At 40.7% G+C, this 72,089-nt stretch overlaps 1 non-coding gene across 1 annotated transcript; it reads left to right on the top strand.

Moving 5' to 3' along the window:
- Window positions 1-37,823: 37,823 nt before the first annotated feature.
- Window positions 37,824-37,930, top strand: LOC136124014 (U6 spliceosomal RNA). Its single transcript, XR_010655961.1, has one exon. It is a non-coding gene; the product is annotated as a U6 spliceosomal RNA (small nuclear RNA).
- The last annotated feature ends 34,159 nt before the right edge of the window (window positions 37,931-72,089 follow it).

Below are 72,089 nucleotides of genomic sequence, written 5' to 3'. Positions count from 1 at the left end.
GAGATGAGAGAGGGAAAGGATCCGAGAAAATATTTGAAGAGATTATAGTCAAACACTTCCCTAACATGGGAAAGGAAATAGCCACCCAAGTTCAGGAAGCGCAGCAAGTCCCATACAGGATAAACGCAAGGAGAAACACACCGAGACTCATAGTAATCAAATTGGCAAAAATTAAAGGCAAAGAAAAATTACTGAAAGCAGCAAGGGAAAAATGACAAATAACATACAAGGGAACTCCCATAAGGTTAACAGCTGATTTCTCAGCAGAAACTCTACAAGCCAGAAGGGGGTGGCATGATATACTTAAAGTGATGAAAGGGAAGAACCTACAACAAAGATTACTCTACCTGCCAGGGATCTCATTCAGACTCTATGGAGAAATGAAAACCTTTTCAGACAAGCAAAAGCTAAGAGAATTCAGCACCACCCAACCAGCTTTACAACAAATGCTAAAGGAACTTCTCTAAGTGGGAAACACAAGTGAAAAAAAGGACCTACAAAAACAAATGCAAAACAATTAAGAAAATGGTCACAGGAGCATACATATCGATAATTACCTTAAATGTGAATGGATTATATGCTACAGCCAAAAGACACAGGCTTGCTGAATGGATACAAAAACAAGACCCATATATATGCTGTCTACAAGAGACCCACTTCAGACCTAGGAACACATACAGACTGAGAGTGAGGGGATGGAAAAAGATATCCCATGTAAATGGAAATCAAAAGAACGCTGGAGTACCATTACTCATATCAGATAAAACAGACGTTAAAATAAAGCTTACAAGATAAAAGGAAAGACACTACATGATGATCAAGGGAGCAATCAAAGAAGAATACATAACAATTAGAAATATATATGCGCCCAACATAGCAGCACTTCAATACATAAGGCAATATGCTAACAGCAATAAAAGAGGAAATCGACAGTAACACAATAATAGTGGGGGACTTTAACACCTCACTTACACCAATGGACAGATCATTCAAAATGAAAATAAATAAGGAAGAAGAAGATTTAAATGACACAATACACCAGATAAATTTCATTGTTATTTATAGGACGTTCAATCCTAAAAGAGCAGATTACACTTTCTTCTCAAGTGTACACAGAACATTCTCCAGGATAGATCACATCTTCGCTCACAATCAAGCCTCATTAAATTTAAGAAAATTGAAATCATATCAAGCATCTTTTTGAGCCACAACGCTATGAGATTAGAAATGAATCACAGGGAAAAAAAACGTAAAAAACACAAACACATGGAGGCTAAACAATACGTTACTAAGTAACCAAGAGATCACTGAAGAAATCAAAGAGGAAATCAAAAAATACCTAGAGACAAATGACATGAAAACACGACGATCCAAAACCTATGGGATGCAGCAAAAACAGTTCTAAGAGGGAGGTTTATAGCAATACAAGCCTACCTCAAAAAACAAGAAAAACCTCAAATAAACAATCTAACCTTACACCTAAAGGAACTAGAGAAAGAAGAAAAAGCAAAACCCAAAGTTAGCAGAAGGAACGAAATCATAAAGATCAGAGCAGAAATAAATGAAATAGAAACAAGGAAAACAATAGCAAAGATCAATAAAACTAAAAGCTGGTTCTTTGAGAAGATAAACAAAATTGATAAACCATTAGCCAGACTCATCAGGAAAAAGAGTGAGAGGACTCAATCAATAACATTAGAAATGAAAAAGGAGAAGTTACAACAGACACCACAGAAATACAAAGCATCCTAAGAGACTACTACAAGCAACTCTATGCCAGTAAAATGAACAACCTGGAAGAAATGGACAAATTCTTAGAAAGACATAACCTCCCAAGACAGAACAAGGAAGAAATAGAAAATATGAACAGACCAATCACAAGTAATGACATTGAAACTGTGATTAAAAATCTTCCAACAAACAAAAGTCCAGGACCAGGTGGCTTCACAAGTGAATTCTATCAAACATGTAGAGAAGAGCTAAGACCCATCCTTCTCAAACTCTTCCAAAAAATTGCAGAGGAAGGAACACTCCCAAACTCATTCTATGAAGACACCATCACCCTGATACCAAAGCCAAAGATACTACAAAGAAGAAAATTACGGGCCAATATCACTGATGAACATAGATGCAAAAATCCTCAACAAAATACTAGCAAATAGAACCCAACAACATATTTAAAGGATCATACACCACGATCAAGTGGGATTTATCCAAAGGATGCAAGGATTCTTCAATATATGCAAATCAATCAATGTGATACAACATATTAACAAACTGAAGAATAAAAACCATATGATCATCTCAATAGATGCAGAAAAAGCTTTTGACAAAATTCAACACCCATTTATGATAAAATCTCTCCAGAAAGTGGGCATAGAGGGAACCTACCTCAACATCATAAAGGCCATATACGACAAACCCACAGCAAACATCATTCTCAATGGTGAAAAACTGAAAGCTTTTCCTCTAAGATCAGGAATGAGACAAGGATGTCGACTCTCACCGCTATTATTCAACATAGTTTTGGAAGTCCTATCCACGGCAATTAGAGAAGAAAAAGAAATAAAAGGAATACAAATTGTAATAGAAGAAGTAAAACTGTCACTGTTTTCAGATGACATGATACTATACATAGAGAATCCTAAAAATGCCACCAGAAAACTACTACAGCTAATCAATGAATTTGGTAAAGTTGCAGGATACAAAATTAATGCACAGAAATCTCTTGCATTCCTATACACTAATGATGAAAAATCTGAAAGAGAAATTAAGGAAACACTCCCATTTACCACTGCAACAAAAAGAATAAAATACTTAGGAATAAACCTACCTAGGGAGACAAAAGACCTGTATGCAGAAAACTATAAGACACTGATGAAAGAAATTAAAGATGATACCAACAGATGGAGAGATATACCATGTTCTTGAATTGGAAGAATCAATATTGTGAAAATGACTGTACTACCCAAAGCAATCTACAGATTCAATGCAATCCCTAACAAATTACCAATGCCATTTTTTTACGGAACTAGAACCAAAAAAATCTTAAAATTTGTATGGAGACACAAAAGACCCCAAATAGCCAAAGCAGTGTTGAGGGAAAAAAACGGAGCTGGAGGAATCAGACTCTCTGACTTCAGACTATACTACAAAGCTACAGTAATCAAGACAACATGGTACTGGCACAAAAACAGAAACACAGATCAACGGAACAAGATAGAAAGCCCAGAGATAAACCCACGCACCTATGGTTAACTAACCTATGACAAAGGAGGCAGAGATATACAATGGAGAAAAGACAGTCTCTTCAATAAGTGGTGCTGGGAAAACTGCACAGCTAAATGTTAAAGAATGAAATTAGAACACTCCCTAACACCATACACAAAAATAAACTCAAAATGGATTAGAGACCTAAATGTAAGACCAGACACTATACAACTCTTAGAGGAAAATATAGGAAGAACACTCTTTGACATAAATCACAGCAAGATCTTTTCTGATCCACCTCCTACAGTAATGGAAATAAAAACAAAAATAAACAAATGGGACCTAATGAAACTTCAAAGCTTTTGCACAGCAAAGGAAACCATAAACAAGACGAAAAGACAACCCTCAGAATGCGAGAAAATATTTGCAAACGAATTAACGGACAAAGGATTAGTCTCCAAAATATATAAACAGCTCATGCAGCTCAATATTAGAAACAGGGGCTTCCCTTGTGGTGCAGTGGTTGAGAGTCCCCCTGCCCATGCAGGGGACACGGGTTCATGCCCCGGTCCGGGAAGATCCCACATGCCGCGGAGCAGCTGGGCCCGTGAGGCATGGCCACTGAGCCTGCGCGTCTGGAGCCTGTGCTCCACAACGGGAGAGGCCACAACAGTGAGAGGCCCGTGTACCAGAAAAAAAAAAAAAAAAGAAAAAAGAAACAAACAACCCAATCCAAAAATGGGCAGAAGACTGAAATAGACATTTCTCCAAAGAAGACATACAGATGGCCAAGAAGCACAGAAAAGCTGCTCAACATCACTAATTATTAGAAGAATGCAAATCAAAACTACAATAAGGTATCACTCCATACCAGTTACAATGGGCATCATCAGAAAATCTACAAACAACAAATGCTGGAGTGGGTGTGGAGAAAAGGGAACCCTCTTGCACTATTGGTGGGAATGTAAATTGATAGAGCCACTATGGAGAACAGTATGGAGGTTCCTTAAAAAACTAAAAATAGAGTTACCATATGGTCCAGCAATCCCACTACTGGGAATATACCCAGAGAAAAACATAATTCAAAAAGACACATGCACCCCAATGTTCATTGCAGCACTATTTACAATAACCAGGTCATGGAAGCACCCTAAATGCCCATCGACAGACGAATGGATAAAGAAGATGTGGTACATATATACAATGGAATATTACTCCGCCATAAGAAGGAACGAAATTGAGTCATTTGTTGAGACGTGGATGGATCTAGTGACTGTCATACAGAGTGAAGTAAGTCAGAAAGAGAAAAGCAAATATCGTATATTAACGCATGTATGTGGAACCTAGAAAAATTGTATAGATGAATGGGTTTGCAGGGCAGAAACTGAGACACAGATGTAGAGAACAAAAGTATGGACACCAATGGGGGGAAAACCATGGTGGGGTGGGGATGGTGGTGTGCTGACCTGGGCAATTGGGATTGACATGTATACACTGATGTGTATAAAATTGATGACTAATAGGAACCGGCAATATAAAGAAACAAACAAACAAAACAACTAATACTAAACTTTCTTTGTGTTATTTGTATGGAAATATGTTAATATAAATGTTTCAACATGACATGAAATTTCTAAAACCTTATATGCTCTGGTATAATGTTATAAGTCATAATTCTAGTTATTACTTTAAAATGTATATCTCAGAAATAACTAAATTTCCTTGTCAATTGCATTATTATGAACTTTCATCAAATCTTTAACCATGGTTATTTTTAAGTCTTTTGTCATTTACAGACAGTCCTGGGTGTACTCTGATGCTTTTGCAAAAATGTTCCTATAGAAGGGTTTCATCTTCAAGGAATTCATGGAAAAGACTCTGACAAGTACAGGTTTCTGGTAACTGACTATACTGCTGAACTGAATGAATAAGCGTTTTCAGAACTCTAATGGAAAACTGATGAATTCATATAAGTGCTAACAAAAGATCAAGATGAAAAAAAATTAATTACATGGGACTGAGTGAACTGATGAGGATGATTATAATTTTTGTGACTTTCTGTTTGAATTTAAAAAAAAATCCCACAAGGACTCAGAGGCTAAAAATATACAAATCAATTTTCACTGCAAAGTGAAGGAGCTGTTACAGTGGAGGATTACTGGACTGAATGTCAATATTATGACATAGTATGAGTGTGTTTCGTGTTTGGTAATTGCAATCATTGTTGCTTTTGTTGTGGTCATCCATTTACAATGCTTGGTGTCAGTTTATTTATCTCTTGTAAAAATAAAATACTGTGTGTGTGTGTGAAAAAATAAATTTAAAAAAATATTGTAGCACTTGACCAACATGTTGCAAGATTTTGATAAAATAAGATTATTAAAGTGAAGTCAACTGAAATCAACTCTTAAATTTCATGGGCCAAGCAAGAGACTTTAAAGAAGGATTTTTTTTTAAGTAACATTTCAGAGATACCATACGTTATAAAATTAAGAAGAAAATGACAATTGTACCAGTTCAGTAATGCCTTAAAATAGGGAAGTGAGTGAGTCTAAACAGCATAACTATTTAAAAAGGAGACTAATGCCATATGCTAATGCATATATATGGAATCTAAAAAAAAAAAATGGTACTGATGAACCTAGAGGGAGGGCAGGAATAAATATGCAGACATAGAGAATGGACTTGAGGACACGGGGTGGGACGGTGGGGGAAGGAGGAAGCTGGGGCGAAGTAAGAGAAGCATCGATATATATATACTACCAAATGTGAAATAGATAGCTAGCTGGAAGCAGCCGCATAGCTCAGGGAGATCAGCTCGGTGCTTTGTGACCACCTAGAGGGGTGGGATAGGAATGCGGAGAGGAAGACCAAGAGGAAAGGGGTATGGGGATATGTGTACGCATATGGCTGATTCACTTTGTTGTGAATCACAGAAACTAACACAGCATTATGAAGCAATTATACTCCAATAAAGATGTATAAATATATATATATAATAAAAATAAATAAATTAAATTTTAAAAATAAAATGGAGACTCAAGTCTTTAAATTTAATAAAAAGATTAGTATTGAGAAAAATTCACCTTAATAAAACTCAGCTTAATATAAGAAAATAATTTATTCATTTTACATAATACTGTTTCATTTTATTTAGTCCTTTCTCTAAGAATCCTAGAGATCTCTGTAAGTATTGTCCATTTAATCCTTCGTTTACCAGTATAAAAGGAAAAGGCATAGCTATTATCATTTGCAAACATGCAAGAGATTTAAGAAACAAAAAAACAAAGAAGAAGAGATACGAAGTTTCAGGATACTTCAAAGTGAAGAATACAGGAAGTACATTTTTTTTGGCTTGGGTTTTTTATTAAGACATGGGGTGAAACATACAATAAAAATGAAAACGTATGCCATATACTTCAGGCTTAAGTAAGCAAACAGACCTGGAATTTATTGGCCAACAGTCTTGCCACAGAGATGCAGGCAAGAATCCCAGTTTAAAATCCAACATTCGAAAATACCTTTTTATATCAAGTGCATGATTTACAATTCTAACAAATAGACTAACATCAGGCATCACCACTTACATTTCCATCTTTGAATCTTAGAAACAAGAAATATTGAGAAGCATGAAGTAGCTGACAAAATTCTAACTTTCATATGAAATCTCTAACAGAAAACACTAAGACAAGGAAGTAAGACATGTTGCTACAAAAACATAGAGCAAGAGAAAAAAATCCACCATTTTCAGTGGTGGACTCAAAAAGGAAAGTGCAGTCAACGTCCTTTGCAGTCACAGGGCACCTTGTACATGTCTCTATTAATATCTGTTATCCCCCTAGGAGACCGTGATCTCCTTCAAGGCAAGGACCTGGCTTTATATCATCATGGCCTGTCAGCCACTGAATTCAAATAAATGAACCAAGTGTTGAGTCAATTAACCTTTAGTAAATTCTCTTGACAAAAAATATTCACAGCATTTGTGTTATGTAAATTTCATCTCAATTAAAAAGGTACCAAAAGAAAACCATGGCCTGAACACATGTTAAAAGCCAAATGGCAGGGCTTCCCTGGTGGCGCAGTGGTTGAGAGTCCGCCTGCCGATGCAGGGGACGCAGGTTCGTGCCCCGGTCCGGGAAGATCCCACATGCCGCGGAGCGGCTGGACCTGTGAGCCATGGCCGCTGGGCCTGCGTGTCCGGAGCCTGTGCTCCACAACGGGAGAGGCCACAACAGTGAGAGGCCCGTGTACCACAAAAAAAAAAAAAAAAAAAAAGCCAAATGGCAGGAAAAAGGCTTTTTAAAATTACTAAGACAAAAGTATTTTAAAGTCAGATCATGAGTCACTGGACTCTAACATAAGGGTAATATGTTTTACGATAAACAATAAGCTGTGCAATCACACAGGTATTTCCTAACCTGAAATATGTCCAGAGTCCTCAACTGTCCAGACAGGTGAATACACAACCTCAAAACACCCATCAACTTATGTGTGGTTTCTGGGACAGCTGACTGACATGCTGTTGAAACTTATTTACCTTCTTTCTTTAAAAGCAAACAGATTCTATAATACTAGGTTCCTTCATAGGAAGCATGGATTCAGAGTGCTGGGGTTTTATTCCTTATGGGAAAAAATACGCTAAAGTGTTTTTTAAAAAAACAATACGGAGAGATATTCAGAGTTAAAAGAAACTTGAACTTCGGGGAAATGCAGAGGCCTGCTTTGCCTCAGGCTCCATCTTAGCCTCGGGTATTTGAATCTATTGTGCTTCTTACAGGAAATGTAAAGACCATCACCATGAGTTGGAGGACTGACTGGTACATGGCCCTAGAGCTCCTGACCAAGCACCTGCCCCTAATCTCCCTAAATCTCCTCTGCACCTGCACCCACTGATTCCCCTGAAATGAAAACAACAAGCAAAAATGTGATCTTTGGCCTTGCACTCTGACTTTGAAAGGTCAAGTACACACCAGCCAGCATTTGAGGCAATTAGCTAACATCATGCCCACTGTCTTTGCCCCACAAATTAAAATCCTGGAGCAAAAATGCACTGTGGCCACAGACCTAAGAAGAAAATGAAAACTTCAATACAACAGTGCAGGGGACAAAGATATTATCATTAATTACCCAGTCAAAACTCCTAATTCTATCCAGCAAAAGCAGTTCTAAGAGGGAAGTTTACAGTGATACAAGCTCACCCTAGGAAACAAGAAAAATCTCAAATAAACAACCTAACTTTACACCTAAAGCAACTAGAGAAAGAAGATGACAAAACCCAAAGTTAGTAGAAGGAAAGAAAGCATAAAGATCAGAGCAGAAAGAAAAGAAATAGAGACTAAAAAAACAATAGACAAGATCAATGAAACTAAAAGCTGGTTCTTTGAGAAGATAAACAAAATTGATAAAACCTTTAGCCAGACTCATCAAGAAAAAAGGGGAGAGGACACAAATCAATAAAATTAGAAATGAAAAAGGAAAAGTTACAGTTGACACTACAGAAATACAAAGGATCATAAGAGACTACTACATGCAACTGTATGCCAATAAAATGGACAACCTGGAAGAAATGGGCAAATTCTTAGAAAGGTAGTCTCCCAAGACTGAACCAGGAAGAATTAGAAAAGATGAACAGACCAATCACAAGCACTGAAATTGAAACTAATTTTAAAGCTCCCAACAAACAAAAGTCTAGGAACTGATGGCTTCACAGGCAAATTCTACCAAACATTTAGAGAAGAGCTAACACCTATCCTTCTGAAACTGTTCCAAATAATTGCAGAGGAAGGAAAACTCCCAAACTCATTCTATGAGGCCACCATCACCCTAATACCAAAATCAGACAAAGATAACCACTAAAAAAGAAAATTACAGGCCAATATCACTGATGAACAGAGACACAAAAATCCTCAACAAAATACTAGCAATTTGAACCCAACAGTACATTAAAAGGATCATACACCATGATCAAGTGGATTTATCCCAGGGATGCAAGGATTTTTCAATATCCGCGAATCAATCAGTGTGATACACCACATCAACAAACTGAAGAATAAAAACCATATGATCATCCCAATAGATGCAGAAAAGGCTTTTGACAAAATTCAACACCCACTTATGATAAAAACTCTCCAGAAAGTGGGCAGAGAGGGAAGCTACCTCAACATAATAAAGGCCATATACAAAAACCTACAGCTAGCATCATACTCAGTGGTGAAAAGCTAAGAGCATTTCCTTTAAGATCAGGAACAAGACAAGGATGTCCACTCTCACCACTATTATTCAACATAGTTTTGGAATTCCTAGCTACAGCAATCAGAGAAGAAAAAGAAATAAAGGAATCCAAATTGGAAAAGAAAAAGTTAAACTGTCACTGTTTGCAGATGACATGATACTATACACAGAAAATCCTAAAGATGCTACCAGAAAACTACTAGAGCTCACCAATGAATCTGGTAAAGTTGCAGGCTACAAAATTAAGACACAGAAATCTGTTGCATTTCTATAAACTAACAATTAAATATCAGAAAGAGAAGTTCAGGAAACAATTTCATTTACCATCACATCATAAAGAATAAAATACCTAGGAATAAGCCTACCTAAGGAGGTAAAAGACCTGTACGTACTCTGAAAACTAGAAGACACTGATGAAAGAAGGCCACACAAACAGATGGAAAGATACACTGTATTCTTGGACTGGAAGAATCAATATTGTTAAAATGACTATACTACCCAAGGCAACCTACAGATTCAATGCAATCCCTTATCAAATTACCAGTGGCATTTTTCACAGATGGGAACAAAATTTTTTTAAATTTGTATGGAAACACAAAGACTCCAAATAGCCAAAACAATCTTGAGAAAGAAGAACAGAGCTGGAGGAACCACACTCCTTGACTTAAGACTATACTACAAATCTACAGTTATCAAAACAGTAAGGTACTGGTACCAAAAAAAAACACACATAGTTCAATGGAACAGGATAGAAAGCCCAGAAATAAACCCACCCACTTATGGTCGATTAATCTATGACAAAGGAGGTAAGAATATACAATTGAGAAAAAAAGTGGTGCTGGGAAAACTGGACAGGCACACGTAAAAGAATGAAATTAGAACATTCTCTAACACCATATACAAAACTAAACTCAAAATGGACTAAAGGGACTTCCCTGGTGGTCCAGTGGTTAAGACTTCACCTTCCAATGCAGAGGGTGCGGGTTTGATCCCTGGCTGGGGAGCTAAGATCCCATCTGCCCCGTGGCCGAGAAAACCAAAACATAAAACAGAAGCAATATTGTAACACATTCAATAAAGACTTTTAAAATGGTCCACATCAAAAAAAATCTTAAAAAAAAAAAAAAAAGGATTAAAGACCTAAATGTAAGACCAGATACTATAAAACTGCTAGAGGAAAACATAGGCAGAACACTCTCTGACATAAATCACAGCAATATTTTTTTGGATCCAACTCCTAGAGTAATGGGAACAAAAATAAACAAATGGGACCTAATTAAACTTAAAAGCTTTTGCACAGCAAAGGAAACCATAAACAAAATGAAAAGACAACCTACAGAATGGGAGAAAATATTTGCAAACGATGTCATGGACAAGGGCTTAATTTCCAAACTATAGCTCATACAACTCGACAACAACAACAAAAATACAACCCAATCAAAAAATGGGCAGAAGACTTAAATAGACATTTCTCCAAAGAAGCCATGCAGATGGCCAACAGGCACGTGAAAAGATGCTCAACATCACTAATTATTAGAGAAATGCAAATCAAAACCACAATGAGGTATCACCTCACATGGGTCAGAATGCCTGTCATCAAGAAGTCTACAAATAATAAATGTTGGAGAGAGTGTGGAGAAAAGGGAATCCTCCTACACTGTTGGTAGGAATGTAAATTGGTGCAGCCACTATGGAGAACAGTATGGAGGTCCTTTAAAAAACAAAAATAGAGCTACCATATGAACCAGCAATACCATTCCTGGGCATATATCAGGAGAAAACTCTAATTCAAAAAGATACATGCACCCCAATGTTCATAGCAGCACTATTTACAATAGCCAAGACATGGAAACAACCTAAATGTCCATGGACAGATAAATGGATAAAGAAGATGTAGTATACATATACAATGGAATATTAGCCATAAAAAAGAATGAAATAATGCCATTTGCAGCAACATGGATGTACCTAGAGATTATCATACTAAGTGCAGTAAGTCAGACAGAGAAAGACAAATATCATATGATATCACTTTTATGTGGAATCTAAAAAATGATATGAACGAACTTATTTACAAAATAGAAATAGACTCACAGACACAGAAAACAAACTTATGGTTACCAAAGGGGAAAGACGGGTGAGGGATAAATTAGGAGTGCATTTTTTCTTATTTGGGTTAGAAACTAAGCCTTTTTGTATGGTGTGTAATTTATAAAAATGCTGAATCAGTATGTTGTACACCTGAAACTAATACAATAAGTCAACTATCCTTCAATAAAGCAAAACAGAAAAGAATAAATAACATACAAGGACTCTTGTAAAAAATAAAATAAACTCCTAATTCAGATACCAATGGCTTGAAGAATTAAGAGCTTTCACATGATCCACCAGGTTTCACTAAATAGATTGTAAGAAGGCAGGGGAGGAACCCTTTTCTCTTTATTACCATTACTGTTCAAGAAATCACAGATGTACAAATGCTAAAATTAATAGAGATATTTAATATTTCCCCCAAAAGAGTCTAAATGACATTAATATACATATTCTTTTTTTGTTTGTTTTGTTTTGTTTTGTTTTAAATTTAGTTTTGGCTGTGTTGGGTCTCCATTGTTGTGCGCGGGCTTTCTCTAGTTGCGGCAAGTAGGGGCTACTCTTCGTTGTGGTGCACGGGCTTCTCATTGCTGGGGCTTCTCTTGTTGCAGAGCATAGGCTCTAGGAGCGCAGGCTTCAGTAGCTGTGGCACACGGGCTCAGTAGGTGTGGCTCGCGGGCTCAGTAATTGTGGCACACAGGCTTAGTTGCTCCTCAGCATGTGGGATCTTCCTGGACCAGGGCTCAAACCCATGTCCCCTGCATTGGCAGGCAGATTCTTAACCACTGTGCCACCAGGGAAGTCCCAATATGCATATTCTTGATAGAAACACAGAGTCACTTGCTCAAAGTTAATTTTCATAATCCAACCTCTGACTTGTTGACAGAAAGAACCCACTCACGAATGCCTTGTCTACCCACCTAATGCCCGGGAAGTGAAATAAATGACTGACATCTTGATGTCCTTTTCAGTGACCCCACTGAAATGAAAACATAATTCAAATCAGAACAACAATCTTTATAAGAATTGTTCTAAGCACAAATATTCCTTTCGGAAAATGTACTGGCCCCAAGCCCTCAGCACAGACACCTTTTATAAGCCAGCCTGCCTTAACCCCTAGAATCTAGGTACTGCCTGAATCATGACACAATGCATTTGCAAAATCAAAGTAAATTAAATATCCCCATAGCTCTCTTTTCTACACTATTAGACAAAAAGCACAAGTGGAATAAGTGAGGAGGCACTGACCTCTGGCTTGAACATAAATGGAATTACCCTACCACACATTACTTAAAAATGCAAAGCACAGTCTCAAGTTAATTTGTCACTTGGAGAAATCGGTGTGCTTTTATGATGAGAATTCATTTATGAGAAGCTCTCAGCACCGTTTTTCCCTTAACCTTCTCAATTTATCTTACATTGCTACTCTTCCACAGCAAATTTTTATGTGTAATTTTAAGGCTGAATAATGTAAGTTACAAGGGCACTAGTCTTTGAAACGCAAAGAACAATCTAATGAAAAAACTGAGGTGATGCTACCAGCCGCCAATGATTTACCCTCTCCTGACCCAACATGCTGAAAAAATATGATCGGGTAGGATTTTCTATGATCCTCGTGGAGGAGAACAGAAGAGGGGCTGGGGCCAGCTTTTATTTGACTGTGAAGTGGGAAGATTATATCCATAAAATTATGTTTCAAAATTGCTAAAATGAGGAACAGCCAAAAAGGAATCCACAGCTTTAACATGATCCACTCCCTCTGGAAAGGAAATGATGATGATCAGCCCTTTATCCACAACGAATTTCTGACACTTCTCTAGGCATCGTCCAAGTATATTTAGAAGTTACCAGAGGATGAGCCTAGCGGGAGTGTCCAATGCTTTCACATGATGGTAAACCTAGTGATATTGTTCCGTGCTTTTGTCTCAGCCTCACCGTCATCAGTGTAAACAGGGATAATATCCCTCCTACTCTGTATATCTCACATGGTTGAATTTTTTAAAGAAACTATACCTGAAACTACTGGATAAGCAGAACCAGTCTTACTGTACTTATGTATACAGTGTACCTGAGGAGCCCACATGGCAGGCTGAAGTATGACTGCCAGTCCCACAAAAGGTCTTCCAAATGGCTGCAAATCTTATGAGTTCTTACAACTTTTATCCAAAAACAGCTAAAGTAATAGTTAATCAGTTTCTGAGGAGGGGGGAGGGCACACAGATCCTTTCCAGAATGTGATGGAAACAAGGGACACACAAAAAGATCCACACACACAAGCAAAGCTTATTTGTCTGATATCAGGGTCGGTTCTTGGATCTCAGATTAGGAATCTCCAGCCTCAGGCTGTTGACTGCCTAGTGAGTCAGTGAGGCACAAGAGAAAAGGAAGAGGTTTCTACAGCCAGCGCACATAAGATGATCATGGCTACCCAAGTGCTGCACTTAGGAAATCCTCCATCAGACCCTCACTGAAGACAGGAAGTTGAAAGGGCTGCGATTTGGAGTTACCTCAGCAGTATTCAGACAAATGAGGCCCTGGCTGGTCAAGCAGAAAATCACTTCCTTTCCCAAACAAGCAAGCTTCCAACTAACACCTAAAATATCGTGTTCACGTACATCCAATGGCTGCTTCAGAACTTCCATGTAAAAGGGACCAAGGAGTGATAACCTAGTGAGAAGTCAGAGCTAGGGTGTTTGTTTTAAGATGAAGTTGTTTAGGACTTCATGTAAGATTGAGAAAACATCAAATTTCCATAGCAAAGCAGGAAGAGTGCTTATAGGAAGGGGAGGGCAGGGGGGGAAGCAGCACCACAACCCCCCCAAGCCAACCCTGGCACCACTGCTGTGCCCTTCGACGCCAGTGGTTCTCAAACGCTAACGTGCGGCAGAATCACCCAAAAGGCTTGTTAAATACAAGTCTCTGGGCTCCACCCTCAAAGTTCCGGATTCAGCAGGTCTGGGTAGAGGCCAAGAATCTGCATTTTAACAAGGTCTAGGGGCTGCTGCGCAGGGCACCACGCTTTGAGAATCACTGATCTACACAATCAGAGCCCTTCCCATGAAGGACATCCCAACTTCGTAAGCATATTCATAGTCTCATCCATCCAGATGCCATACTCTCCATCAACTTAAAAAAAAAAAAAAGTGCCAGCCATCCTTCAGGTCAGCTTCTTACCTGTGTTACCTAATGGTGCGCACCAGCTGGGTTGAAGGTTCACAACACACAATAAGCTTCTTTATGACTGCTGCGCGTCTACAGGTAATTCTCAGTAAGATACATGCAGAGGAACTCTGAGCTGTTCTGTTTTTGAATTTTGCCCTCAGGAAGCAATAAACAGCAAACTGGTGCCAGGAAGATTCATTTAAGACTTAGCAAAACACCCATTACTCCAGAGTTGTGGTTTTCAAATTGAGCTCCACAGAGGCCCAGATGTCATATCCCAGTACCTCCAGGACTGGGGGTGGGAAGGGCGCAGAGAAACGATAGAGGCTTTCGGCCTCCCATTTCCATCCCTCTCTGAACTAGAAATTCAGCCTTTCTCTCATTTATATATAGGCATAAATTAGTGGTTTTACTGTCCCTTTGAAGGAAGGAAAAGTTTACAGTACACTAGATTTAATTACCTCTAAGAGTCCCTCCATTTCTGTGGTTCTATTATAACACAACAAAGACTGAGTGGCACATTACAAAAATAAAACTACCAAACCAGCCCAGGAAGCTGACACAAAGCTAAAAATAGCATCCAAATGAGTGCTTAGCAGTCAGATCACATTTAAGTCCGGTGTGAAGATCGGGATTCACACAGAGGAGCTTCCAAACGCACTGAGGGCAGCAACTAAACCTCTGTAAATGGAATATAAAAAACCCGCAAACTCCAGTGGTGATTATCTCAACTTAAACTTGCCCGGTCAAGCAGACACCTTGCTGAAGCCAGGGTCTTTTCAGTAAGTGCTGTGGCGCTGCTGTGAGAGAGCAAGAAGCCACGTGCTCAGGACTGTCATCAACAAGGCCACCTACTAAACTGGCTAAACTTATGACACATATTTGTAATCTTCCAGGCAAGCTGCTCATAAAGTACTAGGATCACTGCCGCAGTCCACGACTGGACCACAGCTGGAAAGACAGAACGAAGCATGGGGGGAGAGGTGGGAAAGGGGGTTTGGGGGAGGAGATATCTTCTATTATGCTTTCACTTGTAAGTCACCCACAATTCCAGTGTTTCAAAACTATCTTTGAGGGGCAAATGAGGAAATGGAAGCTTCTAAGTGGGGGGGGCATCCATTCGTGCCCTGTCGGGGACTCGAAGATATGGGTTCAGTATTTTTTTTAAAAAGGTAGTAAGAGGATCTTCGTACACACATCATCTTCCTACTTTCAACAAATCCCCATTGTTCTAGGGATGGGGGGGGGCAGTGGGGGGAAGGCATCAGGCAGAGGGTGTTCTGTATTCACTATTTCATTTAACAGAAAGTGTTTTCTGAGCTTCTTTGCCAGTGATGAATGACATACAGTCCCAAATCTCAAGACGCTCACAGGGGCCCTGAAAGACCTACCCTCAGCAAACAATACTGTTAAGTCATACCCATTGGCACAGGGAACTGGGTTAGAATCCAAAGTCAAACTCAAGGCAGCAATTACAAATAGTCAAAACCACCCATGAAAATCCCCTGAAACTCCTCATAAAACACAACACTATGCTGTTTCTCACTAAGTCCAAGATGACCAGTTTTTTCCTAACCTTTAGGAAAGACTATTATCTCTTCAGGTCAACACCAGATGACATGTTTGGCTTGGATTTTGTGAGTCAGTCATGCAGTTAAACCCAAACACTCACAATCTTCGAGGAAATGAAATCTCCCTACAAACTGCGGGCTCATATCTCCCATCTCATGTTCGGTCTAGGACCATGCTCATCATATATTTTTTTTTTTTTTGGCTGCGTTGGGTCTTTGTTGCTGTGCGCGGGCTTTCTCTAGTTGCGGCGAGCAGGGGCTACTCTTTGCTGCGGTGTATAGGCTTCTCATTGCGGTGGCTTCTCTTGTTGCAGAGCACGGGCTGAGGCACACGGGCTTCCGTAGTTGTGGTGCATGGGCTCAGCAGTTGTGGCTCACGGGCTCTAGAGCACAGGCTCAGTAGTTGTGGTGCACGGGCTTAGTTGCTCCGAGGCATGTGGGATCTTCCTGGACCAGGGCTCGAACCTGTGTCCCCTGCGTTGGCAGTTGGATTCTCAACCACTGCGCCACCGGGGAAGCCCTGCTCATCATATTTCAATTGTCATTTCTTCCCCTTTTTTTTCCTTTTGTTCAAGTTTACTTCCCATGAGTAAAAGATGCATATAATATGACACCACTATAATATTACCGCCTTAATATTTACCCAAAGACTTGCCCAAAATGCCACCATTTCTTTTGAGTCAACATACTGAGAATCCTTCTTTTGAATTCAAACATGTAACAGGGAATGGGTAATATATTAACCCTACACAGGAGAATGAATGTTTTTATTAAATTAGCTCCAGTTATCTGGGGAGACAAGAGACATGAGAGAATGAACATAAAGTTTGGTAGACGGAAAGAAAATCAGGGAAGATCCAGAATATGATATGCATTCCCAGCAAATTGGGTCCTGTCAGGGAACAATGTGACACCATGCTGCACCCCAGGAAGAAGACTGGGGGAGCAGGAGGGGGAGTCTAACGACACAAAGTCAGTCCTGCCCTCAATACACTACAAAGTAACCCCCATCCCCAAGGTCTGCCAGGTAAGGGATGATGCAAGGAAAAGAGATGGCCATCCCTGCTAGGCTATTCTGATTTGACTCAACTAGACTGCCCACCCAATGGATTACATGAGTCTCAACTGCCACTGTCTTCCATTCCCTTCAAGGTCACACACACCACTCTGGCTCCAAACACTTCCCTGGAGACGAACACAGTCCCTACACTTCTGTTCCCACATGGTCATTAAAACGAGTGTCCCACCACCACACCTCAGACTCTGCTGGGCAGCGTCAACAAAGTAAGCCTGAACGTTTGCTGGGAAACCTGGCCCTCTCCTACCCCCAGAGGGGCATGTATACATTATTCCAGTCAACAACAATGTTTTCTCAGGAAACAAAGAACTCTCTTCCTACCTCTTCCTCAACCTCTCTCCACTTCACCTGGGGTTTTTTTAGCCTTCTTTCCTCTTTGTCGCTGTAGATTCTCCGGGTGTTGCCCCTGAGCAGGGCCCATGGTTTCCCCTCCTTCATGTTATTATTTTTAGCTTTTAGGGTGGACATCCCTCTCTCTTTTGTCCCCTCCAGATTACAGCTCATCTTCATCTGTTCTTCCTCAACCTTCTAATTATCTAATTCTTAGCCTCCAGTTCCCCGGAAGAATAGGTGGCACGTTTAATTGCAAAAACGCACAAAAGAAAACTATTTATACTAGTCAACATCACATACATTTAAGCCCCATTCCATTCTTCTGGATACAAATGCTCCGCACCAGCCTTAAACTGTTCATGTGTGCATTTCCCTCCTTCCGTGAGTTCCTGATCCGCTCAGAACTTTTACATGACCCTTAGTCCACACTTACCACCGTCTTAAATTCTTCAGCTGATTTTGGAACTGAAAAATTTTAAGCAGGCAATTAAAAAAGACTAAACCTGTTCTTGACAGGACTAGACTTAACAGTAATGAGATAAAATGACAAGCACATAGCTTGTTGCCAGAGTACCATGAACAGTTTAAGAATTAGATTCAAAATAGCTGATAGAATCTGAAAGGCAGAGTGACCTCCATACATGATATCTTTTGCTTGGTTTACACTGTGTGCAAGATACAAAACTCAAAATATTAAGGTATCAGTTGAAGAAGAGACCTTCAATTCGAGATTTAGGAAGAGGTGCTGGGGGAGGTTACCAGAGCAGAATACTTACTAACTAGATGCAACTATTTTTATCCACAGCGAACATGAAATATATAATGTACCGTTTTCCTAAATTTTATGCTCAGAAACACTTCAAAAATGTTTTCTGTTTTGCAGAATAAAATGACCATTTCTTTGCTAAAATGCTTACCTCTCACGCAAATATATAAACCTAATAAATTAGGAGAATTTAACATGGGACCTATAGAAACAACCTAATTTAAAACATTAAAGTTGTTTCCACATTTGAAAAACAGTATGTCAGCATTCACATTTTCATAATAATGTATTCTCGAACACCAAAAAGAAATGTCATCTTTGACATCCACAATTTCAATAAGAAATGTCCTCCCATGGTGGGGCGGGGGGGGGGGGGGGGGGGGGGGGAGGGGGGCGGCTGGGCAGGGGAGAGAACTCTTAAAATACGAAAAACCGTAAGCATTCAAAACAGCTAACACAAGATTCCCTTTGTTTCATTTGTTCCATAAAATTAAGAGCATGTGTCCAGTAATACAGAAAAACGTAAAAAGCTGAATTTCAAGTGTATACAAAACCTGACTCTAGAGGTAAATAACAGAGATTAATGCAGTATTACCTTGAACAAGCAATTAAAAGGGGCTGAAAAGCAGCAACTAAACCCCAGACCATTTGCTCTTCAACCATAGAAAGCTGAAGATAATCTTATTTACTAAACATAAATCACTTGAGATCTGGCCAGATTCGTAAATGATGTTCCAAATGGAAACACTGCAAAGCCAGAAGTTGCTTACATAAGTCTTTTCTTCCAACCCTGAAAACAAACTGGACCAGTTTTTCTTGTTGCTTCTAGAAAAGCAATCATTTTAAGGCAATCAAGCAATATAACAGAAGGGCTTCCCTAAGACCTGTTCATGCTCCATTTTTCGCCCCACCCCTGCCCCCCTTCTCTGAGCAGTATTAGGTTTCCTGCCACTGAGTTTGCTTCCTTCTCCTTCAGTTATCTATTTTAGAAAGTCTTTAGGCTACAGAAAGCATGCTCTATTAATCAGTCTTACCTTCTCATGTATTTTTGTAGTATATTCACATTGTTCAGGAAAAAACATCAAGATGCAGCCCTTTAATTTTTCCGTGTGTGTGTGTGTGTGTACTTTTAAAAAATTTTCTCTTTAGGGCTCTGTGAGGTTTATGCAGACAGGCCTTTCACAGAGGCCACTGTGTTTCCCAGGGTTCATAGTCACGGGCAGCCAGGGAGGAATAGCTGGGCTCTACTTTTCACTTCCTTGAGTTAAAGGCACTTAGACAGACAGGCTTTGACAGCTACAGTGTGCAATAAGTCTGTAACATGTCTCTTAAAATGTGCTGTGTTAACACACCTTTACTTTTTGGTTGCCTCAACAACCAAAGGTTTGTGAGGATACTTTCTTTCCACTAAATACCACGGGAAATGCCAGTGGTCCCGATAGAGATCCACTTGGCCCCAGAAAAGCTACTCAACAGCGTGAGTAGAGCTGTTGAGATCATCAGACAAAAGACAGTGAGCGAAGTCAGGGCCCTCCACCCGTGGAAAACCTCACTTAGTTTTAAAGTGCATTGTGACAGGAAGCCCTGGATTAAATCTCAAGCCATACGATTTAGTTCTTTATTCCACAGCTCTAGCTATTCCCTCATTCACAGTTAGGAAGCCAAAGGTACGAAATATCCAGTAGAGTTTACTCACATCTGCCAAAGCTCGGACCAAGCCTCATGCAGCCAGATTTTCCCCTCCTACGTGTTGCCCACACACCACACGCATCTTCTGCACCTCACAGGAACTAGTACTTTCTTTATCCCCTACCAAGGCCTCACCCCCCTGGGCACCTGAGGAAGATGTCTACAGTCTGTCCACACCACAGCACACCTGATCCTGCTGTCTCCTCCTCCAGGGCCAAGGACACTGCCCGTTCTCCAATGCCCGGCTGCTTCCTCCAAGGCCTCAGAGCTGGCCACTGCCAACACTGTGAATAGCCTGGCCACTGACTGACAACTTTTTTCCTATCCAATGAATGCAATTCAAAGTTCTGTGGCCTAAAATCAAAACACATCACAGAGCTCAAGACCCAGAGGCAGACAAACCTGTCTTGGTTCTCTGCTACTTACTACCTCTGTGACACGGGCAAAAAGCCTCAGTTATATCTCTGAGATGAGGATAGTAATAGTATTTACCTTTATTATGAAGACAGGACAAGATAATGCATGTACCCAGCAGAGTAAGCTCTCAAAAAATGTTAGCTATTTTTATTACCATTATACTCTACTCCACTATGCTATTACTACAGCAGTAACTGGCATAAGCAGGCATAAACTGGTCGGCTTCTAGCCAAATTTGGACTTTCTGTTTGGCCACCACCATGTAGTGTGTTTTCGTCTTACGTTAACGCCTTTGGAGAGGTGAGCATCCTCCCACCGGTCACAGTCCCCACACTCCTCCTTAGAATCTTTTTTTCTTTTCTGAAGTCTAGTTGATTTACAATGTTGTGCTAATTTCTGCTGTACAGCAAAGTGACTCAGTTATACACATAAATATATTCTTAATATTCTCTTCCATTATGGTTTATCCCAGGAGATTGGATATAGTTCCCTGTGTTATACAGTAGGACCTTGTTGTTATCCATCCTAAATGTAACTCCAAACTCCCAGTCCATCCCTCTCCCTCCCCACCTCCCCCTTGGCAACCACAAGTCTGTTCTCTAAGGCTATGAGTCTGTTTCTGTTTTTGTAGATAGGTTCATTTGTGTCATATTTTAGATTCCACATATAAGTGATATCATGTGGTATTTGTCTTTCTCTTCCTGCCTTATTTCACTTAGGATGATAATCTCTAGTTGCATCCTTGTTGCTGCAAATGGCATTATTTCATTCTTTTTTTATGGCTGAGTAGTATTCCTTCGAATCTTACGTGCTCATTATACAGCTGTCTGGCCCCTAAGTTTGTGACACCCTTTCCCCTCAAGCAAAAGGTCTCAGAACTACAAGGAATTTTTTAATAAAGACATTAGAGGAATAGGACAGCCAGACATTATACTAAAAGCAATGTCTTTTTAAAAACCACAGCAAAGACACACCAATTTCCAAGAAGATTAAGACCTCTCAACCAGTCAAAAGGCACATATGTGACAGGTAGGGAGAAAAAGGAATAAACTCTACTCTGTAGTATTATAGTCAGTAACAACTTCCAAAACATGGAGAATTTGTGAGGTTCTTATAAAACACAGAATCCCACTGTTAGCTTTCCAGGTCTGGCACAAAATGGACAGAGCAAATATAATAAGGGCAGATCGGAAAACATACCCCCAAAGCCCGGCTCTTCCCTAAGTGTGAAGGCCACACTGCCCAGGCAATTTCTTGTTCCAAATGTTCCTGTCAGCTGTCAGTAGCTTTGCACATATTAAAAAATTAAGTTGTCTGACATTTAGTATTTTTCTTTTCTTCCTAAACCCACATAAATTTTCCGTGACTGATGAAAAGATATAACTAATAATTAAGAAACACACACCTTCTTAATAGCATACATCATTTCTGGAAAAGAATACCACTATAAAAAGGACAAAAAAAAACTAAACACTATAAGAATACAAAGATATTTACCTATTATAGAGATTTATTACTATCATAAAATTAAACAACCATAATTCTCTTTATTAGAAAAATCTCCATTTCCTTCTATCATTCCCAAAAGTGGGTCCACTGAAAACATTCTCTTTAAAATAAGGTCATTTGCTTTAAAATACTCTAAAATGAAATCAAGTGGGCTTTTTTCAAGGTTTACAAAAAAATTTCAAAATAACTATAAAATAAAAGGTAGGCAAGGTCAAAATTATCATTGCAATAACCAACGCAATGATCTTGTATAAACCCAACTCATATTTATTCTTTTTTTTAATGAAATGAAAATTTATTAACCAGGAAAGGTAGACATCATAACTGAAAAAAAAAAAAGCTGGTTACAAATCCTATGTACAGGACAGCTTCACTTTCATAATACATGCATGTAGACACAAAGACAAAAAGATCTAGAAGCATATACTAGGTAATAACAGAGAGATATATGCATAATGAGGTAAACTCTGGGTAGTGAAAATATGTTTTCTCTTATTTTTGTTTTCCTATAGCTTCTATATGTATATATATGCTTTTGTAGCAATAACGTAGTTGTTAAAAATATCATGTTTTTAAAAAAGGCTATAGTGTTTACTTATTCATCAGACCAAAAGGTCAGCTGGATCCCTGAAAAGCTTGACAGGTAAATTCTTTTTTTTTTTTTCAGATTTTAAGGGTTTTTTTTAAACTTTTTATTTTACATTGTAGTATAGTTGATTGACAATGTTGTGATAGGATCAGGTGATCCAACTCATAGTTATTCTTTATGGAATCCGTACACCCTCTGGTGTGAGAATCCAAATAAATATATAGTCAATTACATAGAAAAAAACAGGTCATATTCCACACTGTTAACAGTGATTATTTCTAGGTAGCCAGATTATAGGTGATTTATTTTCCTTCTGTGTGGTATTATATGCGTGTTTTCCAAGTCTTCTGCTCTACAAAAAAGGTTATTACTTTCAGTATCAGATGGAAAATGTTATTTATATATTTTAATAATCCTGTACCTAACTACGATTAGAGGATCAGGGTATATTTTCTAAAAGACCCAGTTCCTGAAGGAGTCGGGAGTCAAAAGTAGCTCTGTCCAAGGCGTTCCTCATTTGCTCTGTCTTCACCTGATCTCCTGGGAGGCTTAATGATCAGCTTCTCCTGCCCAGAGTTCCTGAGCACTGACGCTCTGGCCGCACAGCGCTGACCTCTCGACCGCCCTGGGCATGTTCTCCAGGGCTCAATGCTTCTACCTTACACCCTGGACTCCTTGCAATGGAAACTGTTTTACATTTGTTCTAAGGACCTCGACAGAGCTTAGCACAGCTCTCTCAACACACAGCAGCCTCTGGCTATCTATTTGTTAAACATAAATGAAATAACTCGTTAACCAATTAGTTAACAGTAAAGTAAATCCAGTGCTCTGCTTCTTGGCCTTTAAAGACAGCGTGCTATTATGTGTCGTAAGGAAGACTGAGGAGCAGTCCCACTGACCCAGATCAGAACTACTGATGGGAAGGCTTTCAGGAAACACCCAAAGCACCAAGGGAAGAAGCTGTTTCTCTCTGAGTCAGCTCTGAACTTCCAAAGTAAGGAGAACAGACCTCGGGGGCTGGGGTGGGGGTGGGGGGGCGCACATCTCAAGAAAGCAATGCAGTCAACTCCTACTGCTTGTATCATTCCCATGCAAGGGCATGTGAGGTTAGCTGTGGGCTCCTAATCCAGCTTTACTATTCCAAAGAGAACTAAATCAGCAAACAGTGGGAGGCAGGAGTAGCTGATCCCTGCTGGGTCATGACCTGCCGCCTTTAATGGCAGCAGTGGTTATCTCAGTTTACACAGCCTATGAAGCACTGGCAGAGTTTTCAGGGTTCTTAGACAAAGTGCTATTATTACAGTGACGCTGAGGACTGTCGAATAACAGAGGAAACATCATTACATTCTTTAGCTTCAATAGCTTTAATTATATTTACTGTGAATTCTCAAACCAGTGGGTGTACAAACTGTACAGAGAAAAATGTAAGTTGTATGTGTAAAATTAATTGTACTGGGTACTGTGATGCTACTGTTAATCCTTAGTGCTTGTGATTATTAAACTGAGCTGCTTCTGAGTCAAATTATCATCTATACAAACTGCCATTTAGAATGGCAAAGTGCGGGGGCAGGGGGAGACTGGGATTTGATCTCCCAAAGAGGCTGGGTCGCTCTGTCTGTCCCAAACCACAGTAAAGAATGATTTTTGTTTTACCTCTGGAAGCCAAGAAATGCTGTTGGAGTTAAGTGATGTCCACAAAAGTGGACAAGGAACGAAAAAAATAAACCCACAAAAAGCTTTCATTTACACAAACAAACTTAAGGGATGTATTTATAAATATTCATAACCTCTTTGAGTATAATCTTTCAGGTGGTTGTAATGCAACATTTACAGTCAAACATGTAACGCTTCCGTGATTTCAAAAATGCCCCGAGGAAGTCCCTGTGCATCTCTTAGGCTTCCTGTGTTTTACTACAACCTCTGCTTGAGATTTTTTTAAGCCTAATTTGCCTAACTTGCTGTTTTCTTCACAGGACTGTTATTGTTAGGTACACTGAGTGTTTTAAACAAACACAGCTGTAAACACAGGAAAATGAAAATTTGCCCTGGGGAGAAACGTAACAAACTTGCTAGGCTCTTTAGTTCTGCAAAAGAGCTATTTCACGGAGTCTTTGTCATAAGAAATGCCTGTATTTTGTAACAGCTTGTCCCATGTCACACAAGCAGACCCAAAGTTATTACAGAAACAAAGTTCCTGGACCAACCGGGAAAAAAAATGGCTGCCAGTCTTTCACACTAGTAACTCCAATGCTTCCTGGTGAGCCGCGAAGGTGTTACACCTGAATCAAGAGGCAGATGAATGCAACATCACAACCCTTTAAGAATCAACTCTCTTTGACTTAACCCAGTGATATTTAAAAAGCCATATTTTATCACCTCCTTCCCACAACAAAAAAACAGAAAATAACAAATTTTGATAAGGTTGTGGAGAAACTGGAACCCTGTGCACTGCTGATAGGAATGTAAAATGGTGCGGTTGCTATGGAAAACAATGCGGTAGTTCCTCAAAAAATTAAGCGGACTTCCCTGGTGGTGCAGTGGTTAAGAATCTGCCTGCCAATGCAGAGAACACGGGTTCGAGCCCTGGTCCGTGAAGATCCCACACGCCGTGGAGCAACTACACCAGTGCACCACAACTACTGAGCCTACGCTCTAGAGCCCGCGAGCCACAACTGCGGAGCCCGCTCACCAAGAGCCCGTGCTCCGCAACGAGAGAAGGCACCTCAATGAGAATCCCGCGCACCACAACGAAGGGTAGCTTCACCGCAGCTAGGTAGCTCACCGCAGCTAGAGAAAGCCCACGCGCAGCAACGAAGACCCAATGCAGCCAAAAATAAATAAATAAATATTTTTTAAAATTAATTTTTAGAAATACCACGTGATACAGCAATTCCACTTCTAGACATATACCCAAAAGAAAGCAGAATCTCAAAGAGATATTTGTATACCCGTGTTCATAACACCATTATTCACCATAGCCAAAAGGTGAAGGCAACCCAAATGACCATTCAATAAATAAAATGTGGTACACACAATGGAATATTAGTCATACAAAGGAAATTCTGACACATGCTACCACATGAATGAGTCTTGAGACATTATGCCAAGTGAAATAAGCCCGTCACAAACAGAATAAATATTGTATGATTTCACATATATGAGGGACCTACAGTATTCAAATTCATAGAGACAGAAAGCAAAAAGTTGGTTGCCAGGGGCTGGGGAGGGAGGGAGAATAGGGTACAGAGTTTCAGTTTTGCAAGAAGACAAAAGTTCTAGAGATGGGTGGTAAGGATGATTGCACAACAATGTGAATATACTGAATGCCACTGAACTTTACACTTAAAAATGGTTTCATGGTAAATTTTATGTTATGTATTATTATAGTTTGTTAGGGCTATCATAACAATGTTTCATAGACTGGGTATCTTAAACAACAGAAATTTATTTTCTGATAATTCCGGAAGCTAGAAGTGTGAGATCAAGGTGTGAGCAGGATTGGTTTCTTCTGAGAACTTTCTCTTTGGTTATCAATACTGTCTTCTAGCTGTGCCTCCACGTGGTCTCAGCGCTGTAACTGTCTGTGCCTTAATTTCCTCTTCTTATCAGGACACCAATCGTACTGGATTTGGGCCCATACTAAAATGACCTCATTTTAACTTACATCATTAAAGACCCTATCTTCAAATACAGTCACATTCTGGGGTACTGGAAGTTCGGGTTTCAACATATGAATTTAGCAGCAGCGGGAAGCGATTCAGCCCATAAGGTGTATATTTTACCACACTTTTAAAATAATAATACAATAAAATAAATGAGAGCAGGCAAAGGGAAAAGAACAATCTGGGGGAGGGCCCTGAGGAAGGAAAAGGATGTGATTAGAGGAAATGAAAGAAGGCCCATGAGGCTGCAGCAAAGGGGGCAGTGATCGCTAGGATTACAAACAGAAGGTAAATGAAAACACAATCCTTGAAAATTCATTCTGAAATTTACAAAAACTCAAAAAAAGTAAGCCTTGTTAAAAGAATAGTCACAACAAAGAATAAGCAACTTATGTAAAAGAGGTATTGGGCTTCCCTGGTGGCACAGTGGTTGAGAGTCCGCCTGCCGATGCAGGGGACACGGGTTCGTGCCCCGGTCCGGGAAGATCCCACATACCGCAGAGTGGCTGGGCCCGTGAGCCATGGCCGCTGAGCCTGAGCGTCCAGAGCCTGTGCTCCGCAACGGGAGAGGCCACAACAGTGAGAGGCCCGCGTACCGCAAAAAAAAAAAAAAAAAAAAGATGTATTGCTATTTACCTCTGAAAGACTTCTCTGCACTGAAAAATATACACTACTTCAGTGTCATCTTTGCACTTCGTTAGAGCCCTAAATGTTCCAAAAAGTTTTTTTTTCAGCCTTGGGTTTTTAAAATGATATTATTGTAGTGAAATATACATAACATAAAATTTTAACCATTTCTACAGTTTTTATTTATAGAAATATCACCACTTAAAAGAAAATGTCCCTTAAGTCAGGATACATTGTTAAATGGAGAAGAGAATGGCTAGTAATTAATGCTCTCTTTTTATAAAGCCAACTTACTTTTCCATTAAATTTCAGAAATGTGTAAACCGGGGAGTCAAGAAAAATACCTTTAGAGATTTGGGTTAAAAATACATTAGCGATCTGGGTCAGCATCCACCTCCCAACTCCTCTATTCCCCAAGTGCTGGCCACCCTGTGGCCTGACACCATTGAAGCACTTGGATCTCGTAGCATCAAGCATCATGAGCACACTGTACTCCAACTTAAATAGTACACACGCCAAAGAAAACATTCTGAGCTACTGAAGGTCAAGGACATATTTTCAACCAGAATTGTTTCCCAATAGAGGGAGACTAAGAGGAGGGATGGAAAAAAGACTCCAAACATTTTTAAGTGCCAAAACTTACTTTCCAATTTGTCAAAGATCAACCACAAATAAATAGAGAAAAAGAGAGAATGTTATAATCACGGCTGCAGGAAAACTGACTGCTGGACATGAATACTGCCTTTTCCTCCTGATGCAATGGATCCCGCCCACAAAAAAATAAATTCCATCACATATTATAGATACACATACACACACACTCTTATATATTCAGGATATACAAGGAACACCCACCAGTCAATAAGAGAAAACGGGGAAAACATGGCAAACTTTCATAGAAGAGAAAGCATGAAAGGTTAATAGCCATATGCTAATATATCTTTAACCTCATTAATAATCAGGAAAATGAAAACTAAAATCGCAGTAAGGTAAATTATACTAAACATAAATTACATCTCAATTTTAAAAACACACAGTAAGATACGATTGCACACCCACCAAATAGGCAAAAATATTTGAAATGTGATCACACTAAGGTCATCAAGCCAAGGGCAACTGCACACACCAGTGTAGTCTATCCTGGTACAGCCACTCTGGCAGACTTGTCATCACCTAGTAAAATTAAATATGCATATACTCTATGACCCAGCTATTCCATTCCTAGGTGTATACATTTAGAGAAACTCTAGCATATAGACAACAGGAACTATGTTCATACCAGTCTTCCTCACGATTGTGAAAAGTTACACAAACAACACAAGTGCCCATCAGCAGCAGAAAAGATAATTAAATGTGGCATATTCTTACAATGCAATGCTATACAGCAGTAAAGTAAATAAAATATAGCTTCATGAATAAACATGGATGAATCTGAAAAACAATCGAGTAAAACAGCAAGGTACAGAAGAATACAAGTTATATTCTATTTATTCAAAGAGCCAAAGCAGCTAAAATTAAACAGTTTATTGTTTGGAGAGAAACATACATAAGACAAGGGAATGACTTTGAAAATGAAGGATGATGGTAACCACAGGAGGCAGAGAGCGTGAAGAAGATACAATCAACGAAGGGTACCCAGGGTTTTCTAAGGTACCGAAAACGTGACATGCCACTTCTTAAGCTATGTAGTAGGTGCCAGTGTTCATTTTATCACTTTTCTTTAAATTATACATATATTCTAGTATATGTATGTGTATGATGTGTCTCTCATTTTAAAAAGTAAAATAAAAGCCAAATGCTATTTTTTAAAAGAACAACTTTGAGGTTTCAGTTTCAAGATGGTTGATAGCCTGGTTCTCCCACCTGAATCCCTAATGAAGTGAAAGCACCAAAAAATAAAATAGAAGAATTCTGTAAGATTAAAAAGAGTTTACTGGACACGGACCTAGAGAACAAACGTATGGACACCAAGAGGGGAAAGGGGGGGGGTGGGAGGGATGAACTGGGAGATTGGGATTGACTTATACACACTAATATGTATAAAATAAATAACTAATGAGAACCCGCTGTATAGCACAGGGAACTCTATTCAATGCTCTGTGGTGACCTAAATGGGAAGGAAATCCAAAACAGAGGGGATATATGTATACATATGGCTGATTCAGTTTGCTGTACAGTAGAAACTAACACAATATTGTAAAACAACTACACACCAAAACATTTCTTATTAATGCACTATATATATATATATATATATATATATATATATATACACACACACACAAAATTTTACAAAGCCACCAAGAGGTTTCTGATCAACAAAGTCATGAGTTTAAAAAGCAGAAGGGTGTGACATATACACACTACTGTATATAAAATAGATAATTAATAAGAACCTACTGTATAGCACAGGAAACTCTACTCAATGCTCCTTAATAGCCTATATGGGAAAAGAATCTAAAAAGAGAGCGGATATATGTATATGTGTAACTGATACTTTGCTGTACACCTGAAACTAACCCAAGATTGTAAATCAACTCTACTCCAATAAACATTAAAAAAAAAAAAAAACAAGAAAAGAAAAGAGAAAGAATTTGCCGGAAGAGAATTTTAAATGCACAAGAGATTGCAACAAAATTCTGGAAAACGAAACAAGAGATGGGAATGTAGTGACAGATGAAACAGTGAGGGGAGAGCTGCCACCCATGGGCCAGGCCACCAAGGAGACAATCTGCTCAAGAGAAGCCCAGGGAGGCTCCAGGTTCAGAGTCAACAGGTATCACAGAGCGGGGAGGATGACACAGGGCAGCAAACAGGGGGATAAAGTGATGACAGTTAGCACGCCCCCCCGCCGCCTCCCCACCCTCTAACAGAGCCTTCAGGCAGCATGGCCAAGTATAATGACAAACATCTGGGGGTTCATCTCTAAAGGAACAGAACCAATCGTGGCAGCAGGGCATGAGAGATGGCTTGTGGAGGTTTCCGATGTGACTCTTGGTTCCTCAGAGTAAATCCTCCTCATCAGGGCATTTTCGGGGTGAAGCAAAGCTGGTCAGTGGACCACTCAGTAGCCCTGCCCCCCACTCCCACACACACGTACACACTGAACTCTGTTTAGAATTCCTGCTCAAGGGAGAGGTAGCAGGGGCTGGGGGGCCGGTGGGCGGGCGGACGCTACATATAGATGTTTTCAAGGTAGTAAACTCTCCCCAGTCCTTCATCCTTAATTATGAAGAGGCAACCAGGCCTACAAGGAAAATCAGTAACCTTAGGGGTAAAAAACTGACACTGAGGGCTTCCCTGGTGGCTCAGTGGTTGAGAGTCTGCCTGCCGATGCAGGGGACATGGGTTCGTGCCCCGGTCCGGGAGGATCCCACATGCCGCGGAGCGGCTGGGCCTGTGAGCCATAGCCACTGGGCCTGCGTGTCTGGGGCCTGTGCTCCGCAATGGGAGAGGCCGCAGCAGTGAGAGGCCCGCGTACTGCAAGAAAAAAAAAATTGTCTCTTTTGAGACTCTGACTTTGGAAAAATATACGCTCTAACATGGGCCTAAAACCAAAATCTCACGTCAATGCTGGGAGGTATCAATATGTTGGCCCACGCAAAACAGAAGGAAATAGGTGCAAGAAAGGGAGAACGAGAGAAGAGGCTATGTGATCACGACTCCTGACTTTTTAGCCTGTTCCACAGTCCTTAATGGGTCCACTGGTGTCATCAAGATGGGCTGTTAAGTCCTACATCTTTAAGGTTTTTTTAATTTTGTTTAAGTTAATTCGAGAGGGCCTCTGTTCTTTCCAACCAATAAACTCCGACTAAAACAGCAGGCATCTGCTGTCTGGAGCTGCACAGTAACCAGGAGACACCACCCTGTCTGCTGTACCGCAGGGACACCCTGCCTCTCCCTGTACCGATCGGCTCTCAGAACACAACATGGGCTCCCACGGCCTGTCATCCTGTCAGCATTACGCACAAATGGGAGCCAGGCGGGACTGTTGAACATCATTACAGTTACATGTGATCAAATACGCCTGATAATTAAAATGTCAGAATCCAGAGGTAAACATACAGTGTATTCAATGAAAACTGGAAACTGTGGAACAATTGGAGAAGGAGGAGAATGTTAACTTGACTTACAATATGGAACAAGAGAACAAATCGTGCAAGATTTGGAAGAAAAAGAACAAATTAATGTCTTTTGTATGCCCACTGAGTTTTTCAATCAGCCTGAAAAATTAGAAAGCCAAGCAAAAATTCTCTTTCAATGACATGAATAAAGCTGATTTACTGAGGGCACAAAATGCCATTGTCTAGACTAATCTGAGCTGAACAAGAAAAAAAATAATCTTTGAAGTTCAAGCAATAGAAGGAAACTCTTTTGCATATTTGGAAGGTAACTTTCATGCATTCCCTGGCTGAATAACCAGAGTCAAACCACAGCATGAGAATCTTAAGCCAATGTCTGAGACCTTGAAAAATGGATACAGATGGTCCCCCGACTTACAATAGTTAGACTTACGATGGTATAGGAGCCATACGCATTCAGTAGAAACTGTATGTGGAATTTTGAATTTTGATCTTGTCCCATGCTAGTGCTAGGCCGTACATACTCTCTCATAGTGATGCTGGGCAGCTCCCAGTGAGGCACACGATCAAAAGGATAAACAACCAATACACTTACTACCATTCACTCCCATACAATCATTCTGTTTTTCATTATCAGTACAGCATTCAATACCTTACATGAGATAGTCAACACTTTATTATAAAATAGTGTTTTGTGTTAGATGATTTTTCCCAACTGTAGGATAATATGAGTGTTCTGAACACATTTAAGGAAGGCTGGGCTAAGCTATGATGTCCAGCAGGTGAGGTGTATTAAACGTGTTTTCAACTTACAATATTTTGAACTTACTGTATTGAACAATACAATGGGTTTATAGGGATGTAACTCCATCGTAAGTCGAGGAAGATCTGTACTGCACAACTGAGCAGGGAAGAAAATGGCCACCAGGTGAAGGGTCAAGGGATGGAGTATGTATGACTACCAGCCAGACTTGTCTTTCCTAGTTTCTGATTTCACAAACCAGTAAAATTACATACACATACACACACACACACAAGCAGAGCCAATTCAACTGCCAATTTTCTATATTTCCAAATAAAGATAATTCACTTGAGCCCATTGCTATTACTAGAAGTAATTACATCATTAAATTTTTTAAAAAGATATTTTAATGCCAAAAAAGTAGGAAGGGCTTGATCTTAGCATTTTCTAAAGCCCTTGAAAACAGCACAGGCTAGAAAATACACTTAAACTAAGTCAATTTTGTTCCAGCTTAGCAGGTGTTGCTTTAGCTGTGATTTGTGATTCATTCCCTAACCCCCAACTCCATTATTCCATTAGTCCCTTTCCTCAAAAGCAATAAATAGGCAAATGGAACATTTAAGAATTGGGCTTCCCTGGTGGCGCAGTGGTTGAGAGTCCACCTGCTGATGCAGGGGACACGGGTTCGTGCCCCAACCCGGGAGGATCCCACACGGAGCGGCTGGGCCCATGAGCCATGGCCGCTGAGCCTGCGCGTCCGGAGCCTGTGCTCCACAATGGGAGAGGCCACAACAGTGAGAGGCCCACGTACAGCAAAAAAAAAAGAATAATGCAACATTTAGGAGCCCCAAACATGATACAGATGGCTTCACATATGTAAGGGCTGAAAAGCGTCCCTTGTTGATTAAAGGAAGACAGATTTGGATAGATAAAGAAAGAGGAAAACCAAGCGCGTGATGAACACAGTATGGTATGAACAGAGGGACATTAAAGCAGGAACGGGAATGCTTTAGGGATGCTAAGGAAGAGGCTCAGCCGAGGGGAGAACGGACAAGGGGCACCTGTGTGATCTAGAACTGGAAAGTTCTTGGGGAGCTCACTGGACTGCAGGCTGCAGACCCGGGACTTTGTTTAGAAGCAACAAGGAATCTCCAATGGAACTAGATGACAAAGGAAGCATATGGGCAACATTAACCCAACAGAAGCTATGATTTTAGCAGTAAGTTTTGGTAACTTTAGTAATTTCCTGGGCAGTTAAGCAGTTACCTCTAGTTCTGGCTCAAAAGGTTCCATTTGAGAAGATTCAGGCCCACCTATCTTGTGTGAAAATGCACTGTCACTGTTTCTGCACCTAGACCCTTGCGGGCAGTGACTGTCTTAATACCCCTGAAAATCATGTAATTTGCTCTGTCTTGGGTACGGCTGCCAACTCCTCTAGGAATTTGCTCTTGGTAATATGAAAGTATTCATTGGTGGAAATAAGAAAATCATGAAAGAGTGCTGTTTCAGAAGTGATCAATTAATAGAAATGTCCACTAGGCAACTGAAGATTCATTCATTTATCCGACAATATTTATTGAGCCCATATCTGGCTACCTACTGTGTGCCTTGAACAAAAAAAGATAAAGATCCCTGCTCCTAGGGCTTCCCTGGTGGTACAGTGGTTGAGAGTCCGCCTACCAATGCAGGGGACACAGGTTCATGCCCCGGTCCAGGAAGATACCACATGCCGCCAAGCGGCTGGGCCCGTGAGCCATGGCCGCTGAGCCTGCACGTCCAGAGCCTGTGCTCCGCAATGGGAGAGGCCACAACAGTGAGAGGGCCATGTACCGCAAAAAAAAAAAAAAAAAAAAGATCCCTGCCCTTGTGAAGCTTACATTCAAGTAGGGATACAATACAAACAAGAAACAATAAATACAGTATTTACAAGTATGTAAAAAGTGCTTTGGAAAAAAAGATGTAAGATAAAAAGAAAAATCTAAAAAAGAAAAAACTCAAATACTAATTGAAGCTAAGAGAAAAGATGAGTTCCCCAGGGAGTAGACTACCTGATTAATGCCCTTTCCACTTCTAAAACTCTACCACTTCAAATCAAGGAATTTGACACATATAACCTCAACCTTCTTGTTTAAGCAGAAGGTACTATCAAAGCATCACATTATTGTTGTGACTTAAAGAAATAACAGAGACCCATCACCAGGGAACTGTCCTCTTATAGATGAGAAAATGGAGGACCACAGAATTTAAGTAAGATCACCTTAGAGCACAAGAGAACTAGGGGCAGATGGGAGTTCCGGAACTCTCTAGCTTCTTGTAACTTTTAAGAGCAGAAGCCCTTTCAGTCACTTCAAAAGTACTTCAAACCCTCTTGGAGGCAATGAAAAATATTTTTATTACATAAATAGTTTAGCCATATAATGGCAATAATAAAAATAGCAAACACTTAACAGAGAACTTACTTGTGCCAGACACTCTTCTAAATCCTTGTCATGAGTAAGAAACTCACTTAATCCTCACAACAACCCTGTGAGGCAGTAAGACTTCAGAGTGAGTGGTTTTAATGCCACGCCACCCCTTCAATTATTTATGCATACCTTCACAGAGCATAATCCTTACCACTAATTAGGAAACTGAGGTCTAGATTTTTCATCTGGACTTGGCAGAATTAGATATTTGTATATCAAAAATGCAACCATTTAAGCTTCATTTGAAGTAAACATGTTTTAGAAGTAAAGGAAATTTGAAACTATATAATCAGTATTATGCTAAAAAATATGGTATTTCAGTAATTCAATAAAGGGTCCTCAAAGGAATGTCTTCAACTAAATAGTCTTCAGAGAAAGACACTATTTCAAGACCCTAAGTAAAGTTTTTAAATAATGAAATTCTAGTAAGGCAGATCTTTTTTTATGTTTCACTTGAACAAACCTTATGCTTTGATTTTCACAGAAGGGAAAGGGAGAGAGAAATACAAAGAAAAAAAGTTCTTTCCCCTAGTATTTGTCTAAGCATTTAAAATTTTAGATTAGATTTTAGAAAAATCAGAATCATGAGGCTTACCAGTAACATACGATAACATAATAAAATACAATAACTTTCTAAAAAACAAAGTTTCCCTTTCTCAACACACCAAATATAGATTGTGTAAATTCAATTATAAAATAAAGTGTTACTATGAATCTAAAGTTGATGATCTTTTTGCCTTCAGTTCACTAGGTTCATTTTCCTTTCAATGGACTTTCCTATTAAAGAGTTTTGACTATATGTCACATACAATTACAATTCACTCCATGGATCTGTCCACATTCTTTAGTGGTTCTGGAATTTCATCATACAGAATAACAGTTGAATACATGGATCATTGGCTACAGCTCACAACCATTTTAGAGATGACGTAATCTGCATTACACAGTAGGTATGTCTACACTGTTTGTATGCATGGATCTCAAAGCAACTTCTAAACCTTCACTGGTAAAACTGTCCCTCTCCTAACAAACTCCTTGTCTTTTTTCTGTGAGAGAAGAGAATTAATCTTCCTTACTGGAGCAAGGTTGGAGAGGCCAGGCTCCCAACTTTCATGCAAGTATATATTCAGATACGACACAAAGAGGAAAACAGCATATGTTGGCTCCTATATTCAACATCCCGCTTCATTGTGCCATATTTTTAAACATAGAATCCCTCTGACCCTCAGCATATTTCAAAACCTCCACTGGCATACTACATATTTCTTTCTCCTTATCCTTACCACCACGGAGGGCCCAACATGAAGCTATTTTTGAATGGCCTAGTCACAGCTATTATCTGAGTGCCAAATGGGTGCAAGACACTGTGACGGCACTGTAAAGAATATAAACAAAAGTAGTAGAATCCTTGTCTTCAAACAGCTTTTAAAACTAGTAGGATTAGATAACCGTACCAGTCACTGTGGCCACAAGGTAGAATAAGAGCCAGAATTGAGGTGTTGTAGATGTTTAAGGGGGAGGAGGGACTCTGAGCTTTGCTGCAGCCAACATGTAGAGGGAAACATGATCTGTTATAAGATTCAGTGTCCCTGGGGTAAAAATAAACCGGTTGCTCACAGAAAGAACAACTATTTTTGCTACTGAGATCAGAAAGCAATTCAACTGATGGTTTCTAAGAGAAGGTTCTGTTAAATGTAATAAAAATCCTAAGGATATTTTTTTTACAATAAACAAGGGTAAGTTTGAAGAGGGCTGAGAAGCTCTAATAAAAACCAAGAAATCTAACAATGACAAGAGGCAGAAGAGCAGGCCTCAGCTCTACCATGACTGCAAACTCCACACATGCAGAAGATCGCGAAGCATGACTGACATTGAGAATAACTGCATTTCTCTGGGCGGAATGAGATAAAATCCACTGTGTTATTTAACTGAATTCATTTATCCTTATACAAACAGAATCACAAAGACATTTTGATGTCAACATTTGACATTTCATGTAAATAGAAAGTAGGTCATCAGTTGAAACAGACAAAAGTGACATATCTAAGAATTACTTTTTTTTTTTTTTTGCAGTACGCGGGCCTCTCACTGTTGTGGCCTCTCCCGTTGCGGAGCACAGGCTCCAGACGCGCAGGCTCAGCGGCCATGGCTCATGGACCCAACCGCTCCGCAGCATGTGGGATCCTCCCGGACCGGGACACGAACCCGTGTCCCCTGCATCGGCAGGCGGACTCTCAACCACTGCGCCACCAGGGAAGCCCAGAATTACTATTTTAAAAACAAAGTTCCTAAAAATATCTCATCTAATATGCACTTGATTCTACAAATTTTTTTGTACCACTTAAATTTATATCAGCAGGCTTCCCTAGGGGTGCAATGGTTAAGAATCCGCCTGCCAACGCAGGGGACATGGGTTCAAGCCCTGGGCCGGGAAGATCCCACATGCCAAGGAGCAACTAAGCCTGTGTGCCACAGCTACTAAGCCTGCACTCTAGAGCCCGCAAGCCACAACTACTGAGCCCGTGTGCCACAACTACTGAAGCCTGCACGCCTAGAGCGCGTGCTCTGCAACAAGAGAAGCCACCACAATGAGAAGCCTACACACCGCGATGAAGAGTAGCCCCCGCTCACCGCAATTAGAGAAAGCCCGCGTGAGGTAACAAAGATCCAATGCAGCCAAAAATACATAAATAAAATTTTTAAAAATTTATACCAGCATAGGTTCACAGTTTTCCCACTTTATAAGAACTGACAGGATCGTTTGAGGGAAGGATGACACTTTGTCAAGTTTAAAATTGGGGTAGAATTTCTGCTGGAGGCTACACAGGGCAAATAAGATAATCACAGATATCCCCTTAATTATTTGGCGATCTTAATTTAAAAGACTTTTGTTATAAAGGAATCTAGTTCTTCATCCAATCACTGAAAGCAAAAGTTTCCTCCTGAAAAAGAAATTTCTTTAGACGACAGAATCTAAGAATGATTGGTGGAAAGAGGTCAATTCTTTTTCCCTAACCAGTGACCTGCTCATCGCTCAACAGTGAACACTACACAGTCTTCTGAGGCAGGGTTTGCATACATTGATTGGAAATAAAAGCATTACTCGATCATATCAGCTCAGATTCCAGTGATTAGTCCCAGGCCATTAATGACATCAACTCCAGGTTTCCAAATGGACCAACTATTAAAATTTATGAATGACCGACAAAAAAATTCCAATTCTTTTGCAAAGATTCATACACCTGGAAATGAATAACTCATCAAGAGGCAGAGTGGACGGGGTCAGTGTACAAATATTTACTCATGAACTTGGCTCCTACATTGCATCATTTTTCATTTAGTTTTACAGTCTGTGATTATATGTACCATTTGCCTAAAAACTCATAGTTCATAGAAAACAAAGAACATAAATTTTAAATGTGATGAGTCCTATTTATGTACTGATCTGTAACATTCTAAGTATTCAATACATCTCATTCATATAGTGAACACCATGGTGGCATTATTTATTTAGCCCTCATCTCATTCTACAAGGAATCTGAGATAGCTTATGAGAAATGCATGTATTAAGGAAGGAAATTAATAATCATGACCAAGGAGTGCTCACTTGGGCTACACACACACTAAAACTGGAATGATAGAGAGAAGATTAGCCTGGCCCCTGCACAGGGATGCCATGCAAATTCGTGAACCACTGCATATTTTTAAAAAATCATGACCAAGGAAAAAAATCATAAATTAGAGAAGAAAATGAAGACTGTGGCTGGTATAAGAGATATCGGAATAGAACTCAAATTTGGAGACCTATTTGAGTCCTACACAGTTACTACAGTTAAGCCGAGAATTCGAGTCTGTGCTTCCTAACAGCCAAGGTGAAAATGTCAATGTGATTAGTTATATGATTTTCTATGAGGAACAAACATCTACACTCCTTCAGGGAAGCAAAGCTGTTTCTTATCACTTACTGTGAAAGAGCTGCTCTAGGAGACTCTGAAAGATGTGATGGAAAAATTTCCCAATAGCATTTCAATGGCAAATAAGGTCACAAAGCTGGTTTTTTTATGTTGTCCCAGATTAAAACTGAATTCTACAATGGAGTCAAGATAATATGGCCAAGGCGCCCAATTTTGCAAGCAACATGGTGGACTGAGCTGAGAATAAAGAGCTGGAAGTCCAACAGTGTAGTTTAAGAGATTATTAGCACTAAAGTGCAAGAACAAAAATTAAAATAAACAGCCAAAATTATGATGCTTCTAAGTTTCCATCCTTACCACCTTTCTCTCTTTGAACGAGTAAGTCCCTGACAAGTGTCATCTATTCCACAACTGAAACCACTTAATTATCTCCCCAATCTACATCTTCTAACCCAGAGCTAAAGTCTCCTTTTCATGTACGTATCTGACACTTTCACCTCAAGGTCCTACCAGCACCATTAACTCCACAAGTCCCAAACTAATCTAAGTTATCTGTCCTCTCAAACACATTTTTCCTTCTGCCATCCTCAGTTTGTCATAGAAATCCTATCCTCTCGGTCACCTGGGCTAACATCCTTGGAATCATTTTTTTTCCTTCCTCTCCATAACTGCCCCCTTCTGATCAACAGTCTGCCTTACTATTCTCCCTGTACGACTGACCCACGTTCTCTACTCCAGCCCCAGGGCCACCTTCCTGGATCAGATCCCCAGTACCTCAGGGCCAACACAATAGCCTCCTGAATTACTGTATTCTCTCTCCCCACTCCAATTTCTCATAAACACTACTGCAAGAATAATATTTCTAAGGTTGTGACTATGTCAGTCTACTAAAAAAAAACCTGTAGCAGGTTCCCTCTGCTTACCTGAAGCAAACCAGTCTACCTAAGCCCCCAGTGGCTTTGTCTCTTACACACCCTATGCTCCAGCCAGTCCATAAACTCGTAAGTCTAGCCACTCCCAAAGTAAGCTCGATCTTTCCTCTTGTTCACAGTAGTATGGCCCTGAGATGCCCTCCCCTTCACCTCTACATATTTAAAGACCAAGTTTAAATGCCACCTCATTCAGGAAGCCTTCCATAATTCTCTCTGTAAGAAGTACCACTTCCTCTTGCCGCCTCCCCCCTACACTTGTCTAGGGCTGTAATCCCAGAGGAATGACCATATCCTACCCTCAGCCTCTTGCTGTCTAGCCTATGCTTGAGACCGCTCCACAATCGCCATCCTAAACACACACTCGGTCCTGGCAGCACACGGCTCACCGTCACCCCTCAGGTTCCCTCCACAGCACTTTGTTCATACGTGAATCACTGCACACGTTGATTCTACTGTAGTTCGCTGTTTACACGTCTACCTCCTCCAGGGCAAGGAACAAATCTTACTTATCTCTGCAATCTAACGTAGTCAGCTCTCCGCACACCATCCGAGCTTAATTCCCTGCAGAACGGGTCTTTTCTTGCTTATTTCTTGTGTCTCTCCCACGAGAATGTCCACTCAGTGAGAACAGACTTTGCTTGCTTTGATCTCCACTATTTTCCCAGCATCTAAAACAGTGCCTGACACATACTCGGTGATCAAAAGCGTAGGATGAATTGATAAACTGAGGCATGATTCTCACTGTCTAGCCCAGTCCTGGCACACCATAGTGCCAAAAAAATAAGAAGTTTGCTGAATGAATCCTGTCTTGTGTAAAAGTTATTTTTATACACATTTTACAAGCTCTAACAGTTAGTGATCTTGATATCCTACTCTGGTACCTAGCGTAGTGCTTTATACATAGGAGGTCCTTGATTGATTTCTATTAAATTGAACAGGTAGTTCAATAAATTAATACCTTACTCGAGCTTTTATCTTCTAAATCTGAATGTGTCTCATCTCGTCAATAAAGAGGAATCTGTATTATTTCTTATGACACAGGATGCCTCCCTCCCGGGGGGAAGGCAGCACTGCAGAGTGAAGATTACCAGCGGTGCTGTCAGAGAGGTCTGGGTTCAGGTCCCAGCTCCGGCACCGCTCAGGTGTGTGACTTTGAGCACACTATTTAACCTCCCTTCAGCTTCCTCCTTAGAAGAAGATTAGGAGGACCTCCCAGGCAGAGCAGTCTATTTACTTCACAGCTAAATGAACAGCCAGTCCTAAATCCTTTATTACGCCTTCTTTACCAGCCTTAAATCGTTCTAACTCATGTTAGACTATTTTAATATATGTTGCCTGAACTTGAGTGGGTCATTATTTAAAATAGCAGTGGATTATGTTTACAAGGCATTAATTCTCCATTAACTTTTCATGACCTTACAGCCCTTCAGCACTCATCCTGAAAGCACAGGTGACCTGAGCACATGACTGCCATCATTCCTAAGACTTTCTGGAGTCACAGCAACATAGTGGCCCAAGGTGGCACTACCTCACACAGAAGGGCAATTCTCTTTCCCACACAGGTAACAGCACAACGATCTGATAAGTGATGGGTACAAGAACTAGACCCATCAAATACATTACACAGTGACATGACCCTGGCTTATGATGGGACGAGTTATTTTTAAAAATAATAATAAAGGGCTTAATGCTAATGTAAGTGCATCTCGATCAAAATGCATTCAAATCCCTCTGGAGGACAATTCCGTCGGGACGTAGGGAGTGCTTAGCCAGGACTCACAAAGACGAATGTCACTCATCGGGTATGAGGTTATGACTCAGTCACAGGCAGGATTCACTGAGATTCACGCAGATGAGCGGAGAACACAGTGGGTCTTCTGCACAAACATTAAGCGGTCTTTTTCTAAGAGCCTTATTTAATAAAAAGCAGTGACCTACCAAGGAAGATAATAGCATAGAACCAACCTTTAAAAGACAGAATTCAAAAGATCATTCTCTCACAAATCTTGATATTACTGCCTGGCACAGAAAATATTTGCATAAGGAGGCACAAAAATATTTTTTGCATTAGTAAATACTGTCAGCATGGAAGCAATATGAAAATGTAAGACTTTACTGTCAAGTAGTAAACCAAACAAAAAGCAACTGAAAGCCAAATCTCTGTTGCTCATGTGAAAAGAACACTTGAGAATAAAAGGTCAATAGAACTTTTGTTGGCCCCATAGCTAAGGCTGGCCACCTTGTGAGCTGACAGAGCTGTCCACTATTCTGAGAGCGCCTACACCATGTTGAGTGTCTGAATGCATTTTCTCAAAAGTCAACAAGCGAAAAGCACAGTGCTAATGGTGACCTGAATGAAGCTGTGACAAATGTCCTGCTTGAAGATAATCTTCAATAGCGGCAGTTATTGGCTCAGTACCACCAAAAGCGTTCCCAGAGTTTAAAAGGCACAGGTGTAGCTGTGCTATTTTATTTTATTTTAAAAATTTATTTATTTATTTTTGGCTGCATTGGGTCTTCATTGCGGCACGCAGGCTTTCTCTAGTTGTGGTGAGCAGGGGCTACTCTTTGTTATGGTGCGCAGGCTTCTCCTTGTGGTGGCTTCTCTTGTTGCGGAGCACAGGCTCTAGGCGCGCGGGCTCCAGTAGTTGTGGCACGCGGGCTTCAACAGTTGTGGCTCACGGGCTCTAGAGCACAGGCTCAGTAGCTGTGGTGAACGGGCTTAGTTGTTCCATGGCATGTGGGATCTTCCCGGCCCAGGGCTCGAACCCGTGTCCCCTGCATTGGTAGGCAGATTCTTAACCACTGCGCCACCAGGGAAGCCCAGATGTGTTATTTTAAATTCAGTTACTCCCACTTAAAATCCATGATTTAAGGTGTTGGAGAGAGGGAGTAGGCAAAGCAACTTCCTTCCAAAATCAGGAGATAAAGGGGCAATACCTACCACAAAAGAGGTTAAGTGACAGTGGCTAAAATAAAAAAATCAACAAAAATATTGAATAAATATCTTGAATAGCAGAACTTGGCAAGAATCCCTGATACTTTTCAGTGTAAGAATGTAGTCCCAGTTCTGTGATCTTTCACACTAACAGGGACTTTTCCTAAGCACAGAACTCAACATCTAAGGAATTTAAAACACTTGATAATAGTTAATTCGATTCCCTATTACATTCCTTCCTGGTTAAAAAAAAACACAAATTTTGCAAAATGTATCTTGCCCATAGAGGATGGGAAGCACCAAGATGAAATGAATGACTTGAGAGTAAAATGCATCCCTCTGCCTCACGGCCAGAAGCAAAAGTGAGACATCCTATGGCATGAAGAGCGACTTCATCAAAGATTTTCACAGAAACAGCAGAGCCCACACATCCACAGGAGTATAAGTCCCTTCAAAGACTACACGCTCATTACAAAAATGCCCGCCAATGCTCAAGACATCTTAGGAACAAATCTTTTAAGGCTGCCTTCACGTATATAACATTCTTTTGAAATCTTCAACTGTGACAAATTTGGGTCTTTGAAAGTGGAATTTGATATCTGTAAGTTGGAAATACATTGAGAAAATAAAGGGAATCATCAGGCTGGATTTTATTTTTAATCAAAAGAACAAGTGCTTTCCTTATGCGGCTTGTAAACTAATACTTCCAAAGACAATTCTTTAAACCTATTCCAAACTCCCTTTCTAAGAGCAGCAGCTATGGAATAAGCAGGCAGCCTCCCTAGATGACCTCTTTGAAGGGCACCTTTTGCTTTTTAGGATGTCTTTGGTTTTGGCATTGTACGTGCACTTAATTAGGTAGCAGCTAAATCTGATTCCACTTTTCCACATTATTCATTCATTCAACAAATATTTATGGTGCACCTAATACGTGCCAAGTACTGTGTTAAATCCTAGCAAGATGATGGTGAGCAGGCCCACTACCTGTCCTCGTGAAGACGATTTACATAAGCACACAAATTATAACCCATAAGTCAGTCCAGTGGGAAAAAAAGACATATGGTGATGCAAAAACCTATTAAGAAATGATTAAAGAAGACAATGAGGTGATACAAACAAACTTTATTTAACACTTTATGAAGCGGAAAACCTCCTTGCGGAGAACTGCAAAATGGGGTGGACAGCTGGAAGCCTTCATAGGATAAAGAATAAAGAACAAGGAAGAGAGGGACTTCCCTGGTGGTCCAGTGGCTAGGACTCCAAGGTCCCAATGTAGGGGAACCGGGTTCAACCCCTGGTCAGGGAACTAGATCCCACATGCCGCAACTGATCCCGCACGCCGCACTAAGACCCAATGCAGCATGCATAAATTAATTAATTAATAGAACAAGGAAAAGAAAAATAGAAAACATTGGTGACCAACTAGGGCCGCACAGTCACCCTTGTCTGGAGTGAGAAGGCCCAGAGCTGGCTTGGCCCTTGCAGAATGGCTGACTAGCTATGCTCACTGCGTTCCAGGTCAAGCAGAGCGGTTTCAGGGACATCAGAATCATCTAAGTGTCAGTTTGCTGAGGTGGCACCCTGGGCAGAAGCGGCTGCATCTGGGGCCTAGAAAATTATTTCAACAAGCATATAATAGTGAGATCCAGCTAGTGTAAAGAGGCTTCCCTGAGGAGATGTATTAGCTTGAGCTGAAGATAAATAGGAGTTAACTAATAAAAGCAAAGAGGACTATGTGGGGAGAGGTATGGAGACAGTGGGGGTGGAGGAGAATGATGTTCCAAGTATTGTGAACAGCATGTGCAAAGGCTCTGTGGCTTTTTAAAAGACTGTGGGTACATTAAGAAGTGAAAGAGGGACTTCCCTGGTGGCACAGTGGTTAAGAATCTCCTGACGATGCAGGGGACACAGGTTCGAGCTCTGGTCCGAGAATATCCCACATGCTACGGAGCCATTAATCCCATGTGCCACAACTACTGAGCTTGCACTCTAGAACCTGCAAGCCACAACTACTGAGCCCGTGAGCCACAACTACTGAAGCCCATGCCTAGAGCCCATGCTCCACAACAAGAGAAGCCACTGCAATGAGAAGCCTGTGCACCACAACGAAGAGTAGCCCCCGCTCGCCGCAACTAGAGAGAGCCCGCACACAGCAACAAAGACCCAACGCAACCAAAAATAAATAAATAAATTTATTTTTTTTTAAAAAGAATCTATTGTAAAAATCTAGAAGAGAGGGTGGAGCTAACACAGATGAGAGAAATGAATGGATCTGAGAGACACTAAGGAGGTAAAAGCACTAAAGGTTTGGAAGGTATTCTATATTCGTTATTTACTCAAAGTAAATACTCAAAAAAGTATTTACTCAAAGAAAACGCTTTGGCTTTGCCTAAGAATTCCTTATTTGTTAATTATTGCAAACAAAAAAAGTCATGCAAATGTCAGAGTTCTTTTTCAGAGTTCAGCATTAATTTTATCTTCTTTTAGATAAAGAAGAAAAAGTAACAAAGACAAAAACAAAACTTAATAAGTATCTCATTTTATGTAAAAATGTGTGTTCCTGAAAAACTGAGCTACACCTGGGTAATAAAAGAACCTATATCTTATTATTGAGTAAATATTTCTTCCTTGCACAAAAACACACTAAAAAATGCAGAACAGATTATCATGATACTATATCAAGTGAAATGTAAACCATTATCTCAATTATTTCCATACATCATTTCTCCTTTATTATAAGGTACATAAATCAGGTGATTTTACAACTCTAAAAGGAGGGAATGGCTGAGAGATTTAATAATCACCATCAAGTTTTATAATAAACCATTTAGTAAGCAACTAGAATGCCCAAGAGACTTGCAAGGATTTAAAACTATTCTTCCACCAATGACTTCACCCACATGGAAAAGTCATTTTTATACCTATAATACTATGATATGCACTTGTAGTCCACACCCTCCAAAAGTCCACACTCTCCAGTAGGCCTGGGTTACCATGTCATAGCAATGTAGTAAGAAGTTCAAAAGGTAGTCAGCCTTGTAAACGCTATGAATACACATATACCACAAAAAGTTGAATTTTGTACTGAATTGGCCACATGTTCTTGTGTCTGATGTATACAGGCCAATTTGTACCACACTCAGAACAAACATAAAGGAGGAAACTGGGTTTCAGCAGTCTCATATCAACAACAAATGTAACAGCTAAATTCTAATTCCATAAGCTAAAAAAAGTCTAATTTTGAGACTGTGCAACTAGAGTCTGTACCATCCCTTAAAAATACAGGTTTTAACTTGGAAAGAAACAAATTCAATATGAAAACCACTGAGGAAAGAAAACCACGGCAGGTTAATAAACTGACTTCTAAAGGATAAATGCATATTTAAACATGCTGCTTTTGGTGACTTAAGTCACAACCCAGGCATTACTTCATCGGAGACGCTGCATATGAATTTCTGTTTTCCTTCCTTTAAAAAAATCATTAAGCGGGCTTCCCTGGTGGCGCAGTGGTTGAGAGTCCGCCTACCGATGCAGGGCACACGGGTTCGTGCCCTGGTCCGTGAAGATCCCACATGCCGCGGAATGGCTGGGCCCGTGAGCCATGGCCGCTGAGCCTGCGCGTCCGGAGCCTGTGCTCCGCAACGGGAGAGGCCACAACAGTGAGAGGCCCACGTACCATAAAAAAAAAAAAAAAAAACATTAAGCAACTAAAGTATATGTGAAGTAACTTGAATTGCCTAAAACACTGTCTTGACAGTCATTATCCTCTGTAACACATACACTTAAGCCTGAATTGGGCATATAGTGGTATTTTAAGAAATAAAAATTCTGGGGACTTACCTGGTGGCGCAGTGGTTAAGAATCCACCTGCCAATGCAGGCAACACCGGTTCGAGCCCTGGTCCGGGAAGATCCCACATGCCGCGAAGCAACTAAGCCTGTGCACCACAACTACTGAGCCTGCACTCTAGAGCCCACAAGCCACAACTACTGAAGCCTGTGCACCTAGAGCCCATGCTCTGCAACAAGAGAAGCCACCACACGAGAAACCCGTGTACCTCAATGAAGAGTAGACCCCACTCTCCACAACTAGAGAAAGCCCGTGTGCAGCAATGAAGACCCAACGTGGCCAAAAACAAAGAAATAAAATTTTTTTAAAAAATGAAAACAAACAAAACCACACAAACGGTTGAAAGATGGGCCCTATAGTAAAGATGTTGACCCTTTCATGATTTCATCTGCTTGACAAAGATGTCATGATGTCACTTGGCACATGAGTTTCCTAAGTGGACCACGCTCCTTCACACACTCACCAGTATTTCAGTGAGGAACAGCAAAAGGGGTTCTTACCTAAGTCTCAGGTCTTACAATTTCTGAATTTCAAGTGAAGGGATAGTCATTCACCCTTTAGTTTTCTTGAGAAGCACCAAGAAGTATGTCTGCAAAGGCAGCAAAAGCCTGAAGGATTAACGAGGATGTTAGATGTCTCATATCTAAGTTTTATGAACAGAAATAAATGGAGGTTTGTATTTATCAGAGCTTAATATGGTATGTTCCAGATTCTGAGAGGACCTGATTACAGAGGCATTTTGGTTTACCTTTTCTGGTTTTCACTTTTTGTTATGGAAATTTTCAGTACATACAAAGTTGAGAGAGTAGTATGATGAACTGCCATCACTCAGCTCAAGAATTAACAATGTATAGCTATTTATAATCTCCCATTCCCACTCCTTTCCTCTGCTGGATTGTTTTAACGCAAACTTCATATATCATATCTGAAATAAGCAGAAAAAATGGTCTGCAAAAACATATCACTTCCTAATCCCCAGAAGCTGTGAATATTACTTTACATGGCAAAAAACTGTGACTGTAACTTTGGATCTTAAGGAGGAATTTATCTTGGATTATCCAAGTAAGCCCTAAATGCAATCACATGAATCTTTATAGGAGACAGGCAGAGGGAGATGAGACACAGACATACCAAGAGGAGAAGACCATGAGACGGTGCAGAGAGATGCAGCCACAAGCCAAGGACAGCTTCCAAACTTGGAAGAGGTAAGAATTCTCCCCTAGCATCTCAGAGGGAGCATGGGCTTGCCTACACCTTGATTTTAGACTTCTAGCCTCCAGAACTAAGAGAGAATAAAGTTCTGTTGTTTAATCCACCTAGTCTGTGTTAATTTGTTACTGCAGTCATAGGAAACTAACACAATATCACGTAATCTGAAAAACATTTCAGTATGTATCTTCAAGAAATAGACTCTTTTTTAATAATAATATAATTATCATTCCCTTTAAGAGTCCTTTAATTTGTCTAATATCCAGAGTTTAAATTTCCCAAATTGTCTCATAATTTTATATTTATAATTTATAACTTTATGTTGATTTAGCCAAACCAAGATCCAAACATGGTTATGTCTCTTAAGTCTCAATGCCACTTTTTAAAAAATAATAAATAAAAACACTTATCTGACACTGACTTTGGGAGAAAAAATAATAGTTCCTCTTCCTTGTTTTTCTTGCCACTTATTTCCTGAACAAACTGAATAACTTGTCCTACAGAAATTTCTGCATTCTGGATTTGGCTAGTCACATCTCCATGGTACTTTTTGACAAGGTCCTCTTTTTCCTATGCTTCTTATAAACTAGTAGTCAGATCTAAAGTCTTGATCAGAATCACATTCAGCTTTTTGGCAAGAAACTTCAGAGATGGTTCTATATATTCCCTATTGCATCAAGTTAGGGGGCACGTATTCACTTCTTTCTCTTTTTGTAATATTAAGATTGATCAGTGGGTCCTGGGGTTATCAGCCTGATCCATCAATTATAAAGTTCCCAATCAGCCTTTGACCTAATAGTTTTCACAGTCACAGATGACCATTCCCTAGATCTGTTTATTTCATTAGGGGTAATGAAATGATACTATTTTCTTTATATCATTCCTTCTGCATTTACCAGCTGGAATTCTTCTAAAAATAAGATTTTTGTTCAAACAATCTATTTGGTTACTCTGAAATACAGGGTTTTTGTTTTTTTTTTTAAACAGGAAAAGTAAGATAAATGCTTGACAACATCTAATTTTTAAGGTAGTGCCAGGACGGACATCCGCCTCTTGACTACAAAGACTACCTTGTCTGTACTCAATGAATGTAACTTCTCCAGTGTGCGCAACTTAGTCCTCAAGTTACCAATTCAAATACTCAGCCTACAATATGAAACCTGGGTTTTTTTGAGATTTATTTGTGCTTTTATTTGCCAGTATAATTTAACTACAATGGCCTGCAAACTTTTCTGATCTAAAAAGTACATTTTACATCACAGTTCAACAAACACACACACATATGTAATACGCATACATAGATGAAAGTGAAACAAAAGAATATGAAACCTATTTTTAAAGAATAAAAGCCAGGATCCAACATGTCTATGTCAATTTGATGTCGATTCTTAGGATTTATGCCCATCAGATCAGTCCAAACTCCTCAACCAACCCCTTCAAACCACTCACCCTGAGTCTACCTGATCCTGTTTCACTAATACAACCCATCTTCTCATTCTGGACTCTGTGCCTTTGGTTCAGTGCTCTGCACACCTGCCTCTAACCCTGCAACCAGCTCAAGATGTCCTCTTCCCCCTCAAAAGTAAACACGCGGGGATTCCCTGGTGGCGCAGTGGTTGAGAGTCCGCCTGCCGACGCAGGGGACGCGGATTCGTGCCCCGGTCCGGGAAGATCCCACATGCCGCGGGGCGGCTGGGCCCATGAGCCATGGCCACTGAGCCTGCGTGTCCGGGGCCTGTGCTCCGAGACGGGAGAGGCCCCAACAGTGAGAGGCCCGCGTACCGCAAAAAAAAAAAGTAAACACGCCTCCTGCTCTTCCAGCACCCTCCTTTCTTTTATGAATGGCACAACCCTTCTTTCAGGAGACTGTTCTTTCTCTGCGTCCTAACTATGGATATGTATTTCTAGATGGGGCTGCCAATTACCAAATAATTTGGGCCCCTGGCCACAGGGAAAAGGGTGTCACCCAAGCGAAGTTGACCAGAGGCATTCCTGGGATTCTGAGATGTAGACTAAAAGAAAGTCAGGCCCTCTTTCTGGGTGATCCTTGCCTTTCTGGCAGTCATGCCCCCAGCCACGTGGAGGAAATTGACTCAGAGAGAAGTAGGGATAAGACACAGAGAGTCTTGGTGGTATAGGAGTTTTCAGTTTTGGTTTCCAAGACCGCCTTCACTTCTCCCATACCTTTGACCATATGAACCAATAAATTCCCTGCTGTACAGTTTAAATTTCTAAAATTTACAACCAAAGGAATCCTAATATGACCCCCACCATGATTCTTGAAGCCTATGACCACCATGACCTCTACCTTCCTGGTTTCTTGCACTTACTTTCTATACAAATAACACTTCATCACATGCTGTCCTGATTTTTTTTGTGTGTCAAATACATATCTGTCACTATCTTTTGTGGCCTTGCAGACATATATCTTACATACCTTTTGAAAGACCCCCAAACAATCCCTAGAATAGTGCTAATAGAGCTTCAGTAATAAATAACAATTACCATGTATTGAATATTACTTCCATGGTAAGCACTTCACATGAGTTATCTTATTTAACCCTCACGGAAACCTCCTGGGTTGGGCATTATTTCCACTTAGAGATAAAGAAGCTGAGGTTCATCATAGGAAAGTAACTGGTGCAAAGACACACATTTACTAAATAGTAAAGCAGGGATTTGAACCAGATTTGCATCCAAATTGCATCCTCTTCCCACCTCACCCATGTTGCCTCCAACAATGATAGAAACTTGCTAATTAATTTACCAGAGACTGTAATTGATCAAAGACCTCCATTTAACCCCTGATTTTCCACTAACCTCAAAGTGCAGGTCCCTTCATCATTAAGAATAACATTAATATATGAATGTATAAATAAATACGCTATATGAAAATAAGTATCTTGAAAAAAGTTACAATACAATTTCTCCAAAATTGCTTCTGGCAGCCTGAAGATGAAATCCTGGCATTTCTCTTAAAGTAACAGGTAAAAGGAATGAATATTTATTTAAGACCACTCTGCCAGAACAAGATGTATACAACTCCCCTGGCAGTGATATTTCAAAACAGCAAAAGGAGATTTGTGAGCACCTGTCAATGTGTAACATGCCTTCAGCTCTGCAACTGCTCACAGGAATATTCCTATGTCATCATTAGACAGTAATGTTATTGAGCACTCCCATGGCCCGGAGGCAAGAACAGAAGCCCTTTAGGAAGAAAACGGCTCCGTCTTCTTAGCTCAGCAACGGCAGGGGCCAGAGGACAGGAACAGCAATTTACTGGTAGAGAACTTAAAAGCCACCGGCTCTCATCTCTACATGATCTGTATCCTTCAGGCCAACGTTTTCAATTCCATGCTTGTGTCTCCAATTCCTGCTGGACACATCAACATGGAACTCCCGCTATCAAATTAACTTTGGGGCAATAATAGTTTTTCAGCATCTAGCCAAGTACTTTCCATTGAAAAGTGTCCCATTAACTTGTTGGTGGTTGTCTGTTTCTCTTTTTTCCTTTCTCATTTTTACCACTTTACTTGAGGGCCTTATACCACATACACACTCTTCTGGGAAATATAATGATTGTTCCTAGAAGACGAGAAGCTGCTATCAAAGAGGCATGCTCCTTATTTATAATTTGGCAACAGCACAGCCAAGGGGAGGGTATGCCTAGCACTCACTGAAGAATGGCTGCATCCCCTGATGGGACAAGACTTTGCTAACTTGCATACTCTGGTCAAAGACAGGCCCTAAAGAATTCATTGCCATCACAGACTCAAAAATACTTCAGATGAGATCGTATATGTGATAGTGCTTTGTGACTCTAAATTACCCCTGCTAGTGATGTGCCTGTTACAAAGGCAAAGACCTGGGGAATAGGTAGGCGTATGGTTTGAAAGAACTAACTAGGTCCGAACAGAAGGAAAAAAGAAAGAGAGAGCCCAGAGGATTCAACAGAAAGCCTAGACAACAAAGGGAATGTGGTGGTGGAAAGTTTCAAGTTAGCAAACGCCCACTCAGTTCAACAAACACTTACTGGATGGCAGGCACTGGTCTACGTCTTGGGACACAGAGCCAAAGACAGTCAAAACTAATTCAGCCAAGATCCCTGCCCTCCGTGGAGCTTTATGTTCTTATTCGGGGAGACAGCTGATAAACAATACACATAATAAATAAGTAAATTGTAATATGTTAGAAGATAAGTGCAGGAGAGCAGGGGAAGGGGGATGGAAAGTGCAGAGGGTTTGCAATACTCTCAGATTAAAAGGCATGCCAAAGAGCATAATGAGTCAGATTTCCAATGATGTTCCTCAAAAACTACATTCAAGGGACTTCCCTGGTGACGCAGTGGTTAAGAATCTGCCTGCCAATGCGGGGGACATGGGTTTGATCCCTGGTCCAGGAAGATCCCACATGCCATGGAGCAGCTACGCCCGGGCACCACAACTACTGAGCCTGTGCTTTAGAGCCCGCAAGCCACAACAACTGAGCCCTCGAGCCACAACTACTGAAACCTGTGCGCCTAGAGCCCATACTCCTCAACAAGAGAAGCCACTGCACTGAGAAGCCCGCACACCACAAAGAAGAGTGGCCCCCGCTCACCACAACTAGAGAAAGCCCACACGCAGCAATGAAGACCCAATGCAACCAAAGATAAATAAATAATTTTTTTTAAAAACTACATTCAATTGCAGGAGAAATGAGGAAAATCAAACAGAGCTTGAATGAAACGTGCATAAAAGTTGACAAATCCAAATTGCCTAGGAACATACAGCTCATTTTCCATATTTCGTCTTCTTCACCCTTGTTCAAAATTATTGACACCAACAGGCTACATAACATATTTACAGAGGAAGATATGAAACAACTTAGCCAGAGGCAGAGCAAAGGGAATTATAAGAGACAAGGGCAAAGCAGATGAGAGCAAAAACAGGAGCAAAGCAGTACCTCAGGAAAGGGCTAATTCAACAGGACTTTAAATATGACAATTTTTTTCTTAGGAATAGTTGGCTCTAGGTCGAGGATGATATATAAGTTTCATTTCTAGTAACAACCCCAAACAGCTGGCAGAGTCCTTCTGGATCCCTGCATTGATAAAGAGTTCTGGGTCCTGTGGGCAATGAACTAGACATTTCTTCCATGAGCTCAAGACGGGGGACTGCGCACACATGCCCTACACTTGCCTTTCCTTCCTTGGTAGAGCTTAGCGCTTTTTAAAAAAAAAAAAAAAAGCAGTAAACACTCACTGGCCACCTACAATGTGAAGCAAAACTAAGAACAGTGGAGGATTTGGAGTGTAGAGCTTGATCCAAGTCCTAATGGAATTTATAATATAATTTGGAAGAAGAATAATTACACAAAAGATAACACTAGAAAGCATCAAATGACTAAATTCCTAAAATTTCAGTACGGAGATTCAGATGCCAGGAAATTGCTACAGGAAAAGATAGCCAAGAAAGGTTAAAGGAGGACACAGGCTCTGAACTAGGCTTTGAATAATTCACATCACTGAAATAACTGGAAAGAGGAAGGACTGGTCCTAGCAAGATGGCAAGTAAGGAATAGGCAGGCGTGCTCAGGAATGAGGAACAGATCAGCATGGCAGCCAGAGCAGAGGATCTAAACAGGGCACCAGATCATAGATGCCTTGAGCATTAGTCAGGGATCTCCAGAGACAAGAGAACCAACAGGAGACGTATATATAAAGGAGATGTGTGTGTGTATATATAGAGACAGATAGAAAGGTTTATTATAAGGAATTGGCTCATGCAATTATGAAGGCTGAGAAGTCCCAAGGTCTGCACTCGGCAAGCCAGAGAAGTAGGACAGCTGATAATATAGTTCAAGTCCAAGTTTGAGGCCAAAGTCACAGAAGATGGATGCCCTAGCTCAAAAACAGGCAGAGTGAGCAAATTCTCCCTTACTCAGCCTTTCTGTTCAGTTCAGGTCTTCAATGGATTGAATGACGCCCACCGACAATGGAAAGGCCATCTGCTTTACTCAGTCTACCAATTCCAGTGTTAATATCATCCAGAAACACCTTCACAGACACACCCACAATAATGTTTAACCACATCTCTGGGCACCCTGTGGCCCAGTCACGTTGGTACCTAAATTTAACCATCACAGCTTGAACTGAGTCATTATCCAGTAGGCAACAAGGACCGTGATCAGAGACATGAGCAAAGCTATACTTTATAAAACCAAACTGACTGTGGCATGAAAATGGATTACAGAAGGAAAAACTGGAAGCAAAAACAAGGTAAAAAAATATTATAATTGCCCATGTGATAATAAGAGGCAGACCATCAACGACAAACACGTACAGGATTCTATTCAAGATGAGGTACTCTGCTAGGTGATTAAGATGAGCTACTCGTGTCACCCTACAGTTTAATTTGATGTCAGGATCGAAATGGAGACCTATGCAGCAGGACTGGAGAAGCAAGCCTAGGATTCCAAAGGTCATCAATGAAGACGCAGATTTAGGGATTACCCATATAGGGAAGGGAGCCGAGTTGATAGTTTGCTTCTGGCGTGCCCATCCTGACAGAAGCCCGCAGGACAGCAGGTTGAATCAGTCAGTCTTGAGTCAGGAAGCCTCATCAGACCAACTCGTTTTTGTGATTCACTGGGGAGGAATGACCACTCCTAGGTGGCAAACTAATCCTAAAACATGATCAAGAGGTGGGATTACTTGAGAGGAAAAAAAGGCAGGAGGCAACACAACCAGCCTGCAGACACCTAAACACAACTTACAAGCTGATTCATCAAGAGCAACTGCAGGGTCCACTTTCCAAACCAGACACACAAAGTCTTCAACAGGAACCCAGTGGAGAAGAACAAGGAGGAAACTGAGAGAAGGTCAAACTTCATCAAGCTGATAAGAGATTAGCATTAACCATGAAGTTTCTAACACAACTCAGGTAAATAGCAGGTTATCTGGTATTTCCTGAAGTAAATCAAGGTCAATGGAAGTCCTACTGTCACATTTTTCATAAGCATTTAAATTACTGCGTCTTGCTTAAAATAAGCCAAAGTGAAAAATAAATAAAAATAAGCCAAAGTGTAAACAGTCTGCAATATACACAAACAGGAGAGATTTTAAATATTCAACTTACCAAAAAAGTGACAATGTTAGCGAACAGGCAGTAACCAAGACTAATACATAAGGTATGTTGCATCTTCCCACGAAAAAAAATCAAAAGTACTATATACAAATGATGAAGTTTCTCTTGTATTCTAAGAAATTCTTTTTTTACGGAAGAATTTTTCATACAAAAAATATCAAGAAACATTTTTCCTAATACAGTAAATATGGGCAGCATCATCTCCATTTTGAGGATGCACAAAGTTTCATGCTAAATGACCTACTGACGATCTTTTTTTTTTTTTTTGGCTGCGCCACGCTGCATGCAGGATCTTAGTTCCCCGACCAGGGACCGAACCCGTGCCCCCTGCAGTGGAAGTGCAGAGTCCTAACTACTCAACCACCAGGGAAGTCCCGATGATCATATTTTTACAGTATAGCTTACATCACTTATGCATAAATACACACATGTATATATGTCATATATATATACATATAAAGGGTGTATATGTTTATACTGTACAGATATTTATATTTGTTAAGATACTTTTATACTCATTCTGATATATTACAAAGAAAATCATGAATGAACTCCAAGTACACGTTCCATGAACACAAACAAAGCAGAAGATACTCATCTTGAGGAATGCAACATAATCTTCTAATTGAATGCTTATGAAAAAAGCTTGGACTCGATGAAAATATTAATCAACTCTCTAAGATGGTCAATAAAAACTCTGCCACACGAATTTCTGAAATGTTCCTCCTTCAATGAGCCTGGGTCATGAAATTTAGCCAAAGTATCATATTTCACATTTGCCACACACAGATGAGTGAAATCAGTTCCTGGGACTTTCTATAGGCCTAAAGATCTTAAAATTGACCCATGACCAATATTTCAACAGAGGTAAATTTTCATACAAGAAGAGGAGCTAAAATACACTCACTCTGCATTCTGCAAAACCTGGTGGATTCTCTGAACTCCTTAATAGCATGTCCTAGAATAATGTTCTTAAAAAAATTTTTTTTAACTATGCTCCATAAAAAATAATTAGCAGCTCATCCGACAATTGCAGAGTATTTTTATAGCTGTTATCGATTACTATGTTCTCTTGGGGAAAACATTAAAACCAAAAAGAACCTGACATGTGAAGAAATGAGGTAAGCCTTACCTAAAAGCTCAGCGCCTTCTGTTACTACGACCTTTTGTTTCACAGTCGGGTCATGTAATAATAATTTCTATCTTCAGTCCAATACATTCAAAAAAGAAAGCTATTAATATAATTTAAAATGTAGGGACACTATTAGAGGAAGTGTAAATTAGAGGAATTTAGCATTTTCATACCTCTGACTCTTTCACAAACCTTTCCTACACAAGTGTACAAAGACAGACTTTAAAGGATGTTCTCTAAAGCACTAGTCTTACTATAGAAAAATGGGAAACAACCCAAATTTCCAACAACAGGAAACTGTTAAAATAACCTGTCATGCAATACTATACAGTATGATCTGTATGTATGGTCATGGGAACATTTTCAACACCAATTAAGTTAAAAATAAAAACGAAGTTGAAAGTTGTTTTATATTACCCCACTTGTTATTAACAATAACAATAATAAACATATTTTTAATACAGGGAAATTTGGGGGAAGTTTCTCTAGAATACAAGATCACAGTGCACTTTATCTTTCAACATTACATATTTCTGTGATGTTTGAATGTTGAATAATATGTATTGTGTGTATAATCAGAAAAAATAAAGTTTTATTTTAAGTTAGTGATATAATTGGAGGGGAAGTAGGAAAAAATTTTATGTATAAAGAAAAGGGAAGGGGCTTCCCTGGTGGCACAGTGGTTGAGAGTCCGCCTGCCGATGCAGGAGACACGGGTTCATGCCCCGGTCCGGGAAGATCCCACATGCCGCGGAGCGGCTGGGCCCGTGAACCATGGCCGCTGAGCCTGCGCATCTGGAGCCTGTGCTCCGCAACGGGAGAGGCCACAACAGTGAGAGGCCCACATACCGCAAAAAAAAAAAAGAAAAAAAAAAAGGGAAATCTTAGGGTGTTAAAAAACTTTTCTATTTTAGCTCTACAATATTCTCTACAATATTATCTGCCTCTACCTCTCTTTTGGAAGACAGCTGTTTCCTTATTCTCAGAATTTCAAAACTGAACAACATACATAGACATTGGAAGGGCCCCTTACCATCTCCCGTTAGTAATAGCTTATAGGGATAAAAGTTTAGGCCAAACTCCAGTATTTATCAAATTCAACACTGTCAGTTCCTGAACAGTTGCAAACAAACTGCAAAGGTGTCTCTAAGTTATTTCAGAATTAACCAAAAAAAAAGAAGAAAAAAAAGGATTCTGCAGACTCTGAAACTATCTGAAGCATTTTCATGATGGAAATATGAGGAATTAGAGATAGCTACCTACTTTTGAATCCACAGCCCCGTAACCTATTCAAACATTGTAAAAACTAGATGGAAAGGACAAGACAACAGTGCCTGGAAAGGTAACTGAGGAATCACAAGCATGGGGGAAATTTCCACCTGCCTGGGGAACGGTGTGAACCTGTGCTGGGAGAGGGGTGTCTCCACAGTCATGTGACCTTGGCAAAACAATTAAACTCCTCTACCACAATTTCCTCACCTGCAAAATCAAAGGATGGAGAATAAACAATCTCTGTGGTCCCTTTCAGCTCTAAAATTCTGAAAACAAAGCTTTACTCTTTCCTTGCCAAAGGATATCTTAAATATATATATATATATATATACATATACATATATATATATACACACACATGTACATAGCATAAAATGTAAGGTATAAGGTTATAAGGTACAAGGCCAAAAACAGCAGACGCCTGCCTGGCTCCTCCCCAACCTTGAGTTCCACTCTCCAAAAGAAGCCCCTTCAATTCTTTTAGATGTTTCTTCTAGTAATTACTTCCATATTTGTAAATCACACATTTAGATTAATATTTTCTGATTTTTCTCAATTTTAGACCCTACCAAAAGTTCCTTATGGCAACTATTGGGGCATTTATCACCTGTCCCACCTCCTGGGGTGCAGCTACACTGTTGAGATGCAAAGGATATAAAGATTATATGCATGTACACACATGTATAAGAACGTGTTTCTATATAGTCCTGTCCCCAGTGAGCACTCATTTTGATTCATGAGAAATAAGGTCCCATTCTAAACACTACACATCTAAACACTGCACAAAATGTAGCAGAGAAAAAATTAAAAGCCTGGCCTCTAAATCAGAAAAGTCCTGCATTCGGGTCTGAGTCCACCACATACAGGAACAAAGTATGCACCTGAAAATTCCTTATTTTCTCTGAATCTCATCTATTCTCCTCCTGTGTAAGCTGAATATAAGACACCAACTACAAAATGGTTAAATCACAAAGCACAAATACGGTATACCTGTGAAAGCACTGTTACTCATAAAGCACTATAAAAATGTTACTTTCTGTTACTGTCTTCACTAAGAGATCCCTATAAATGAAGTACCTGAAGTTACTGGTCACTGTTCTCCTATGTAGGCTAAAAACTAAGAGTCAGAAGTCACTGAGAATAAGAGTGAAATAGATGTAAGTCATGTTCCAAGGCCAGAATCTGAGGGTCCAGCTCTTCAAAGGGTCTATGTATTGCCCTATGAGACAAATGCACACAGAACAAAGATTGAGCATCTCAGCAGGGGTCAGAGAAAGCAATTGTTTTATATTTGCAGAGAGAGAGAGCTTCCTTACCAAATTTTCTTTATAAAAGTAATACAAGGGGACTTCCCTGGTGGTCCAGTAGTTTAGAATCCACCTTCCAACGCAGGGGACCCGGGTTTGAGATCCCACATGCTGCGGAGCAACTAAGCCCATGCACCACAACTACTGAGCCCACGCACTCTAGAGCCCATGCGCCACAACTAGAGAGAAGCCTGCATGCCGCAATGAAAAATCTCACATGCTGCAACCAAGACCTGATGCCACCAAATAAGTAAATATTTTTTAAAATAAATAAAAATAAAATACAAGAACATAATTTCAAAGGTCACTCCTCAGGCTTCTTCTAATATGTACCTCTATATTTCAAAATAATTTGTACATCTGCTTTTTGATTTGCAGACATAATCTATTGGCTTCCTATTACAACACAAAGAACTTTGCAGAGAAAGTCTTTTGGACCAAATTTGGGAAGTTATCATGAAGAACTGTCCAGCAATGCATTACCGACACTACAGTAAAACTGTCCTCTCATTTCTGGTCTTCAGAGGCCTACATTGAAAGTGATACAACCATAGTGTCTCTATTTAGAGGCAAGTAGGAAGCTAGCTGGGCAGATAGATCTAGATTATGAGACCACTCTAAATCTCTCTCTGAATCTAGTTCAGTGATACTCAGTTTCTCTTGTCTTTTCCACATGCCCCACACAGTTTAATCCTGTTCCTAAAGCTACAGGTCAAATGACAAATGGGATCCCAAACTTAACTTATTTCAAGACAAGCATGGAAACAATTCTATGAGCTGTGTGGAAAGGGGGTAACTGGAACTAAAAGAAACCAGCCTTTAATTATCTGAAAAGTTATCTAAAGACAACAAATATGCTGCACTAAAAAGTAAATTTATGGACTGAATCTCCTGCTCCATTTCTGTCCAGAGAAGACCACTAAACTTCTCCAGATGTGGTCTTGGGCTGTGGTACGCTACATTTGGGCTGTTTCAGGGAAAACATCCTGTCTAGTGCCAGGTGTACAAGTGAACTTGAGGTCAGGCAGGTGACCCTGCTGACCAGGCATGGTACATTAAGGAGAGGAAATCTTTTCTCTCGCTAATCAACAGGATAAAGGTGATTAAGCAGGAATTATTTTTTCAATGACCTACATAATTTCATCAGGGCTGCTGTGGCTATTAGCAGAGAGCAGCTGACTTTCTAATGAGATGAATTTGATAGCATGGCCCTGCCACAGAAGGCAGGGAGTGGGCCCAATCTACAGGGAAGCAACAAATGGTGCGCATTGTTTACTACTCCTCCCCAGGGCTGTCTCTCCTCTGTTTTGGGCTCCTTCCTTCCACGGGGAATACTCCCCACCCTGGGATGCCTAAGGCCGCAGCACCTGCTGAATGGTGGAAGCCGGGTCTATTTTTTTTTTAATTTTTATTTTATATTGGAGTATAGTTGATTTACAATGTTAGTTTCAGGTGTGCAGCAGTGTGATTCAGTTATACAAATACATACATCCATTCTTTTTCAGATGCTTTTCCCATTTCGGTTATTACAGAATATTGAGTAGAGTTCCCTGTGCTATACAGTCCTTGTTGAATATCTTTTTACAGATAGCAGTGTGTATTAGTCCAGCTCTGTCCCACCCACTTGGATCCACCCATTCTTAATAAACCCGAATAAATTAGGAGTCTGGGATTAACATAAACCGGGTCTATTAAGAATGGGTGGATCCAAGTGGGTGGGACAGAGCTGGGCTAATTCATCAGAACTGCCCACGTGATTCCCAAAGTCCCAAGCAAACAAGGCTACCGCTGCCACCAACACCTCTCTCTGGCTGGGCTTGAGATAGGACAGCAGTTAGTTCCACTCCCTACCAGAAGTGGAATTAACAAGGGACCTTTGTTAAGGTCGAAGCAGGATACACACACGCACGCACGCACACACATACCATCATCATCATCAATAACAACCACGACTTGAACGCAGTTTCATTAGAGAATGTGACGAAACTGAGCAAGAGCCACCCAACAAGTGAGTCCTAACACCAGGAAAGCGCTGCAATCCTCAGAGTGGCACCGCCTCTGCCTCTTGTGTGAAAGCGAGGAGGTCGGGAGAGGAAAACTGAGCCCCAGATCTCTTCGCCTTCGCCAGTTCCTCCGGTAGGATCAGGCTCTCCGGCCCCAAGAACCAAAAAAAGGGTGGAGAGCCCAGGTGCCATCCTCCTCCGTCAAAACAAGCTGGCTCTTTCTCCCCCGGGATCAGTCACCGAGTCACGCCCGGTCCAGCAGCTCTGGGAGCCCCCTCCTCCCCGCCGTGCCTCGGCCCGACACAGCAATCTTGTTTGGGATAGTCCCAGCGGGGGACCCCCTCACAATTCCTGCTCCTCCCGCCAAGTCGGAGAACACAGGCAAGGGATACTTCTGCTCTCCGCCTTCCCATAAACCCTAAAATAAAATAATCCCTCAAGCGCAAATCTCAGATCCGCACGCCACGTACCTGTCAGCGGCCGCGGCTCCTCCTCCCGGCCCGGTGCGGGACTCGCCAGGGCTGTCCAGGGACAGTCCAGAAAGTTTGTGCCACCACCGCGCTGGGCACCGCGAGGAAGGGGGAGCGGGCTCCTCGCCCGGACCGGGACAGTCCGCTCTGCGCCCCGGCCGGCGGCCGCTCTCACGCCTCGGCCCAGGTCCTCCCCACCCAGCTCCAAGTCTACAGCGCGCCCCGGGAAGAAAGTACGAGGTGGGAGAAGGTCGGAGCTCAACTTTCCGACGGTGCGTCAGCCGGTGGCGGAGCCGCGCCGCTCCTGGGCTCCCCCGCCCCCCAACCCGCGCACTCGGGGGAGCGCGGGCGGGGCCCGAGCCGAGACCGGGCCCGACCTGCCTGGCCGGCCCAGGGGAGCTCGCGTCCGGCCCCGCCCCTGCCCTCGCCGCTAGCCCCGCCCCTCCCCCCGGAGAGGCGGCCGTCAGGTGCGCGGGGGTCGGGCTCAGCTGCGAGGCCGCCCCGGCGCCCGTTGCCAAGGTGAAGGAGGCGGAGCCTCTGAGGGAAATTTTCCACCGAAACTTAAACCCCGCGGAATGGAGGACACCTCGCCCCTGGGGACTCGCCTGTCGCTGGAACTACACCCCTTCACGAACACACACACACACACACACACACACACACACACACACACACACACACACACACACCACGTTTACGGTCCTGCCAAAAGGCTCATTTCTTGAGTTCTGCTGAGTGGAGAAAGTCAGACATCTCCACGCGGCACGCACCCTGCGAGTATAGGTGTACGTGTCACAATTCACTGGTAATTTTCCCCCTGAAAATGAGGACTCTTTAATTGGACAGTTATACAGCAAAAAGAAATTTCCCCAACTCTCCCCGGGAAATGGGAGAGCAGGTTGGGAATCCGTTTCCCTACCACCCCGAGTATGGCGGTGGCCCTTGGCACTGCCTCGTGTTTCGCCGTCCTTCCCAGAGCCCAGACCTCGGACCCCGGCCGGCCCGGCCCCGCGTTTGCCAGCTGCCCTCCATCAGAGACTTCGCACATTGCCAAGCTGGTATTACCATCTCAACCTCCGCATTTCTCCGCCTTCCACACCTCTTGCATGCTTGGGTGGTAAAGTCAAGGATCTGCTTTCTGAACTTTAAATCCAGGAGGGGGAATCAAATTCTTGGTTAGAGGCTCTCTTGGCAGTTTCAGAGCCCTGTGGTTGGTGTGGCTGAAACTTGAGGTGAGCCGCAGTCTGAGCGGGTGTGGCGGGTGTGGAGCTTTTCCTACCGCAGCTGCGTCCTGCTGGGGCCTCACCAAATTCTCCTTTGGAGGAAGTATCTTCCTCCCTCCATTCTTGATGAATGGCATCCGAAAACAACCAAAATCAAATTTACCTAGTTTCAGGTTCTCTTTTGCAACCATGGCAATCAGAGGATGCAAACTTCACACTTCCTGCTCTACCACTACTGCTATACTTGTTGACGGCAGCAGGAATGCACCTGCTGCGAATAACTCTCAGCCTTCACCAGCCTTCCACCTATAACAAGTGCAAGACAGGTGGCTCCTAAGTAAAAACTGGGGAAGGACAGGGAGGTAGAAGAGTAGGAGCGGGGAAGTTCTGCCCAGCAGGTCACCTGGGCCTGTTCTAACAACTGGGATGTGGGGCAATCATTTATTCAACCAATATCGATTGAGTGCTTTTTGCATGCTAGACATTCTTCTAGGGGTTGGGGACACAGCAGAGAACAAAAACATAAAAATCCTAGCCATCATGGACCTTACCTTCCAGGTGGGAGAGACAGATGATAAAGAAAATATGTGCCTGCAATATGATTAGAAATGCTATGGAGTAGCACAGGGAGATCAGCTCCATGTTTTGTGACCACCTAGAGGGGTGGGATAGGGAGGGTGGGAGGGAGACGCAAGAGGGAGGGGATATGGGGATATATGTATTTGTACAGCTGACTCACTTTGTTATACAGCAGAAACTAAAACAACGTTGTAAAGCACTTATACTCCAGTAAAAATGTTTTTAAAAAAAAGGAATGCTATGGAGAAATATTAGGCAGGGGTGGGACATAAGGAGTTTGAGGGGTGTTCTTTTAAGTAGGTGATCAAAGAAAACCTCTGGAGGTATTTAAGCAAAGGTCTGAAGGAGGTTGGGAAACAAGATAACTGGGCAGACAACTTTTGAAGCAGAAAGCACAGCAAGTACAAAAGCCCTGAGGCAGGAATATGCCTGAGTGCTCTGGGAGCAGCCAAGAAGCCAGAGTGGCAGAATGGGGAAGTCAGAGAAGAAGTAGGGGTGACAGGCCAAATGAGGCCCTTACTCTGCGTGAGTTGGAAGCCACTGGAGGGTTTTGTGTAGAAAAGTGTCATCTTCTGACACACTGTGATAGGACCACTTTGACTGCTGGGTTGACAATAGACAATAGGGGGTAAGGGCTGAAGCAGAGACCAATGAGAAGGCTATTGAAATAATCCAGGAGCGGGCTTCCCTGGTGGCGCAGTGGTTGAGAGTCTGCCTGCCAATGCAGGGGACACGGGTTCTGAGCCCTGGTCTCAGAGGATCCCACATGCCGCGGAGCAACTAGTCCCGTGGGCCACAACTACTGAGCCTGTGCGTCTAGAGCCTGTGCTCCGCAACAAGAGAGGCCGCGACAGTGAGAGGCCTGTGCACCGCAACGAAGAGTAGCCCCTGCTCGCCACAACTAGAGAAAGCCCTGGCACAGAAACGAAGACCCAACACACCCAAAAATAAATAAATAAATTTATAAAAAATAAAAAAGAAATAATCCAGGAGCAAGAGGAAAGTGATTGGACCAGGGTGATAGGGGTGGCGGTGATGAGCGGTCAGGGATTCCTCACAGACTGGATGTGAAGAAAAGAAAGCAAGGAGGACTCAGGGTTTTGGCCTGAGCAGCTTGGAAGGTTGGACCTGCCATAACAAAGATGGAGAAGGCTTCAAAAGGAGAAGGTTGGGGTAAAATCAAGAAGGCCAAAGGGAAGACCAGAAAGAAAGCACACGTGATTTGAATGATCTTTGATTTCCTCAGTTTATAAAATGAATGAAAGAATACCTACTTCATTAGGATTGTTTTAAGGATGACATGAATTAATGTAGTGAAGCGTCCAGTGCAGTACCTGACACCTGGCAGCCACTTAAGAATGTTCCCTCTCTGCAAATATGAATTCATATATATCCATTATGCCCCAGAAGTAAAGGAAAGGGAAAGAAAACAGGAGAGAAAGGACAGGAAATGAAAACAGAAGAAATAAAATCCAACAAAGGTGCCTAATGCAAATTGTCTGATGATAGTTTCTCCTAAATTCTGCTTCCTCAAGGGGACACACTAAAGTATCAGAGTTTGCTAGTTTGGGAAAGGAGTTTGAAATATGAAAAGTTGGTAATAAAGCAGAAAAAAATACCCACAACATAAAGAATTTCAGTTGCTACTCCTTATAAAGCATTCTTACAAACAAATAAGAAAGACAGAGGAACAGAAAAATAGTCAAGGGAGATGAACAGAGAATTCTAAAAAAAAAGCCAATATTCTATAAAAAGTCCAACCATATTAAGTAAAGCTAGAATGAGAGGCAATTCTTTTTTATTTATAAATTTGACAAAGATTAGAAAAAATAATTATGCCTATTGTGGATATTGGACAATATCATACCATGCTGAATGGAGTATAAATTACAATAATTTTTAGCAATTGATGTCTAAATCATTAAAATGTATATACTTTTTGAACCAGAAATTTAACTTCTAAGAATTTATTCAAATATTTGCTAAAAATTTACATATAAGAATGTCCATTACAATGTTATTTAAATGTAGTGAAAAAATTAGAAATATCCCAAGTATCTAACAAGACAAAATTATGGTAAGCGTAAGCACAATATGTTATGGTTTAGCCATGTTAGAATATTATAGGCAGATTTTTTAAAACATTGTTGAATACCTATTAAATGGAATATGTTCACAATACATTAATGTATAAAATAAGCTTGCCACAAAACAGTATGTAAAATATGGTTCTCCTTTAAAATGTTAATAACTGTTATCTCCATACTAGGATGACAGTTTATTTTTATTCTCTTTGTGCTTTTCTCTATTTCTAAGTGTTCTGGCATAAGCAGGTATCCTGTTCTCTTAGGAGTGGAATTGCTGGATGACAGGCTGTGTATATCAGTCAGATTTAGTTAATACTGTCAGTTTTCCAAACTAGCTATACCAATTTACACTCCCACTGGCAATGTATGAGTTCTGGTTTGAAGATGCATTTATTTTTTTGAAGATGCATTTTTAACAGCATGCGTCCAGTAAACAGCCATTGATTTGAACCCTACTGCTTTAGAAGTTACAATAATTAATTAAGAAGTTAGAAACAAGTACATCAGTTGTGAATGCGTATGTTAGTAACAATATCAACCATTTCTAACTTATACTTTTCATTAATTTATCTCATTTTATTTTTACCCTCTTTAGGTGTGTTATATACCCTATGTTAAAGAACTAAAATTAGATTTCTTTAGTGCAGAAGCCAGACAAGATTTTCTTCTTTTTCTTACCTCCTTTAGTCCCACTTAAAAACGTAATTATGTCTTAAATTGTACTATACATTTCTCAAACTATTAAATATTTAAGATACCAAAAATCCATGCTTATATGAAAAAGGAGAGCAATATCTTACTAACACTTGCACACACTCTTCTTTCACAGAGCTCATGAGACCATAGTCCATATCTCTTTGAGGAAACGGACAAAGGGTATCACCCTCTGTTTAACAAAAAACAGAAGTTAAGGTGTAACATAGGGAAGAGAGCAGTCTGAGATGAGGACATCAAAACGATCCCTTCATTGACCCAGATACCTTGGAATCTAAACTAAAAATAGCATGAAGACATTATCATTTGTAATCAAATTAAATCTAAATTTAAATTAGCTTCTAAAGTTTCTTTTCTTAGAAACAGCTCAGAAATGAACAATGTATATCCTATTAGAATATTAATTATCGCATCAGATTCTTTTTTCTAGCAAATACCTTAACAAAAACCCATTGCTTTTGAATGGTCTTGTCTCCTATAGAAATTGTTTAGTGGTCAGGGTCTACTGCACTGATGATGTGAGGCTTATGTATTATTAAAACTCTTCTCAAATCCATCTGTCTTCTCTTTTAAAGTGAATCACCATAGCATGTTAAGGGCCCAGGCTCTGGAGCAGATGCACCTGACAGACGTGTTCAAAATCCAGCTCTACTGCTTTCCAGCTTTGTGACCTGGATCAAATAACTAAGTATTCTTACTCATTTCTTGTTGTACCTCAGCTTTCTCTCTAAAAATAACCATCATGGTACCTAGATCATTGGTTTGTAATGAGGATTGTATATCTCTATCTCTTTATATTTTTCAAAGCACAGTCTACGGCACATAATAATTTAGTTTTAATTTAGTTTTCAAGGCAATTTCTAGGAACTTTATCATAAAGAAATAATTCTAAACATGAAGATTTATGTACAAGTATTGTCATACCAGCAAGATGTTATAATATCAAAACTTTGGAAACAATTTAACTGACAAATAGGAATGAACTAAAATAAATTACATTCTATCCAAACATAGCTTACCAAATAGTATGATCTCAGTTTTATAAATACTATAAAATAGGGCTTCCCTGGTGGTGGAGTGGTTAAGAATCCACCTGCCAATGCAGGCGACACAGGTTCGAGCCCTGGCCCGGGAAGATCCCACATGCCGTGAAGCAACTAAGCCCATGCACCACAACTACTGAGCCTGCACTTTAGAGCCGGCAAGCCACAACTACTAGCCCACATGTCACAACTACTGAAGCCCACGTGCCTAGAGCCCGTGCTCTGCAACAAGAGAAGCCACCGTAATGAGAAGCCCGCACAACTAGAGAAAGCCACACACGGCAACGAAGAAACAAAGCAGCCAAAAATAAATAAAACTGTATATAAAACTATAAAATAAGTCCCTTGGTACATTCAGAACTACATCATATGGTTGTAGAAGTTCTTCACTGCACAAGGTACCTGCCCTAGGGGCAAGTGAGATCTGAAATCTAGCTGTGCTCTGCTTGTCAAAAGCCATATACCCTGGTGCAGGGTTGCATTCACCTAGAGAACAGGATGCCTTTTTTTGAATTGCTCAAAGGGGCATTATGGATTAGCACCAGCCATCTGGAAATATGGACAGAAAAAAGACTGGAAAGACACAAACCAAGGTATTAACACTGATTATTTTAAAGTAATAGGATTCTGAGGGTTTTTTTTTCACTATTATCTTCTATGTTTTCCAATTTTTCTTTTTTTTGATAAATAAATAAATAAATAAATTTATTTTTGGCTGCATTGGGTCTTTGTTGCTGCATGCGGGCTTTCTCTAGTTGCAGCGAGCAGGGGCTACTCTTCATTGCGGTACACGGGCTTCTCATTGTGGTGACTTCTCTTGCTGTGGAGCACGGGCTCTAGGTGCGTGGGCTTCAGTAGCTGTGGCACGCGGGTTCAGTAGTTGTGGCTCGCAGGCTCTAGAGTGCAGGCTTGGTAGTTGTGGCCCACGGGCTTAGCTGCTCAGTGACATGTGGGATCTTCCCAGACCAGGGCTCAAACCCGTGTCCCCTGCATTGGCAGGCGGATTCTTAACCACTGCGCCACCAGGGAAGTCCCTCCCAAATTTTCTATAATGAATATGCATTGGTTTTATAAGACAAAAATTTTGCTTTTAGAAAACAAGTTGGATTCAAAAAGGCAAATCAAAACTAAGATACCACCTCATACCCATTAGGATGCTACTAGTAAAAAAAAACAGAATATAACAAGTGTTGGAGAGCATGTGGAGAAATTAGAACCTTTGTGCTATAAAGGGATATAAAATGGTGTAGCCACTATGGAAAATAGTAAGGCAGTTCCTCAAAAAATTAAAAATAGAATTACCATACGATCCAGCAATTCCACTTCTGAGTGTATATCTAAAAGAATTGAAAGCAGGATCTGGAAGAGATATTTGCACACCCATGTTCTTAGCAACATTATATCCAATAGCCAAGAGGAGGAGGTGGGAAACTTGGGTACTGCCCTTGACTAGCTGCCTCCCCCAGGGCCATGCCCGCTTCTTGGGGACAGCCTGCATCCAACAGCTGGCCTATGCAAAGAGTAAAGGTTGGGGCTACTCAGTCCAAATCAGAAGGGCTCTCCCAGCTCCAGAGTTCCTCATGTAATCAGGCTGAAACTGCCCCTGTTCAACTTCTCCATCAATGGGATTCTGCTTCCTTCACTCCTCCATCTTGTATTGAGCCTGAGAGCACATCCCAATAAACTTCCTGCATGCAAATCTTTTTTTTTTTTGAACGCGCCCCTTGGCAAGCAGGAGTCCTAACCACTGGACTGCCAGGGAAGTACCCAAATCTCTATCTTAGAGTCTGTTTCCCAGAGGAACCAACCTGCAACTCTTATTAAAGAAATCCTTTCCTTTCCTGATACTCTCTTATATTTTCTTCTTTCATTTTATATTTGATCTCTAGATTTTTTAAAATACATTTGGAGTTTACTTTTACATAATATAAGGATCTGATTGTATTTTTCTCCTTGCAGTGAGAAAATTTCCTCGGCACCATTTACTAAATACTCCATCGTTTCTTCTCTGATTTTATTTCTCTATCATATAACAAATTCTCATATATACACAGGTCTGTTTCTTGACTTTCTACCCTGCCCTCTTGGCTTAAAGATTTGATCCTGTGATACTGTTTCAATTGCTTTGGCTTATTTTTCAAAATTGCCTTTAAATATTCACCAAATACACTTGAGAATCATTTTATTGATTTACCTCCAAAAATCCTTCTGGAATTGTTTTTCGAATTACACTGCATTTGTAGATTAAGTTTGCAGGAATTAAATCTTTAAAATGTTAAATCATCTCACCTTTTAGCACGGTATTTTGCTTCATTTATTCAGGTGTTTTTAATATCCTTTAATAGAGTCATACAATTTTACCATAATTATTTTTATATTCTTTTTTAGTTTAATTTCTGTATATTATATGGTTTTGTTGCTATTAAAATATTTTCTATTAAAATTTCTAACTGGTTATTATTGGTAAGGAGGAATTAATTTTTATATATTGATCACATATCTGGCTGTCTTATTGAACTCTCTTTTTAGTTCTAAAGATAGGTTGAATTTGAAGACGTATTTATATAAATGATCAACATCTGAAAATGAGAATTTTACCCCTTTCTTTCCTATCCTTCTGTGTAATAACAGATGCTTATCACTCTTTCCAGCCACCTAGCATGTTTGAATATCCTTCCTAGGTATTCAGAGAGGTTTCTCTACTTGTAAGTCCCCAGCTCCTATGATAAAAGACAGAAACTTGCTTTTTTCAGACTCCTGTGCAGCTAGAACACTGATTTTGAAAGAGAAATTGATGAAGGAAAGAATAAAGCACTATGAGGAGTCATTCTGAGAGAGAGGTAGAAGAGAGCGATTGGGTTGTGGCAGAGATACCCCGTGCCCAGATTGGTGGAGTTGTCGGTATCCACTGCAGTGTCTTTGCCAAATAATGGTAACAGTGGTATGTCTAGTGGAACAGACCTGCAGTATGATTTGGGTATAGTTTCTAGTTACATAGGCTCCAAATTTGTATCTGTGGTCAACTTTATAAACTCAGTAAGCTACCTAGCATTGCTTAATAAGTTATTTTCTTTTATACCAACTAGATAGAGTCGCTGAAGTTTGTGGCAGAACTCTGACAGAGTTATATGTCACATTTATGTTTGTCCTTTTGCAATGGCCAAGACATCAAGTACTAATTTGAAAGGTAGTGGTCATGGTGGGGATCACTGTGCTTTTCTCAAGTTAAAGTGAATACAAAGCAGACACTACCAGTTGTCAACCCAATTTCAAGTCTCTATTTTTTCCTTTCTACCAGGAACCAATTTTGTATAAACAAAGCAAAATGCAGCTGCCTTTGCAACTGAAGGTGGTTGTGTAACACAGTACAAGCCCATGGTATGTTAGAAGGACGTGCCTGCATGAGCTTTCAGAAACCCCACCTGGCTTGGTCCAGATCTCTTTACCCTTCTCTCCATCCTCTTCTTCCTGCCTGGATCATGATTACCTAGAGAGGCAGAAACAACCTTGAGAAGATGAGAACAAAAGCCGAATGTGCGGGATGAAGGAACAGAGAGCTAGAAGGGACCTAGGACACTGAAGCTTTGTGAAGCCGTGTACAAAGCTGTACTGCCCACCTCTGGACTTCCTGTCTGTTATAAGGAAAAGCCAATCCCTGTATGCTTATACCACTGTTGTTTAGGTTTCATTTACATACAGCAAACACATGCCTAGATAATATCGCATCTAAAGTTCCTGTTAAATGTGATATTTGCAGCAGATTTTTGGTTGATGTCCTTCATTAGGTTGACATTTTTCCCTTCTGTTCCAGAGGTAGAGATCTCCCTTCTGGCATCTCCAGAATTGGTGTGCATGAGAAAGATCCAGCAGCCATTCTTAGCTCACCATCTTATCTAGCACCAGAAGTCCCTGGTTTAATGCATCAAACATTGATGCAAATACATTTCACCAAGTATAAATACATACCTTAGGGATAAGGAAGATACCATATGTGTGTGTGTACAGATACATTTATTTTTTTCCTTCCTTTCAGTATTTTACACACATTTCAAGAACCCACCAAATTCCAAACATTCCACTAGTGCTTGAAGGAGCCATAAAAATGAACACAATACCATCTTCACCACTGTAATCCAGAAAGGAAAATAAACTGTCTGTCCTAATCCCTGTAAACAAGTATAACATGATTAGAGTTACAGGATATTTTTTTAAAGGGTAGTAATTTTAGATGGGGCTCTGGGAAGGTCTTAAAGACAGGTATTTGAAAATTAACTCACCTCCTACCTCAGACACACTAAATCTGCAGCTACATATGAACAACTTCCTGGGGTTGGGGGGGAACTAGCAAGCAACTCCTACACATCAGGAAAATTAGAAAAAAGTGGGTAGGAGAGGCTTAAAACCAACCCTGGTGTGGTAACCCACAATCAGGAGGGGACTCAAACTTCAGAGCTTCTCCCTGAGGAGCAAAGGGTTTTAACCCCACATCACACACCCCAAATTTTAACACCTGTATCTGAGACACAGATGAGCTTTGAAAACCAAGGGGCTCACACCCATGGGACCTGCCAGGGTACAGTGAAATGAGAAACAACTCTTAAAGGCCTAGTGCATTCAGATCACCCACCCCAGGGAGCAGAGAGGCAGCCAATTGTAAGGTGTCCAGATTTTACATGAAAGAAGCTCATTTTATTATATTAAAGCACTGGGGGACTTCCCTGGTGGTACAGTGGTTAAGAATCCACCTTCCAATGCAGGGGACGTGGGTTCGATCCCTGGTTGGGGAACTAAGATTCCACATGTCATGGGGCAACTGAGCCTGTGCCCTCTAGAGCCTGAGCACCACACCTAGAGAGCCCGCATGCCACAACTACTGAGCCCATGTGCTCTGGAGCCCGCACGGCACAACTAGAGAGCCTGCACGCCGCAACTACTGAGCTGCGCACCCTGGTGCCCACACGCCACAACTAAAGAGCCCACGTGTGGCAACTACTGAGCCCACACGCTCTGGAGCCCACATCACAGCTAGAGAGAAGCCCGGGCACTGCAACAAAAGATCCCACATGCCACAACTAAGACCTGATGCAGCCAAATAAATAAATAAAATTTTTTAAAAAGAGGTTTGTTTAAAAAACAAAGCACTGGACCAAGGGGCAGGCATCTAATTTAACATTCATCTAGGGACCTACTGGGGTACTCTCCAGAGACAGAGGCTGGTTAGTGCCATCTTTGTTGCTCTCCCTCTGCCACACTCCAGCTCACCAGTATCTCCCAGAAAGGAGACTGTACCCTCCTCTGGTGCCCCAAGTTTTGTAGCTGCCACCAGGGGACACCTCCATATCACCTGGCTCTGGTGGCCAGTAGGACTTACACTTGTGGTCCCACAGGAATGTATATATTTGCATACTTTAAAAGCTGCTACCTGAGAGTCTGGCTTCCAATCAGCTTGAACCTAGGTGTTGACTGAGAAGCTCTCCTTTGGGACACTGACAGGTCTTGGCACACCCTCAACTACTGGGAGCCCTAAAATAGGCTGCATGGACAATCACAAATGTTTGAGAGACAACCAAGAGTTAGGGCAGTGTTGAACAATAAGGTTCATGTCCCACATGAGGTCACTCCTTCAAGACTAAAGAGGTGTCTGTTTTATCTAACACATAGAAACCAACACAGTGAGTGAAGAAAAATGAAGAAAACAGAGGAATATGTTCCAAATGAAAGAACAAGATATAATCTCAGAAAAAGTCCTTAATGAAATGGAGATAAGTGATTTACCTGATAAAGAGGTTTTATTTAATGATCATAAAGATGTTCACTGAACTTGGGAAAAGAATGGATAAACACAGTGAGCACTAAAACAAAGAGATGGAAAATGTACTAAAGTACCAAACAGAAGTCAAAGAGCTGAAGACTACAATAACTGAACTGAAAAATACACTAAATGCATTAAACAGCCAACTCGATGGAGCAAAGAAAGAGATACACAGAGCAGTGTAACTCACCAATCAGAGCAGCAAAAAGAAAAAAGAATGAAAAAAAAATGAAGATAGCTTAATGTACTTGTGG

The sequence above is a fragment of the Phocoena phocoena genome, chromosome 5, assembly GCF_963924675.1.
Source record: "Phocoena phocoena chromosome 5, mPhoPho1.1, whole genome shotgun sequence".
Lineage (NCBI taxonomy): Eukaryota > Metazoa > Chordata > Mammalia > Artiodactyla > Phocoenidae > Phocoena > Phocoena phocoena.
This window is presented reverse-complemented; position numbering and strand designations above follow the sequence as displayed.